This window comes from Sciurus carolinensis, chromosome 1 (assembly GCF_902686445.1).
Source record: "Sciurus carolinensis chromosome 1, mSciCar1.2, whole genome shotgun sequence".
In the NCBI taxonomy this organism is placed as follows: Eukaryota; Metazoa; Chordata; class Mammalia; order Rodentia; family Sciuridae; genus Sciurus; species Sciurus carolinensis.
In genome coordinates, this window is record NC_062213.1 from 90,874,909 (window position 1) to 90,946,340 (window position 71,432).

Below are 71,432 nucleotides of genomic sequence, written 5' to 3' on the forward strand. Positions count from 1 at the left end.
TTTCTTTCATTTGGCTTCTTATCTCTCCTCAGCTGCCTAATCTTCTCCCATTGCTCTTGACCCTCCTCCCAGTAACATTTCTAATGCATTACCTTGTATGCAATGTCTATTTAATTCATTTTCCATGTTAGAGACAGTTGTAAATGAAAAGATAAATGTAGGAGAAGGCAATGTTTACCAATGAGAGAGAGAGGGAGAGAGGTATCAAATGGCAGTCATCTCAGGCATCCCTGCTGTGTGTGGAGTGGGGATTCAGCTGTGATGGTTCTGTACCACCAAATGCACACCAGTCCTGGCCACTGGAAATGGCACAGCGTGGCCTCTACCTTGAAGGATGTGGTGCCCAGAGGCAGGGTTCAGAAGCTGTGGCTGTCCATGTGGCTGTGCATACCCTATGTAAGTATACTTGGTTGCTCCTGTGTCTGTGGGTACAGGGTATGGGACTCTGTGTGTGGTGACCCCGTGTGGCCTCCTGAAACTTATGGAAGCACTACTTTTCCACCCTGTGGCCAGTTCTGCAGTGTTCACCCTGACCCTGCTCTTCCTTCACCCCCAGTGCATGGACCCTCTTGTGCAGTCACCTTTCCTGGAAGTCCCTCGCACCCAGAGCAGGAGAAAGAAAGAAAAGTAGGAAGGTTGTATTCCCCATTGCCACAAAGCCCTTAGACCCATGTCATTTAGTGCGCGAAGGTTTGAGGAAGGTCTACATTTCTGGAACAGAGGGAGCCTAGGCAAGAATGGAGGATGTGACTTTTTGTCACTGTTTCTAAAACGTGGGAACTGTTTGAGCGGGACCTGCCCCCACTGCATGGCAACTCTTGAATTTTGAGGTGGAGTCTAGACAGCTTGGAGACTAGGGAAAGGACCTATCTACTGAAGCTGGGCAGCAGGTGAGAGATGGAAGACCCTGGATGAAGACAAAGGCCATGTTGAATATTCAGCAAAATGTGGAATTCTCCTTAAACTTCAATGTGTGGACTAATCACCTAGGATCTTGGTCAAGTGCAGATTCTGATTCAGAAGGAGGTCTGGGGTGGGGCACAGAGTTTACATTTCCTACAAACTCCCATGTGATAGCAATATTGTGATCCATAGTCCACACTTTTGAGTGGCATTAGAATCTATGGCATTTGCATAATTTCCTTGAGTTGGGGGAAGCTGAGCAGACAGATTCTCACAGTGACTTCACCCTCCCATAACAAGGAGCTTCCAAATGATATCATATTCCAAGGAATGGAAAACGTACGAGAGGATTGTGAGAAGAGTTGGGATGTGGTTTTTTCAGGGTCCTCAAAATAAGGTTAGGTATGATCAAGGATACTGCAGAGGGACCAATACAGTCATGAGCACTTAATGATCTTCTGTAAATAATACCATAGTGCAGCATAAGCCAGCCCAAATGCCAGCAAAATGCCTACCAATAGCCCCCATTACTACCACTACCATCTTTCCCTCTCACCTCCACATTGGCCTCTTGTTTAAAGAACTGCTTCCTGAGAGCTTCCTAATAAACACTGCTCAGGCAGATTCTGTTAGCCCTTTGGATGCTAGGCTGAATGGAGACCCAGGGACAGAGGTGGAAGGGTAATTCCCACAGTCCAGTTCCCCCATGCTCCTGCCTTTGGAAAAACTTATCTTTAGGTGGAATGGCCCCAAAAGGCAAGGGACATTTTCCCAATTGGCTGCAGGGCAAACTGTTCATTAATACTAATAGCAATGTATTTCCTCCCAGCTGTAATTCATTTTACAGCTTCCACATCTGTCAGCTCATTTAATCTGTACTTCAGACCTGTGAGTTAAATAGAGCAAGTGTTATTATGTGCTTTTTCATAGATAAGAACACTAAAACTCAGAAAGCTGGTTAAGCAATGTAGCACAGAATGCAAAACCCAGGTCTTCCAACTCAACCCAGCGCTCTAGCCAACCACCCAAGACTGATACATTACATATTTTCTCAAGGAAAAAAAATGACTCTGGGAATCAGTAATCAATGACCTGGTATCTTGGGGAAACCCTATCTGCTTAGTAAAAGTTGTGTATACCTCAACCTTCTTCTTTAAATTTAGATCATCCAAGACAAGGCAAAAAAAAAAAAAAAAAAAAAAAAGGGGGGGACAGGGTGAATTTGGAAAGAAATTCTTGAGGTCTGCCACTTCTATTTTTTAACATGGATTCTAGGGAAGAACTTTCTAGAATATGTGTTAAACTCCTTTGCTTTCTTTTCATAGGATCTCTTCATTCCTCTTAGAGCCAGCCCCCTTAAGCAAATTCTCTGGCCAAACCTGGGTCTGGAAGCAAAGTGGGGTCTGAAGTGACAACTTCTGACCACTAGAGGGACCCCAGGCACCGGCTACATTTTCTGCAGTAATTGGTGCGGAGCAATGGTACCCACCTCTTGGAAAAATTCAGGTCAGGTGCATATCTGGCTAAGAATTCCTTCATTGTTCTATAAACCAGGTCCTGACGAGACCAAAGTATTCAAGCTTTAAATCAGAGGCATTTAATTCCAGAATTCAAACAAAGAGATTAAAATCATCATAAGAGAGACCCAGACACCAGAATCAATGAATATGCATTTTTATCCAGCTCTTTCATTTAATATATTATCATAGGGCTTCAGAGTGTCTGGGACCCAATGTTCTGATTCAGAGTATCTTGGGTTTGGTAAAAGACTATTGAAAAACTCTCTCCAGGTGATTCTGATGCACTGCCATTTGGAAGAAAGCCACTGGACTGGTCCCAGCTCTGTCCCAATGCAGTGTGTCCTCTACTACATTCTAATGATCTGCTACTATGGTCTCAGGTTGAATCTGTTCTGAAACTGTGAACTCATAGCTCAAATTATTTCCACACTTGAATTCTCTTCTTGTTCATAGTCACACCATTTCTCTTCTAACAACATTTCTAATGTGTGTGTGTGTGTGTGTGTGTGTGTGTGTGTGTGTGTATGTATGTTTTGGTGTTTAATCTACATTTTATGTTGGTCTCTAAATTCCACAAGGGCAAGACTCACACATCTTATGTTCACCACTGTAAAACAAGAACACAGATCAGTGTAGAACACATGCTGTTCTTATATGCATTATCTAGCTACCTATCTGTTCTTCCTTCCTCCCTTGCTCCTTCCCTCCTTCCCTTCTTTCCTCCCTCCTTTTCTTCCATTAACAAGAATGTGATAGTCCATCCTTGTGGCACAGATTCAATTGTGAAAAGCTTTTTCTAACATTCAGCCAAAACAAATGTCCTTGTTATTTCTTTTCATCCAGTGATCCTAGTTCTGAAATACACATGTCTAATGCTTCTTCCAAATCACAACCATTCAGCTATTTAAGGAAAGCTAAATACTTCTTACACTCTTCCAGTGTAAGTCTCCACACCCCACTCACACACTCTCGCTCCTTCATCCCCTCCTTAGAGCAATAGCAGGGCTCTAGTTCATTATCATTTTGGCCTCTGCCTATTAAGAGTTCTAATTTGTTAGTGGCCCTTTGAATACATGGGTCCCAGAGCTGAGCTCTCCATTCTAAACATGACCAGTCCAGGGCAGGGTTGGTATTGCCCTCCCTTGTCCTGTATGCTGTGTCTTAATGCAGGTTGAATTTGCATCGACTTTTTGGCTGCCATACACACTACTGAATCATCGTTAGCCTGTAGCCAAGTGAAACCTCTAAGTCTCTCTCTCCTACAACAACTTCTGTTGAGCCAGGCCTTTTCCATCCCACTTAGTGCAATTGATTTTTTAAAACGTAGGTTTTGCATTAATCTCTATTAAGTTTTATTTAATTTCTTCAGTTTTTGCTATCTCAGTGACCTTCCCCCACTTGCTCCTTTCATATTCCCCAAAACTTTGCATAGCTCACCCCTGCCAATCAACCAAGTCTATGAAAGAGCAGCCTTGTTCTAGAGCTTGAAGAGGACAATGGGGTGGAGAAGAAGCATGGTTGTGTTGTTGGAAGCTTCCAGGCTGATAACAGAGATAGTCTACTTCTTTCTCAGCTCTTTCTCAAATCACAGACAGGAGTAAACCAACCAATTATCTATCATCCATCTATCTATCTATCTACCTATCTTATCTATCCATCCTTTCATCCATTCTTCCTTCCTTCCCTTCTTTCCTTCCTTCCTTCCACTATTAAGAATGTGACAGCCCATCCTTGGGGCACAGATTCAATTCTGAAAAGCTTTTCCTAACATTCAACCAAAACCAGTCTCCCTGTTATTTCTTTCCATTGGGTGCCCCTAAATTCTGAACACTGGTTGAAGAGAACTTTCTACTCTGACGTTCCACATCTATTCTCTCTCCTCCCAGTAATTTTTTTTCAGCATATCTGTATCCAGAATATCTAGCGCAAACACCTTGGAAATTCCCCTTACACTTGCATCATCTCTGCATCTGCACATAAAGAACATTCCTAGAAAAATAAATTCTCTAACTGGGCACAGTGGGGAAGCCTGAAATCCTAGTTACTCCTGTGACTGAGGCAGGGAGATAGCAAATTCAAAGCAAGGGTGGGTGAGACCCTGCCATGATATAAATTTGGAACCACTGGGGATATAGCTCAGTGCTAGAGCTCTCCTAGGTTCAATCTCCATTACCACAGAGGTCAGGAAAGAATATTCCTGAACATGGCAGCAAAATAGGGACTGACTAGGGGCTTGGGATTACCCATGAGATAGAGGACTCATCTGAGAGCTTTGGGGTTCTCTTTTGTGTCCCGGGTTCCACATATGTTCAGGGTTGTTCAGGAGAAAAAATTGGGAAATCCTGAGAACCAAGGAAAGAAGGGAGGGGTTGGAGGGCACCAGATAGGTTCAGGGAGGTGCTGATGTCTAGAGTTGTGTCTGACTTATCTCTACCTCTTTCAGTACCTCTCACAAAATGTGCAATAAATGTGCACTTAATGTGCACTAAACTTAATGTGCAATAAATTCTGTAAATGAAATGAAGTATATCCCCCCTAAAGTGCCTTAAAGGGTTAATCAAGTACCCAGAACCGCAGAAAGATAAGTTGCCACAGGGGGGCGACAGAGGCCAGAAGGTGAACCTCCGGGACTGGGTTCGGAGGTAGGGAAGGGGTTAGGCTAACAAAACGGAAGAAATCAACATGAAGACTGAAATGACCTTTAGTTTCAAGGGAGTGTGCTTCTCTTTTTCAGTGTGATGAAATCCGAGGAGGCGGTTGGACTCTGAATTTGATTCTGAGCCAATGAAAGTCTCCTGGAATTTGGGCAAGTGTCCTGTGACTCATTTTTCTTTAAGTACAGATGAAACATTGACAGCCCTTCCCAGGTTTCCCCTGCTGTCCTGAGCCAGTATCCCAAAGGAGAGAAAGAACTGTTCCTGCAACACATGCTCAGGAACTGTGGTGAAGACCCCCTGGATCTGCCAGCCATAAATTGACACCGAAAGCAGGTTCACAGACCAGAAACTTTGTCCTGACAGTCCTTCAGGCTCTTCTGCCCTAAACGACTGAATGACATGAGAGAGATGCCCCAGAGGACTTAGGGCAGGAAAGTCATTTTCCAACATTTTTCTGCACCAGTTATTTGCTTGCTTGTTCCTGTTTCCCACTGGAATGTGACCCTTCTAGCATGTGAAGCCATGCTTTATTCATAGGAAATTAGTTAATTAATGTATTTATTCCACATTTACTGAACTCTGTGTACAAGAGAAGATGGTCTTGTTCTCATGCAGCTTATGTTCTAGTGGTGAAAGAAAGAGGTGAACCTGCTGAAAATCAGTAATCCCATAAGCGAATGAACAAGGCCAATTCTAGCATGAGTACATGCTACAATGGAAACAGCCCGAGTGAAGTGGCAGAGAATAAGTAGGTGCACAAGGTGGCTGGGGCTACGCTCCATGAGATGCCAAGGAAGGTCAGTCTTATGGAGCTGATATTTGCACTGAGACACCAAAGATAAGAAGATGCTAGTCACAAAAGAGCACAGGAAAGAGAGTTCTGGACTGAAGAGTCAAGGGCAAAGGCTCTTAGAATAGAAAACAAATTTGTCCATTTGTAGGACCAAATGTACACCACCAGGTGTACGGCTTAGTGAGCAAAGGTCATGGACTGTTCATGGAAGTCCCACAAAAGAGAGCAAAGCACTTGTGATTACCCCTAAGTATAGGGAGGAACTAAATGCCAAATTTGGAGTATATTTTCTTAAAGAGAAACTTTTACAAGATTTTCTTTCTTTTTCTTTCTTTTTCTTTTTTTTTCTTTTCCTTCTCTCTCTCTCTCTCTCTGTTATTAGAGTTTGAATCCAGGGATGCTCTACCACTGGGCTATAGCCCCAGCCCATTTTAAATTTTTTTTAAATTTTATTTTAACACAGGGCCTCACTAAGTTCCTGAGGCTGGCCTTGAACTTGCACTCCTCCTGCCTCGGCCTCCAGAGTCACCGTATTCCAGGCATGCACCACCACATTTGACAACTATTACCAGATTTTCTAAGAGGTGTATAATCCTCTCTTCTTCCTGTAATATTAGTAATACTTGATTAATAGAGAGAAGACAAGATCCATGCTATTAGAAAAACTAGAAAGACCAAAGATGCAGTTTGGAGCTACATGGGATGTATTCTTCCAGAACACTGAGGAAAAGTACTATTATCCTTGGGGTGGGAGGAACTTGAGACATTATCATAGAAATCTTAAGGAACAGATGACTTTAAGTGCCCCCAGATATGGGAGGGGAGAAATGGCAAGATGGGAAAGTACAGATGCTAATGCTAGAAAACACATTTGCAAATGAACAGACAGTGAATTATAGGCATTCGAGAATGATAAGGATTTAGTATTCTCATTTATAAAAGTGTGTCTAAAAGATGTCCTAAATCTAAGTGTGATACAAGGATGCCTGAAATACCCCTTAAAGCATTGGCACCAAATTCTTCTAAATCAATTATCCAGAGGCCACCCCTTGGAGAGTACCTCTTTCCTTCCTCAGATTCTTAGAGGAAAGATGACAGCTAGCAACCACTTTTGCTGAACTGATTTCTAAATACTCCTTACCCCACTATGTGCCCCTCACCCCTCCTGCCCAAATCACCTAGATGTCTGGAGATGATTTGGAAGGACTTGGACTTGTTAATTAACCTAAACAGTCACATTCATCTGCAAGGTGCATTATTGTTAATTAAAACTGCGATTCTCCTTGTGCCCAGACGGCGGGCTGCGGTTGTCAGAATAATTAGATAGCATACTATGGTTTTCATGCAAATCCCTGGCAATTAGAGTTGGCGATGAATTGGGTTTGAAATCCCAGTGAAGTTCTCAGTCAGAATTCCTCTGGGAGTGGCTACAGGAAGACAGCGAAGATGGGAATGGAGGGTAGGGAAATGGAGATGGATAAAAAGGTGTGAGGACAAGGCATTTGTTTCCTGGATCCTCTGGGAGTGGCCTCAGCCCAAAATGCATGAATTATGAGCCTCAACATGATTTTCAAACTTCCCTCAAGACATACGTCTCTCTCCTTAATGCAAATTGTCCCTCCCCAGGGTTTTGTGTGCTCCCCAGAGCTAGCCTCCATGGCTCTCATCTTTCTGAGAGGATTTTTTGCTTAGCCAGGAGGCCCAATAACTCATACACAGCTAAAGTCCCTGCCAACCCTCAGATTAAATTCTTAAGGGTTCTAAGGAAACAGGATTTGTATTCCTGAAGAGTCTCAGAAAAGATGCCAGGTTCAGAACAATTTTAGAGTGGTTGGTGGCATGCAGTGAGTTAAATGGGCAGGTCCCCATGGAAAGCTTTAAAGAAATGGCTGAGGTCAGAGTTAGATGTAGGAAAGAACTGTCCAGAAGAATAGATAATGGCAGGGAAAGGGCAGCCCCTGAAGGACCAGGGCAAGGCCAGCAGGGGTGGGAATGAGGGGAAGATAACCGTGGGGATGCTAGTCTCCAGCCTACTCTGACCTCTTATCAGCTGCCAGCTTCTGCCTCTGCCTTTCTTTTGTGAGGAATACGAGAGCTGACAAGCCATTACCCAAGAGTCTGGGTTGTCTCTACCTGGACCAGTGAGGAGGGACTTCTGTCTGTAGGCACTGGTGCGGGGTAGATAAGACAACCCTAGTGGTCTTAAACTGAGCCTTCCTCACATCAGGTTAATGCTGGAAGCTTCTGAGAATCAAAAACAGCCTCTCCTTCCCCTCAACTAGGTCAGCCTCTAAATCTAGTCCCTTGTCAGGAAGGAGGGCAACATCTGGCAGGACTGAGAGAGTGGTCAGGGGTTAGAGGGGGATTTTGAAAGGAGCCTGGAAAGGGAATAGGAGAAAACAAAAACACTAGGACATATTTACCAACTGTGGTGAGAGACCTGAGTATAATTTCGATTTGTAAATTATTTCCTTTTTCTTCATTTTTCCTCTCTTTTTGTTTCAGAATGTCTCCCGCATCTCAATGGTCCCCAAATCCCGCCTTTCAATTTGTGTTGCACCAATCGGAAACTAAACCTGGTGGTTGCTAAGAGACAGAAGGTGGGAGATTTAGAGGCCTTGTCACAGCACCCACCCAGGAAAATTCTCTGAGCCTTTTGGACCCTCCTGCCTAAGATGTCTTCAGTCATCTCTGCCTCCCTCCCATACTTCCTATTTATCCCCAAGCCCAGAGTCTAGCAGAAACATTTTGAAGGAACAAGTTGGGTAGGGCATGTCCTGGAAAAAAATGGAAAGACTTTAACGAGACTCAGATAGATGTGAGGTGCCTGCTCAAGTGTTCCCAGCCTTTAGTTGGGTCATGGGAGGAGATTTTTGAGGACTTCCTTGGTCGAGGGTGAGTTTGTTGGCATAGAGGTTGTGCCCAATATGAAAAGGAACTTGCTACCCTCCAACCATCACCTAAACGTGGCTGGATATGGCATGAGATAAAGCTTCCAAGGTCATGATTACACAGCAGGAGAATCAGGGGCATATCTGGGAAAGAGAGGGCTTAGTATATTGGGGTATGTGCAGAAAGCAGAAGGAGAGGTTTGTGTGAGACAGAAGGGTTGATTTAAGAACTGGAGCTTAAAAGGGAGATTTAGGGGATTCCAAACAGAAGATGAATCATATTAGGGCCTCCCCATTTAAGTTTGTCCATCCTTCATGACTTCTTGATTTTACTTCTCTCTACATAGAAAAAAACTGGGCAACTCATTTGATTAAGGAGGAAATCCTTAAACCTGCTTCTGTTCCCTGAGAATTGGAGAGAGGGACCCTGCAAGAAGTCTGTGCACACACACCGGCACGGGTGGTCCAGGGACTGACCCAGCTGCAAGCATATGCAAAGAACTGTGTTATTGCATACATGCATCATCTCACATGCATTTAGGTTCTAATAGAGAAACAGAGGCGTGCACACACACACACACACACACACACACACACACAGTGGAATCAGGGTCATGTTAAGGAATAAGCCTCAGAGAGGACTCCTAGAAAGTGACTTTAACCTGATCTTTGTATACACTCTGGACTGAAAAATGTCTGAGGATGCTGCTTCCTCCTTCCCCACCACCACCCTGGTAGTTAAACAAAGCCAGAGAGGAGATAAAAGACAGAGGGGGAGTCTAGACACGGTAAACAGGGAAGGGGAAATACACCTGTGACATTATTGCTCTTCTCTCTTTTCTCTTTCTCCAGTTTCTATTCTTTTTCTTTTTTTTGAACTCAGGGACTCTTTACCACTACTGGGCTACAGCCCAGTCCTTTTCAGTTTTTAGGTTTTTTTTTATTTTTAGACAAGATCTCACTAAGTTGAGGAGGCTGGCCGGCCTCAAACTGCAGTCCTCCTGCCTCAGCCTCCCTAGTAGATAGGATTTCAGGCATAGGCCACTGTTCCTGGATTTTCCAGTTTTTCTTCCTATCTCATTTGCTCTATGCAAGAGCTTCTCTTATTTATTTACCTATTAAGCATGTCTTCTAGTTTTCAAGGCTCATCTGCTCCCATCATGCTCCAGTTTCTCCTCTCTTCCCCTTGGAGAAGGCAGTAACCGCATACCTCAAGAAAACATGTGTGTGTCCTGAGGATGTTTACACATCATTCACTTTCTCCCCAGGCCAGCTAGAGAAACAGATGCTGGCAGGAAAATCTGGCAGGAAAAGTCTTCCTCTCTCTCCATTCTCCTTCTTCTCCTCTTCATCCCCAGACAAAACAAGAAACTACTCACTTCATAAAAGCAGTGTAAACTTTAATTCAGGTTGACAAGTGGGAAGAAAGTGAAGATTTGCCTTCAAAAGTGTCCGGATGAGAAGATCGTCTTGCAGGAAGAGGCAGGGAGGGCAAGGAGGCACGGGTGGCCTGGTGGCAGAACAGGGCCACGAGCAGGGGGGACACCACACAGTGCAACATGGCCAGGGCTTCTGCCAGGTGCAGCATCACGTCCAGAATCTGCTGGGCCATACACGTTGGCAACAGCAAAACCTTGGCCCTCACTAGAGAGTCAAACCCCAGAACCATCCCATGAGGCCACCAGAAAATGAACCAGACCCACAGGACATTAATGCTGGGACCTGGTCCCCTGTCCAATGCCTTCTTTAGCCCCTTGGCTCCCAACAAACCCAGGGGCAGCAAGATAAAGATGCAAAAGCAGACTGCAGCATGTGTGGAATGCAAAGCCCCAAGGCCCCTGCTATATTCCAGGGTGCAGAGACCATAAGAAGTGTCAGTGGCCAGGGTGATTGGCAACCCTAACAGAAGAGCCGCTCCCCAAACCCCCACAGTGAGTCCCAGAGTGAGGCCCCGGATCTGGCCTGTACCCAGTTTGGGGCCCAGGCAGGCATGACACCCTATCAGTAGAGCCTGGGCAAAGGCTGAGCTGTACCAGACCCCATATCCCAGGCTACACAGGATGGTGCTATGGGTGCTGTTTAGCCCTGGGGCCAGAATGGGCACCACGATGCTGAAGAGGGTGCTTCCCACAGCCAGCTGTGCCAGGATAGGCCAACTGGGGCAGAGCTGCCAGTGGAAGAGAGATCTGAAAAGTGCATAGAGGACAGCACCACTAGCCAGAATACCCAGGACACTGGCCAGGATGAAGAAGGGTAGCGAGGAGTCATCCAGAAGGTTACAGGAATGGCAGGGGGCAGCGGAGTCCAGAATGTGGTAGTCTTCAAGGAGTTTGTAGGAATCGTCATCGTCATCGTAGGAATAATTCCAAGTATAGTTTTCAAGAGACAAGTGACTGCTGTTCTTGTCCAGTGAGGAGGACTCCACCTGGAAGGCATACCCAGAGGAGGAAGTCAGCGTCCAGTCACCCCAACCAAGAGCCTCCTGGAACCTTGGGGACTTGGGAAGGGAGGACAAAGGGAAGATCGACTTGGGAGGAAGAGGGAGCTGTGGGAATTGGAGGCAGCAGGGATGATGGAAGAAGACAGTGGAGGGACCGAGAGATGGAAAAGAAATAGGGAGATGGAAAAGCCAGGGAAGGGGTAGGACTGGAGGAACAGAGTCAGAGCAGGACAATAAAGGACCTGCAAGGAACTGGCTAACAGGTGAAGGGAAAGGAGAAGGATGGGGTGGGAGGCTGGGACAAGGAGGAAGGGAAAACAGATTTTTAAGAGAGAACAAAATGAGGGGAGGGATAAAAGATGAGCAGAAAAGGAGAGACCTGAGGAGCACACCGAAGGGCACTGGGGGCAAAGGGGCCGGGAGTGGGAGAGTGGGGCCCTACACTCACCGGGCGCAGGCAGTTCCCCATAGCACTGTGGGCTCAGCGCTGGCAGAGAGAAGGACCGGGACACTCTATCAGCAGCTGTGGTTCCCAGATAAGTGCTGAGGTCTAATGAAGGCCCTCAGGTTCTGGGCAGGGCCATGGGGGCAGCACTCAGGAAGCTTTGCCCCACGCCTACTGCCTGCCTGAGCCCGAGGTCCACATGGGGCACTGACTGGGGCTTCCTGTTTTGAGTTTGGGTTTGACAGTCTCAGGAAAAGAACAAGGCGAGGACCAGGAAGGGGGCATTTTCCCGAAGATGGAAAGGAAGAAACCAAGGGGCTTTCCAACAAGTGGAGATTCTTCAAGCACAAGGAAGGAAGAGGGGCCAGAGGTGACTTGTGAGGCAGAGATAAGAGAGGAGCTGGGAAGTTGTAGTGCAATGGCAGCGGATGACTCTCACTGCTGCCCATCCCCTTGGGTGGGATCCAAGGACAGTGTTCTACAGCCATGTGTTTGTGGTTGGATCTGTTCAGTCTTGTGGGGGGATACATTTTGGTGGGGACTCTGTGTGTACCAGGGTGGGTAGAATTTGCCTGTTTACCTGTGTGTGTGTGTGTGTGTGTGTGTGTGTGTGTGTGTTATGTATCAGTGTGTGCACATCTGAGTGTTGGGTGTTGGCAGCGTCCAGGAGTGTGTATGGCTATCTGAGGTGTGGTGTTTCAGTGTGAGAGGGAGGGAGGACTGAAGGAGCTGTCAAGGCTGCATCATGACCCTACTCAGGAAGTGACTGGGCATTTGCTTCACCACCTACCTACGGGCCCTGTAAGTGTATCTCCCACATCCAAGCAGAACACGTGGTCTGGCATATTAAAGCAAGGCTCTTGGGGACAATGGGATACCATATTTTTACCCCATGTTGCCCATGGGGTAATCTCTACTCATATTTCTGTTGGGAACATAGAGGTTCTGGAATTACTTCATTGGACTGACATCTCAGCAATAAGTCAAGTTTCTTCTGGGGACTTGGGGGGTGGTGGTGGAGTGGAACTGCTAGTTCTCTGGCTGGCAGAAACAAAAGGCATCTTCCCTATAGGCAGATTCTCTGGAGTCAACGCCTCTTCTCCTTGGTAGCCTCTCCTTCAGCTGCTTTCCCAGGTTCTCTGCCATTTCGTCACTGGTCTCTGCATTTTATTTCTTCAGTGTGGGAGTTGTAGCCTGGATTTTGGGAGTGGTGGGTCATAGAGTGTCCAAGTCAGAACAGTGAGAGAGAGCAGGATAGGGGACACTTGGATTCATTTTTCAAGAAAGCATGGGACGTTCTAACCCCAGTTCTGTCTAGGACTTTTTCTCAGTCACGTAGAGGGGTACCTGGGGGCAGAGCACTCAGACCTTGTAGAAATGACTCCCTTGTCTCCCAGGATACCAGTTTCCTGTTGAACATTAGGAGGGCTGGAAAGTAAGTTTGGCAACGATCTGGTCGGTCTCCTTCCTGGACAGTGTTGAGGGTGTCTCCAAGTGGTTCCCAAGTGCCAGACAGAGGGCTGGAGAAGCAGTCGGATGCCCCACCCCAAACCCTCTCTGGAAAGCAAGGACCCGGCAAAAAGGGGTGAAGACACTTGTCTCCTTTGTTTCCATACACAGATGCTCTTGAGAGAACATGGCAAGGACACGGCACCCCCTTGAGATGGCAGGTGCCAGGTGCAGGCGATACCAGAACAGCCCTTAGCTACACGCAGCCCTGCAGTAGTGAGAGCCGCAGAAAGGAGGCAGCTGGACGACACGGGTAATCCAGATATATTGAGGGTGACCCCTCTGAGATTAGCACAGGAGAGTTAGAAAGATTATAAAGATACACGATCCCCTCCCTGCTCCCTTCCCCCACCCGCCCACCCGTGGACAGACACACACAGCACAAAGGCCCTGCTCCCCCCGCCCCCCGTACAAATATGGCTTCTGTGTAATATGGACAGAGTGGTTCAGCTCAAAGAGAAAAAATCATTTTTCCCAAAAGCGGGTGCCGGGAGACAGGAAGCCCAAGAGACCTGGGGTCCAAGGCTCCCTTGTTGCTGTAAGAGGAGGGGGCCCTGGCTTGGGTGAGGGGGCTGCCTGCTGTGCCCAGGACCCGAACCAGGGGCTGGAAGATTCACAAAGGTATTACCTGAACTGAAGGAGTGGGCAAACCTGCTGGATTGCAGGTGTCCCCATTTTGCACGCCCGTTATCAGAGCAGGGAGGACATGCTGGAGAGGGGAGGGCAATGCCAAGAGCATCCGGGGTCTGAGGTGGGGCAGGCCCACCAGCACAGGGAGGGTGAGCAGCCTCATCTCCACAGCAACCAGCTGGGCCACAAGGAGGAAAACAAAACCAAAAGCAGGGGCGAGGACCCAGACCTATGGGTTACACACAGTTGGAAATCCAGGGTCAATGCCAGGGAGAGGCCTGTGGGGTGCATAGCAAAGGCTGTGGCACTGACTCCAAGGCTTGGAGATGGGATGCTGAGGGAGGAGCTGGATGCTGTGTGTTTCAGGGAGAGATGAGATGCACAGCTGGGCAAAGACACATCCTGGGACTCCTTTCTCTAAAACACGAGGGCATTGGGGGTGGCATGGAAAAGACCAGGATGGAGCAGCATCCCAGGTGAGGTACAAACCCTGACTAGGAATCCCCCACTCCCAAAGCCATCCTTTATGAGCTCTACACCCGTCTACCTGCCCAGGACCCCTGTCCTCCGCCCTCCTCCTCAATCCCTCTCTTCTTCTCATGCACACAGACACACAGGCACATACAGCACATACACACCCACACACGTTTACACACAATTACACACACGCATGCGCACAGAGTTCACATTATTCCCTTAGTTTGGGCAGGAAACAGCTCAGTGCAGTGAAGCTCCTTTTAGTATTTTTGTTGTTATGTCTGCCTGGCTGCTGAGGGAGGAAGGAACGAAGGCTGGTATAGGGGATAGGAAGGGGCACAAGGTGGCACAAGATGTTGGAGGAGTTGCTGAGCAATGCCATGAGAGGAGCGGTTGCCGTGCAACAGTCCAGGGTGGTAGGTAAGAGTGAGGGACACCTTGGCGGGGAAGCAGATGCGGTTCAGGCCCCAGAGCAGCGCCTCTCCCACAGCTGCTGGGACTAGGAAGGGCAGCTGAGCTCTGCTGTCCCCCAAGGCCTGGTTTCATTCATCGTGAGGAGGGGTGGACAGGGCTTTCTCCACCATCAGTCCTTTCTCTCCAAATCTACCCTCTTTACAGGGACCCGTGTCCTCCCAGTGTTAAAGCCCTGGGTCCCCACATGGCTCCAGGTCACATCTCCCAGACAACTTTTCCACTCTGCTTCAGGGTGGCACCTGTCTCCCTATCCATGACTCACAGTGCATGGCTCGCAGAGGAAAAGCTACCACCAGCCCCTGCTCACAACCTTCCTGTTCCTGGGTCTCTGAAGTCTGGGAACCTCCTCTGCTGGGAGAATAGAGGGAAGAGGTCTGGGGAGAGCCCCTACCTCCGAAACAGCCCTGTTCCTTACCCATTTCCTACCCCTCCACCTTCATTCTCCTCGAGCATTCCAGGTTTTCTTTTCTTTTCTTTTTTTTCTTTTTTTTTGATTTTGTTTTTTCATTTTTTGTTTTTGTTTTTTTTTGTTTTTGTTTTTCTTTTTTTCTTTCATTTTTTTTTTTTTTTTCTTTCCTCACCCCAGGAGCCCTGCCTCTCCAGCCTGGAGACGGATTTGATTTGGGATTGTTACAAAAATAATAATAACCCAAACGCAGAGAAGCCACGGAAAGGGCTGAGGGTAACCCTCCCCTCCCCCCCGCCCTCCTCCCTCCCCATTCCAAACCGAGTACAAAACCGCACCCAAAGCAGACATTCTGTACAGGGGGGTGGGTGGGCTGGGGAGCAAGCGGGAGGGGCGGCCCTGGGGTCGCTCTGTACAAGTCCAGGTTGGTGACGGCCCCAGCAGTCCCCACGGGGCCCCTGGGGGGCACAGGAGGTGAGCAGGTGCCCCTAGATGAAATATTCCTTCTTGTCATCCCCTCCTGACTGCCCGCCTTCTGCGTTGATGATGGCTGTGTCCGCATCTGGGGCATCATCAGAGCCCTTGGCCTCGTGCGTCAGGTAGGTTCCTGTGTGGAGAGAGAGGCTCCTCTTTTCAGAAGTAGCTTCTATGCTGCCACCGTCCACCCTGCCCACTTCCACTTTCCCGCCCACCCACTTGCACAATGCTTATGTAACTTTTCTCTCTTGCCGAGAGCTTTCTTCCACCCTACCTTACCTCCTTTGCATTTTGCTGGCAGCATCTCTCACCTGACCACATCCATCTGAATACTGAATCCTGCCCTTATTATTAGAATCTCCTCTATGATATAATACAGACAAGAAATGCAAAGAGAAAGAGGTGTGTATGTGTGTGCATGCGCGAGTGCATATATATATGTGTGTGTATTTATATATATATGTATGTATACACATATATATGTGCAGGTACACACTAGGATGAGGAATTGCTATGTCAACATTATGAGTAGCTTTTGCTTTTATTTATTTATTTATTTTCATACTGAAGATTGAACTCATGGGTGCTTTACCACTAAGCTACATTCCCAGCCCTTTTAGTTGTCATTTTGAGACAGGGTCTCATGAAGTTGATTAGGGCCTGGCAACATTACAAGGCTGATTGCAAACTTGTAATCTTCCTGCCTCAGCCTCCGGAGTTACAGGGATTCCAGGTGGACCACTACACCTTGGCTGTGAGCAGTTTCATGAGCAATGTCGTTGAGAGCTGGCTCACATATGACCAGCTCATGCAGCTAGGCTGCTGGCTGCAACAATATCAAGGCAGGAGGTCTGAGAAGTAATGAAAAGGTGTCATGGATATAGGAGGGAAAACAAAAACTCTAACAACAGCAAAAGTGGGGAGCAAAGAGATAGGGTGAGGACGAGGAGTGAGGAGATCAAGAAGGAAGAAGCTAAACCAACAGAAAGGATGACAGTACAGGAAAAAATGGGATAGAGATTCATTTCAGGAGCTCTCAGTCTTACACAGCAGAGACCCTGGAGGCAGAGCAGCCTGGAGCAGCTGTCTGAGTGGGAAGGTTTGATTTTACTTGGATGATTACCAAGCAATCAGGTTTTACTGTGGAGCTGGTGGGCTCAGTGATCACAGGGTTGACACTAAAGGGGTTGGCTGCATATTTTTCCCCCTCAAACTCTCCAAGGGGACGACTGAGTATCTGCAGGCCCTTCTTGCAGCCTTCTTCTTCCTGCCTGCCCCTGACTGATCTCCCCAGCCCATCCAAATTCTCATAATGCTTCTGACCTTTGTGCCGGATCAAGTAGTGGCCGAGGAAGATGAGCAGGATGAGCAGCAGGAAGACGATGAAAGCCACAATCCCGCCGATGATGGCATGGTAGGTGCTGGTGGACGAGGGCACTGGACTGGGGTCTGGAGAGAAGTGGGAGGCACACAGTCAGATCTGGGGGAACCATTATCTCAGCATTCGAACTTGGCCCTGGGTAGTCTAACTCAGCAGAGAAAAGGCCCTAACATAAGGAGAATGGAGCAGTGGTATTCAGCAAAGGGGATCTGACACAGTGTGTTCTCAAGATTGCTTCACCAAGCCTGGAACATAGCATTGTTAAAAAAAAAAAAATTGACATATTCGAGAATAAGTAAAATCTGCTCACATTCCACCATCCAAGTTGATTTCTTGGCACCAAAACTTGACCTTGATCAAAGATCACTGCTTTAATGCCTGTTACCAACCTCTCTCTCTTTTACTTGTGGGTGATCAGAGTTGTTCCTTCCTTATGTCCCATGCCCTCTTAACCTCCTGTCCGACTGGTATTTGAAACTAGTTCCTCTAGGGGGTTTCTCAGTCTATTTTCCTGCTGTCCTGATATCAGATAGGGAAAGAGCAGTGAAAAGCTAATGCAGCCAAGAATAAAGCACTTCAACCAGGTCCGGTGGCCCGCACCTGTAGTACCATGATTTGGGAGACTGAAGTAGGAAGATCACAAGTTTGAGGTCAGCCTTGGCAACTTAGCAAGACCCTGTCTCAAAATAAAAACTAAAAAGGACTGGGGATATAGCTCACTGAGATAGCACTTGACTTGCATATGGAAGCCCCAGGTTCAATCCCCCAGCACCACATGCACACAAATTAACAATAGCGACAATGAAATATCTGGATAGCATAAAGAACTGTGTTTTTTCTTGGCAGGAAATCTTAACACTCCAGTAAAACTTCAGCTTTCTGGTCTGTCTGAACAAGGAGGCCTGGGATTCCATTTCACTGACCACCATCCCAAGGCTCAAGGGACAAGGACTGACTTGCTTTCTCCCATGACAGTGGTATCTCTGCCATTAGATCCCCATGGCAACAGGGGATGGGTGTGGTGAGAACAGCCCCAGCCATAATCAGGAACTCAAATATCCACAGACAAGTACACAGGCCCAGGGTATGGTTCTGAGGTATCCAAAATTACATTAGCCATAGCTGTAATTCTCCGACCCATGGGAGAGCTACTGTCTTACTGTCTTGCTTTTAGACTCCGCTTGAGTCTGGGATGCCTCAGGCTTGACCAGGCCTGCTTTTTACTTCCTCGCCTGTTTTTACCTTATTTGAAAAGGAAACGTTTGTGCTTTTTTTTTTTTCCTTCAGATCTTTCATTTTTGGTACTGGGGATTGAATCCAGGGCTGTTGAACCACATCCCCAGTACTTTATTCATTTATTTATTTATTTTGAGATAGGGTCTCTCTAAGTTGCTTAGGGCCTTGCTAAGTTGCTGAGACTGGCCTTGAACTTGTGATCCTCCTGCCCAAGCCTCCCAAGTCACAGGAATTACAAAGGTGTGTCACCATTCCTGACTTGTTCACTAGTCTTTCATACCCTGCTTGAGAGGAAGGGACAAGATGGGCCCCTGTGCTCCATGAGAGGATGGGGTGGATGTGATGGTGTAGAAGGGGTTTAACACACTATCTTCCTCCCAGGAGTATATAAGACAAAGTACGCATTGAAAATTAATCCTGGATAATTATTCCAGAAACTATGGATGTGGAAATGCCTTAGAAAAAGCACAAGCTTCCACTGCCAAATGACCTCTGTAGAGCCCCTGTCTCTACATTTAATTTCATTCCTGGCAGGTTTTCACTTAGGATGTTCCTGGAAGCAGATGCAGTGACTCTCTTGGCCACCAGGCGTCAGCACTGGCAGCACATGAATCAAACAGGACTCCCTCTGCCTTTTAAGCACAGGGCAATGGAGATCAGCAAGATATCAACTACAGGGCATAGGAACTTTCTCTCACTGCCAATCATGTTCAGACTTGGTCTGGAGCGATCTGGGGGCAGAGACCAGTCCTCAGTGCTTTGTCTTTGCTCCTGGAATCTTACAATAGCCCTGTTTGTTGTGCTGAGGCAGCTCCCACATGCTGTGGTTGGCTCCTGGAGTTGGAATCACCAATCTAGACATTATGGTCTCAAGAACTCAGACCTCTTATCTCCTGGAGCTTGGCTGTTATCCCCCCAGACCCCGAATACACACATACACACACACACACACCCACACACACACACTGTATTAATGGGCATTTCAAGTTAGGGAGCCTCTGAAATTTCTGTGACAATGTGTTTTCCCTATTCTGCAGAAAGGGTTGCAAGACTTCCTAGCAGGACCCTGCTGCCATTGGGAACTTTAAAAAAATTTCTTTGCAAACTGTCCCTGAAAGGGACTCTTTAGTGCATTTGGTGATCACAGTTTTGAGAAGAACTTTAGAGAAGAAGCATCCACTGGTCCCTTTAAAAGACACAGTATCTGAGAAAAGATTCTAACTATCTCTCCACACAGTATAAGTTTACCTTTTTTTTTTTTTTTTTTTTTCTGCCTGGGCCTACTAGAGTATGCCTAACATCTTCCTAAAAGGAAAGGATAGTAGCAACCTGCATCCATAGTTACTCCTAGAAGGAGGAACTCTGCTTCTTGGCATGGGAAATGTACATATGCTTGAATCTGATAGGCTCCAGGGACTCTAGATGGAGAATTATTATCCTTATTGCCAGGTGAGTGCAGAGTTCAAAAGATGGTACTAGGAGGGCCAGAGTTTCTAGACAAAGGCAGTTGAGATCCCACCCTTTCATTGATTTTCCCTTAATATACATTCCAGAATAGACCTAGAACCTAAGTCCTCAGTCTTCCAATGAGGGAGCTATTTTTCCTTAACTCCATTTCTAGTCAAGGTGAGTGGGAAAGCTATCAGGAAGTGGGAAGAAGAAGAGTGTGAGATGTACAGAGAAGGGAGATGCTGGGAAAGGGGATTTGGAAAGCTCACCGTTAACATTGAGAGTGAAGTAGGCCGTGTAGCTGCCCATGTTGCTGATGGCAGTGCAGCCGTAGATACCACTGTCACTCTTGTTGAGGAAGGGGAAGATGAGCGCGCTCTCCTGGGTCGTCTTCAGAGGTGGATCGCTACCCTCCTTCATCCAAAGGTACTTCTGGGGGCTGTTGAGGTAGAAAAATCAGAAATGTTAAGGAAAACATAAGCCAGGAAGCTGAAAGAAGAAAAATAAATGTGGAGTGGAAAAGTAAAAAACTGATAAGGCTCAAAAAGCTATAGGACTCAGATTTCCAGAGACAGGGGGAAGGTGGCCTCTTGGGTTAATTCTAGAGAAGAGGAGATTTCCTAACTTTATCTTACTGTAACTTTGTTCCTTAGGACAGGCTAGGGTGCTAAGTTAGAGAGGTGATCCCACCTACTCCTGATGCTTTTCAGAAGAAACAATCAAAGGATGGATGCTGGACAGCATCAGAGGGTAGGAGGCTCAGCTCAGACAGTACAGGGGAGATAGGAAGAAGACATTCAGTGAAGATGACAGTCTTAGAGTGCAGAGGTACAAGAGGCCAGCAAGTAGATCTTACACAGGATTGCCACGACCCTCACAGTGTAGCGACAGCTTCTGGCCTTCACGGGGATGTGGAGGGTCCGGCCTAATCATTGCAGTCGGTGTGTCTGTGAAGAAGGAAATGTTGTCAACACAAAATTGCCCATATCTACTTAGGAGATCTCCCAAATCTTGAAACCACCCCATTATGTACTATGGCTTCTACCCCTAAATGTCTCAAAATCCCAAGAGGCTATGAACAAAGGCCTTCCTCCCCCCAGCATTTGTGATTAAAGACTAAGCACCTAGAGATAGGGTTTCAGGAGGTCTGTTCTTACTGGGGTGGACTTCACGGAGGTCTTCACAGAGCTAAGAAGGGGAATAAGTGATTTATCCATGCTTAGCCAACTTCCTGGCACACAGACAGGACTTAATGCATATTTTTAACAGAACAAAGGCACCTGAACTTGACACTGATGGAGTTCACAACCTCTTAGTTCTGTGTACTCTGCAAGGGAGCTTAGAACCAGCAGCAACGTTTGAACACAAAACAGCACTTCGAGTGGTCAGTCCAAACACAAAATGAGAGCTTTTAAACGGCAAGAGATGGGGGTCATATTTTGGCTGCCAAAAAGGACTGACACAATATAGATGAGCTCTGGGAAGGAATAATGGCATCTGCCATTGACGCCAAAGGGCTGCTTAAGAGGCTAGGTCCAGATGGTGGCTTAGAACAATGCAACCAGATGCTGGTTTAGAACGGCAGATAAAGAGACTGTGCTTCCCCTAAGGATAGAGCCAACCTTAACAACCAGTTAATGAACGTGTTCCAGTCAAATGAAACAGGCCAAAGAGAGTCAGGCCAGGTGAGAGAATGGGTGTTCTGGGGCCCCACAGCCACAGAAACCTCTAGCACAGTGCCTGGAGTACAACATTTGTTGACTGACTGCTGATCATACTTGGGCCAAAAGATCCCTGGACAGTTATTGCCAGATGGTCCAGTATCTAACAGAGGAGTTCAGAGAGGAAAGGGCCTTCTTTATCTGGCCAGAGACTAGGCTCAGAGCAAATGCCCAAGACCAGGAGACTCACACTCAGAGCTGGTGATTACAGGGCACTTTGAAGTTTATAGAGTTCTTTCATATGAATGGTTTTATTTATCCTCAGGATAACTCAGTGAAGCAAGCAGGAGACACAGAGAGATTAAGCTTTGGCCAAAGTAACACAGCTAGCAATCTTAATCTCTTTGTGGGAAACTCAGGTAGATCATGCTTCTTAACTTCAATGTCACTGATAGTAATGGTGGCCATCTCAGCTCAGCAGACCAAGAAAATTCATGGATCTAGGGCAAACAGAAGACTGCTCAGTTGGAAAAAGATCTGGGAATAGGGGGTGGTGCCAGGAAGACTGTATTTTCATTGCATTCATACTTTTCTGAAGTCATGGAATGTTGACCCCAAAAGAAACCTTAGTGATCCCTTGTTCATCTGTCTTGTTTCACAAAGGGTCAAGCTCAGTGGGGTAAGTAACCTTAACATCACAAAGCTAGTAGGTGGAGGACAGACTAGAGACTATATCCTGGGACTTCTGATTTGCTTCACTTACCACTGTAATTTGCAATCTAATTATATACAATGCACTGGCTTAACTCAGGGGTTGGTAAACTGACCCTTGGACCAAATCCTGCCAGTTGCACATTTTTGTAAATAAAGTTTTAATGGAACACAGCCCAGCTCATTTGTTTGCATACTGTCTGTGTCTGTTCCTCTGCAGCAGAGGCAGAGTTAAGTAGTGGAAAGAGAGACTGACTTGCCAAGGCTACAATATTTATTACTGGGCACTTTAAGACCTCACCAGCCTTTAGCCAGGCACTGCTACCTCTTGGCTCATTTTTATGTATTCACTTCTCTGTGGGCTTCACGTACATCAGGCACATTTTCCTTTACCAATCCTCATCTCATACCTGGTCCTTCTTCACCCCCAAGCCCATGACATACATAAAACTTCAATGTGTTGAGAGGTGGATCTGTCAGCTCCCTTTAGAGATTCATGGTTCACTGAGCACACGATGTCTGCTCCATCATCCTCCCGGGTAACCTGTAATGTCACTGAGCTGCTCACTGTGAAGGTTTTTCCATTGGAATCTTCCTGTATTCGGGTTGGTTCTCCTAAAAGCAGAAACAGGCGCACACACATGCACACACACATACACACACGTGAGTGCTAACATACAGATATCACATGGGCCCCACTGTAGACACAGATGGTTAGTCTCAACTTAGACAAACTTAAGATAGGTGTGACTTGTAATCTCAGTTACTCAGGAGAATGCGGCAGAAGGATCGCAAGTTTAAGGCCAGCCTCAGCAACTTGGCCAGGCCCTTCTCAAAATAAAAAATAAAAAGGTCTGGGAATGTAGCTCAGTGACAAAGCACCCTTGGATTCAACCCCCAGTGCCAGCTGACAAATGGATATGTATACACAAGGAAATACATACCTGGGTTTACACAAAATATTAATCATTCCCTTTCTATTCCATGCTTTATGTACCAATACGTAGACATATACCCACCTTCCCAGCACCACCTCTTCCAATAGCCCCAACGTGGAAGGTACTCACCATGGAGTTCTTGGTCACCCTTCCTCCAGGTAAGCTGGGCTGCAGGTTTGCTCCCAGAAGAGTGACAGTTTAGCGTCATTGTGTCCTTTTCTCGCAATGATGATTTGTAACCCGTGATGATGGGCTTCTGTGGGATTCCTGCCATGGATAGGGGATGGCCAGGATAGGAAGGAGAGGCACCATGAGGTCACACTGCAGCTCTCCCTGTGGAGATAGCCTCTCTAGGGGTCAGTACATCTGGGTTCTACTCTGATTTAGAAAGATGAGTTGAAGACTAGAGATCATCTTTCTCTTTGATCTCCTTCCTGAGAACCAGAAAGGAAGACATAGGAGAAGAGGTGGGGTAGCAGATAGATTACCATGCCTGAGAAAACACTATCTGACTGGACACCCCAGAGCATAACCAAGTGGCCACAGAAATACTCTGAGGCTCAGGGAAGAGAAGAAGCAAATCGAAACACAGTATGAAGATGATAGTCTATAAACGACTGAGAGATTTGTCTTAGAAATGATAATTAACAATGCATGTACATCTCATGTTTTCCCTCACACAATTTTGGGAGATAGGTGGTATAAACACGATTATTCCAGGTTAAAAGTTGGGAAATGCCTGCTTAAAGGAAACAAGAAGCCTGTCCCAGATCAAACAGTTAACCACAATAGTAAGGATTAGAACTTAGGTTTCCATTGCAAGGGAAGCACCCATTAAATTTTCAAAATTCCCGGAGGTCAGCCTGGCTCTGGACTGCTGCAGGGGCCCATTTATGGAGCGTTGTTTGCAAAGAAGCATGCTAGGGGCCTCACCGAGCACAGTGACGAGGGACTTGGCTGTCCGCACAGGCATAGTGAAGATGGAACAGGTGTACTCGCCCTCATCTGCCAGGGCCACATTGCTGATGCTGATGCTGAGCTCATGGGGTGTAGAGCTAACCAGCTGAATCCGATTATCTCGAAGGGCTGGAAAGATGGGGAAAATTGGAAGCCAGTTTTTTATTGGCATCTTTCATGTTATTTATCTTGCAATCCCAGGTCTGCTATCTTTGGTGGGGTAGGGATAGCAGACAAAAATCTCCTCCTGAGTTTGAGCCATCTTTGGCTCATTCAGTGACTCTTTTGGGCCACTGGGTACAGTAGCCTAAGGGATACTCAGAAAAGTGGGTTGGATCTTGTGTGCTTATTTTTGAAATACCTGGTACAACACTGCCATCAGCTGCCTGGTAGGGCTCCTCTGGGCTGATGCTCCTCTAGGACCCTATAAGACCATGCATGGTCAAGGTCAGAGCTACAGAACTGAAGTTTCTCTGGAAACAGTTGAGGATCCCATAGTTCGCTGCGTTTCCAAATAGCACATCCTGCATTACTTAGTCTCTGGACTACAGGGACAATACCCTTCTGGCTTAGCAGTCCCCTTCCCCAGTCTATGGTTCCCAAGGAGAGAGATAATTCATGGCGTACTACCTCTCTTCTCCCCAAAGTAGAGCGTCTGCTGGGCAGGATTAGACCACTGCAAGGAGGAGTCCTCATGATCTTTCACTTGGCACTTGAGTACCACTGTGCCGCCAGCCACCACTGTTTCATCAGATGTCCAGGGCTGACTATCTGCAAGAGTAGAGTTGGATTAGTATCCTGAGGAACCTTTAGAACTTCTACCCATTTCTGGGTCAAAGTCCATTTCATCTAGTTCAGACTATCCAAGGCTTTGGTGCACAAGAGCTCTGTGTACTCTTTTAAGACTTCATAAGGGAAGGAAGAGAGGTGACGGTGGTGGTGGAGGGGAGATAAATCCTATTTTCTCTTCATTTGAATACATCAAAAAACAGTCACTTGCTGAGTGTTTTCTGAATGAACTGACAGGGCCATAAACATTGAGAGGAATAAAGGTACCCCGAATCTGCACATTCTATATGGCACACGTGTCTCTTCTGACAGGTTCTACCATTCATCTTTGAGACCATACATACATGTCTGTCATCCTACGTTTTGCCTCCCTGCCACCACCTACATGTAAGAGCAAAAACAGGAGAAGCAGCTGTGACTCATAATCCCAAAACTAAAACAGGGAAGAGGCCAAACTAGTCCTCGGGTTGTACATTCATTTATGTAACAGCTAATAAAATTGCAAAACAAACAAACAAAATATAAAAAATAAAGACTGACACATTTTGACATATTTTTCAAATTTCTAACAAAAATTTTCTTCCAATAAGTCCCTTAACACATTTCCTTTAATAGAAGTACTTCCCACCTCCCAACATACAAACCCAAACCACCATCCTGGTATCATTTCAAAGAGTTGAAGGACTAAGTAATTACAAGGCATGGTGGTACATGCCTGTGATCCCAGAGACCCAGGAGGCTGAGGCATGAGGATCGCAAGTTCCAGGTCAGCCTGGGCAACTTAGTGAGACCCTGTCTCAAAATAAAAAATAAAAATAACAGCTCAGTGGTAAAGTGCTGCTGAGTTTGACCCCCTGTAAAAAAACAAAAACAAAAACAAAAACAAACAAACAAAAACAAACTTGAAGTTTTCTTTTCAATATGATGAAAGTACATTTTCTAATCTCTCTGTCCTGAGCGAAGTTTAAAAAATGAAACAAAAAAGAACTAATGAGTAATCTTATGGATGAGCCATTTAACCCCAAATGTGCCTCGGAGTCGGGCTTAGCTGGGAGCCCCTGAGATTACAACACCTGCTTCCTCTACCCAATATTTTTCCATATCCCCCACAGTATGGATTCTGATTCCTAATATTGATTCCCTCATCTCCAGAATGACTTTCTATGACCCAACCACACTGACCTTCATAGAACTAATCTAAAATAAACACCTTCCAGCTCTGATTCTGAAATGCTACAAAATCTGCTCTATGGCATTAAATTACTCAACCAGCATTGTTCCTGTCTGGATTGGAAACCAAGAAACTTACTTCCTCTGTTAAGCACTTTAAAAACAATTGCACTCTCCCTTTGCCACCGACCTTCCCCTTCCCCTGTCCTTCCTTTCTTAGTTACCAGGACTCCTCTTCCAAGAAACATAAACTAAGTGCCCCTATCAGAGAGGAGGTCCTGAGCAGTGAAGGTGTGTGTGCTGGAGTTGATACCAAGCATCCACCATTCAGGGTGGCTGTTTCCAAATCACAATACAAAGCCTGGTGGTTAGTTTTACTGTTTAGAATGGTTAAAACAAAAGAACAACAACGAGGAAGACTTTAAGAATCATGGAATCTATGGGATCTAATTACTTCACTTTATAGGCAGTGAGGCAATGGAGGTGAAATGACTTTCTAAGGTCATTCTAATTCTAGATAGGACTAGAACTCTGTCTCTCAGTGTGGTGCTCTTTTAGTTGGAATGCTTCTCAAAGTAATTATCTAACTTGAGAATTAAAACTATGATTTTGAGATTAGCTTGCCAGTGACTGAGCCGGCTGAGAAAATTTGGAAGTGATATATTCTTAAAATCTCTCAGTGAAAGGTTTGGGAAAACTTTGATTTACCATAGCCATAGAACAATTTTTAGCTAGTAATCCCTTTGTCTCTGGCTCCTTTTGATCATCCTTGATTGGATCTTTCCAGCACCTCTATTCTGAGTAACCTATTTCTCTGGAATCATTTTATTTTTGGAAAGAGGTGTAGGGGTACAGAGGTCTTTGTACTGGAGTGAGGGAAGAAGGAGTAGATATAAGTGAAATTGGTGGTGCAGAACTAACAACTAAATGTCAAATGGGAAGGAGAAAAAGTTGTGTGGTAATGAGGGGGGTGAGGACATGGGTGTGCAGGCAAGATGAGTGGCAGATGATGTGAGGATGAGTGAGGGATCCGAGGGACATTGAGATGAGGGGCCTGGATTCTCACCTTGACTGGCCAGCATGTCAGGGCTGCTCCAGACTGTGGAGCTGATGGGCTCGTCGAGTGGAGCCAGAGTTCCCAGCTCCAAATCCTGCTCCTGCCAGTAGCCTGGGGAGAGAATCTCCATCAAGGATGAGCCCTGTATATACTGCTACAGTTTGGGTCTACACTTTCATTGTGGGGGTGCGGGAGAAGCTAGGCCCCTATGGAAAGTAGGTTCATCAGGATACCTAAGAGAAAGGAGAGACATTAACTAGAGTCCTGAAAAAAGGAAGTGATTTCTCCTTTGATGGGGTAAATTAAAAGAGAATGCTATGTTTAGTACATGTTAGAGACAAAGAGAACTTAGGGATCATTGGGTCCATCCATTTCTCCCATTTCACAGATAAGGACAGTAAAGCCCATAGGACTCTAAGTGGATTGGTGGAGGGCACTACAGAAACATGATAACCAGAGATTTTTCATTCCTTATCCAGAATTCTTTCTGCTACACCATATTATCTACCAAAATAACTACAGGTTTAATAATTAGAAAATATTTTCACAATTAATCCTTTTACTAAATCTGTAAAACAAGTGCGCTGGCATTATTCCTGTTTTGGAAGCAGAATAAATGACTTGCCTAAGGTCATACAAATAGAACAAAGAGTAGAGATTAAACATCTGATTCCAAATACAAAGCTCTATTTGTTTCAAAGTGAGACTCATTATCGAAGAGTGCAAGGTCAGGGTTGAAAACCCCCGACAGCCTTCCCAGATTGTTACCTTCCGTGGAGTGCTCAGATTAAGGTTTCCGTTTGGCCCTTCAGTCCCTCTCTCTCACTGACTATACTCCTTGCTCAGGTACGATAAAACTCCTTTCTTCTTCATCCCGGGCCTGAGTCACCCTCTTCTTCCTAATAGTTAGTTCCTAAACCTTTCTGTCAAGTACAGTAGTGTCAAGGGCCTGATTCTCCAACTCAAGCTAAAAAGGCAGAGGGACAAAGAAACTGGCCCCGCGAAATCTTTTCAGGATCTCCCGCCCAAGAGCCACGAAGTAGCCAATCACGTGCCTAAAACTCAGTGAGGTCATTGGCTGCTGAGCACTGCCTGGGGCTGCTACTCGTCCCGGGCCCAGCAGTCCCCGGGAGAACTTCACCAGTGGTCCCTGCGCGCTGCTGAGCCTGCGGGGGACAGGCGGCTGGGGGCGGGGAAGTGGGGGTCGGGCAGAAAGGACGAGAAAGGGGCGCTGGGACCCAAGCAGGGCAGGTGGATGGGTCGAGACTAATGTAAGAAGTGAGGCAAAGGCTTTGGGTTCACGGGAAAGAAAGAGGACCGGGACCAGGGAGAGAATTGTTGAATCAGAAGAAAAGGGAAAGAGGAGAGAGGGAGGACAAGGGGTAGTGGAGAACGCGAGGGGAAGGAGAGGAAAGGAGAGAGGAAGAAAAAGAGGGAGAAGGGATAAGGGAAGCGGGGTTGGAGTCGGGAAGGAAGGGTGAGTACCAGAGATTCTTGCATCAGAAAGGGCTCTGAGAGAGCTTTAGAGGTTCACTGGCCTCCGTGGAGGCAGCTCCCCTTTCCTCTGTTTCTCCCGGACATCTCCCAGGAAATTTGAGAAATTGCTCTGTTCTTCCCAACTGGGGAGAGAGAGTAAAGCAGAGAAGCCAGAAACTCTGTTAGCAGGTAACAAGTAGCCAGAAGTAGACAGGGGAGGGGGATGAGAGCTGCCGTCCAGAGAGGCCAGAAAGGTGAGGATGAAAGAAGGAAAAGGGGACAGAGAAAGGTCCAGGGCTGTCAAATCCCACAGACAGTCCCTGGGTGCCCAGCCCTTGCCATGCTGCTTTCTCTGGACATCAAGAATGGAGGGAACTTCTAATTGGTGAGTGTTTCCTGTTATTTTCCAGGTTGTGTGTCTGGGTGTGCTGTACCAACGCACAGTAGAAAATCAAACGGGTTGTACAAAGGTATGGAATGGTGGAGGGACGTGGGGAGGCCTGGGGAGGGGGTTGTCTATGCTCAGTCCCACAGTATTGGTACCTAGTGCACAAAGTCAGCACCAAATAGTGCGCTTGCTCAAATGAAGAGAGGAAATTGCCATCTTACAGAACTTTCAGTTTGCAGAGTGGATTTTCAACCATGGATTCAGTTAATCTTAAAACAATTCTAGAGATAGGCGGCCATTTTTAAGATGAAGTCCAGAGAGGATTAATGACTTACCTAAAGCCACCCAAGTAGCATACCTCTTATGAATCCTTTCTCTGGTGGTCCTCCCCCAAAATGCTTTTTGAACAACTCCTGTTTCAGCACATTGCATTGCGATTTACTTATTTAGTTACCTAAAGTTTGAGCTGGTTAAGAGCAGGAGCCTCACCTTTTTCACCTTTGTATCTTTAGCACTTAGCCCACAGTGGGCTGCCAGTACATTTAATTGGTTCTGGTAATTCATTCAGCTACACTTGGTCTTGTGCTAGGTATTCTGTTAATCAGGCAGAGCATGTACTCTGTCCTACATCATGTCTGCAGTCTTCACTCTTCTGCTGCTTCTTTCATCTGTGCTTTTTTCAGCATTCTCCTTAGTTGCATTTCTCCTTGCTTATATTTCTTTCATCCCTCCCCTCCTCCTACATTTTGCTGTCATTGGTTTCTTCTGCATAGGAAGAATAAATGAAATGGTGATGTATGTCAAACCAAACTGAATTGTCCAGATGAGGGAACTGGTAGGAAATACCTCCAATAAATGGTGTATTTGAGATATTCATGATATATTGCCTCTGTAGGTTTGTAGAGAACTCACCTGTTTTAAGGAATTGTTCAAGAGATGGCTGGGATTTTTTTTTTTTTGACCCCCTAGGGGTGACATTTCTCTCTCTAGTACTGAAAGGTACTTATGATCTCATGCCTCCTCTTGAGAGTTGTCTGTTTTTGTGTCCGAAAGTTTCCTTGCTGTTTTTATAATATTGTAGACCTGTAGTGATAAATTCTGAATGGCCACTCCCCTGGGAGTGTTGAGTGATTATAATACCATCAACAGAAGCATGGATAAGTAGCAGAAATTAAAAGCTGGTTTATGAAAGGCTTGTATCTTCTTTGGTTTCAGATTTTACAAATAATTTATGACATCATCATAATTTCCCTCAAAGAATGGTCTGGAAAGGGAAGGGAAACCAGGAGAGTTCTGAAAGGGAGCTATGGACTTTAAAGTGGAATTAGTAAGAATTCTACTCAAGGACCTTGGAAGGAGCTTCTGCCACATAGGTCAGACATTCGAGACCACCAGTCATTACTCAAGAAAGGCTCTTGCTATTTGAGTAATGGATGAATGAAAAGACTGGTTAAAAGCAGGAGCCTTACCTTTAGTCATATTGGTCACATTATATATGCTTAGAAACCTCCACTGACTCTCCCTCATCTACAGATAATATCAGATTTGTTAAGCTGGCCTTCAAGATTCTTTACAGTCTGAGGCCAACTGCCTTTCAATTTTGTCTTTTCTCCACTAAACTCATCCCATATTCCAGATATATGAGCTGTTTAGAATTTCATTTGCTCACCTGTATTCATTCCCCTTTCGGTAATAACTTGGTTGATAATGCTCTGCACTCATCTTCACATGTCTAAACTCTGTCTCTCCTTAAAGCCTACTATTTGTAAGCACCTCTTTCAAGAAGTTGTCCCTGTTTGTTGCATATGAGAATAATGTCACATTTCTCTGGGTTACACCACTTTATCTGCTTGTCTTAAATGATGAATCATTTTTCACTTTGTGCTGCGCATTTAGCTTCCATCCTAAATTATAGAGATCCATAAGCAGGGTTGATATCTGATTCATCTTTGTACCCCATACTGGCCCCATACATATAGCATATTGCACATAGCAGGTGCTCAATAAATATTTAATTATTAAATGAATCAGATGCTGAACATCTTCTATTATGAGACCTAGGCTCAAAATCTGCCCAAACCCAATAGGATTGGAAGTAACAGGCCAAGGACAGGGTAGACCTCCTAGAAACAGAAGCTCTAGAAATCCACAAGACAGAGGGACTTGATATTTATCAGTACTTTCTGTATGTCAAGATTCCAATAAGGTACTTCATATGCATTATTCCAGACATTATTTTTTTGATGTGTGTGTGGTACTAGGAATGGAATCCAGGGGTGCTTTACAACTGTGCTACATACATCCCCAGTCCTCTTTAGTTTTTATTTTGAGACATGGTCTCACTAAGTTGCCCAGACTGGCCTCGAACTTGCAATCCTTCTGCCTCTGCTTCCCAAGTAGCTGGGATCATAGGCGTGTACCAGCATACATGCTTTTAAGAAGTATTATTATGTGCACATGTTTGAGCTCAGTTAAGGAACTTGTCCATATAATCCATCTAATAAGTGTTAGGATGGAACAGACTTGGAACTTAGGCCTCTTTAACCACAAAGCCCAGGCTTTCTGCATCTTTTCACTAAAATCCCTTCTTGTACTGCCTTCCAAGAATGACTTCCCTAAACAGTATTCATGATGCTCACCTCAGTATGATAAGAACAGTATAGCAAGTTAGAAAGGACTACTTCTGCTGGTGGTGATGCTATGATTGATGCCCACTGAATTACATTTTCGACTGCATTTCTGATTGTTCATCTATACCTTTGGTCCTATTTCTTATACTTCTGAGCTCCTGAGTGCCTCACAATGTGGGGCTTTTACTTAATCAACCACCAGACATGTTTAATTAAAACTAAAAAAATCTTCTCATGTTGTCGTAGCAATCTAGCACTTAGGCTAAAAACTAAAAGATTATCTTTTTGTTTGCCTTTGAAGGCTTTGGGGCTTCCTTGATTCTTTTCTTGTTTACCCATAGGTTCTAATATGTTTAGGATTCTCAACATTTTAAAGGACAAAGTAGCCCTTTTGCCCACTGATTTTTTTCTGATTGATTGTTCATATTAAGAGTAGCAGAGGTGGGAACTGGAGACTTACTAATGTGCCTCTCTAAAGCATACAGTGACACCTATGATTCAGCTTTCCACTGTAAGCATAGGACCTCTCACATAGTAAGTGCTCAATAAATATTTATTGAATAAATAAATGAATGACTCAAATGAATAAAAATGTATTATGTCTGCAATTTAAGTGACTCTAGGAGGGAAGTCTATGATAGTCTGCCAGTATAATATCCTTGATTGCTTGGTTTATATATCTTTCCTGCTCTGTCTGTTTTGGGAGCTACAGTGCATTGGCCATAGGGCTGTAAACAGGTGCACAATTTGGGATGGCAGGACAAGGGGGCAAGAGCCATCCTGCATAACTGCTGATGGTCTTACCAGTGCTTGGGTCCAGAACCCCACTTCCCTGAGGGCAGAGAAAACCTGAGTGGGAGTGGATGGTGATGATGATGATGATGGTGATGACTCAGCATTTCTCTAGCTCCAGAGTTAAAAATACTACTCCTCCCAGCCTACTTGTTATTCCTCACGACTACCATGACAGGTGGGTGGAGGAGTGTTATCTCCAAGGCAAAAACATATTGGGGGCTGTGGCCCAGAATACTGAAGGAACCCACTTTTAGAAGGGTGTATCCACCATTAGGAAGCTCACTGCTAGGCTTCTTGACCAGAAGATACCACTCCTAATTTCTCCCCCACTCTAGCATCTTAGTGAATTCTTATGTATATTTGGGTTGCACACAGAAGGGAATGGCCATGGCAAAATCAGACTTACAACTTGACCGCTGGGGCTTTTCTTTATGCCACAGCTTTCTTTCTTGGACAGAGAATGGCTGATTGTGCATTTGGAGGAAATCGGACCAGTTTCCATCTGAAAGCCTGATTTGATGATAACTCCAGGATTTGGGGGAGTCATTTGGACTTTTAAGCAACCCCCACAAAACAAAAAACAAACCAGCCAACAAACACACACACAAAAACAACCCTTATCACAAAGGACTGTCTTTATACTTCATTTCTTATAGTTACTCTGTGTAGCCATGATTACATCACATTTACTGAAGTCTGCTAAAGTCACTATCTAATCACCAGTCTTGGACTTGGCTGACCTGTGTTCCAAAATATTCTCTTTCTTCCTTCCCTCCATTCCTTTCTAACTTTGCCTGCCCTCCCCTAAATTCGCTTTTCACTAATATCTGTGATATTCCAGCATCATCAGGTGGAAGGTAGGCCATAAGAGGTGGCCCAGGATGTCTTCAGGGACCTCTCTCCTTTCAGGTGTATGTTCCTTCTTTCTCTGTTGCTCCTCAGGGATGAGCCTTTGTCGCCCCACAGGCAGCAGGATGTCCTCAAGGATCTCCTTCCCTTAGCTTTGATGCACTCCAGCTAACATACACTTCAGAACTTCAGAGCTCAGTCACGCTTCAGGTGCCTGCCTCCCTGATCTAGGCCTCCGTGGTGGTCCTTGCTCCCTGCCACTCTTTCTGAGTAGGCTACCACGCTGCTCCTAGTTCCTTCCTCTGTCACTTCTGTTGCTGTCTGGTTTCTCCACCTGGAGCCTTGTTTATCAAGGAGCCTCTTGGGCCCCATGTCACTCTGCCTCCCAGCTTTGCTGTGCTCTCCTAGGAGGTGTGCCAGATAGAAGTGGAAATAGGTGGCAAATGGGGGAGGGGACAGAATCTTCACTCTAGGAAGTTTCTAACATGCCGATTAACCCCCCAGCTCGGTAAAGCTCAGACTAGACGTCTAGGATTTATAGACCCAGAGGTCTCACACCATTAGGTTATCCAGGAGATTTAGGGTTTGGAAGGACTCAATCTGGGCTCAAACAGGTTTTACAGTGCATCTTACAGAAATCTTTTGGTTCCAGCCCCTGCAGGTTGAAAATGAAAGGTTTTTATTTCCTGGATTTGGAATGGTGTGAGATTGAGTGGGGATTGGGGTAGTTTGGTTAGCTTGTCTGTGGTGGGTGTGAGGGGTGGGGTTAAAATGAAAAACAACTTTCTGTTAACTCTTCATTCTTACACACACACACACACACACACACGCAATATATATATATATATACATATATATATATATGTATATATATATATATGTAACACACAGACACATACATACACACACATACATACATGGCTGGGGATACAGCTCTGGTTTCCCTAGTACTGGAAAAAAACCAAAAACAAATATAAAAACAAAAAAACAAAAACAAAAACAAAAACAAAAAGACCAAAAAACCTACCAAACCCACCAGTTATTAAAAAATTTTCCATAGCCAAATGTTAAGAAAAAAGTATCAAACTTTAAGATGTCATTAAAAAAATATATAGTGCCCTACAGTCATTTTGTATATCTGGTCATTTTCTACTGACTCCTAATGGCCAGAGATGGTTATTCTTATGATCTTTGAATGTATTAAAGAGGATGAAACTAATGCCCTTTCTGACTGTATATTGCCCAAATTCAATAATTCTTTCCTCTTTCTGTTACACCCCATTCTGCCTAAAATAGTTTCCCCTCTATGATTTTTTAGAAGTATAGACTTTTAGAGTTGATAAGATCCTAAGTGGTATTCACTCCTAACCTCTCCAGTGTGTGTGTGCATGTGTGCATGTGTGTGTGTTTGGGTTTTTGCAGTGCTGGGGATTGAAACCAGGGCTTTGCACATACTACCACTGAACCACATCCCCAGTCCAACCTTCTCATTTTAAAAGTGAGGAACCAAGAGGCTCAGAGAAGTTTAGGAGCTTTAAAAGTGAGGAACCAAGAGGCTCAGAGAAGTTTAGGAGCTCAAGCATGGTCACACCAGCAGTTGGTGGGAGCTATGGTTATACCCCAGTCTCCTGTACTTGTTGTCATTTTATAGCAGTCCTTGTGAACTAGCTTATTTAAAGCTTATGTTACTGATGAGTGTGATTTCACACTTAGGGACATCCACCCTCCCTACTTCCCCGTCTCCCCTTATATGGTAGTGAGGAACCCTAGGACCCCAGACCTCAAGGAAACTAAGTCTACTAAAGTATGAGGTAGGCTGGAGGAGCTTGGAGAAGATGAGAAAGAAGTTCCTGAAGATGCAGCAGATGGAATCTTCACAAACTACAGGCCTTACTGACATGTTCTAGTTCCAGAAAAAGAGGAGGCTGAAGGGCAGAAGCTACTGACATGTCCTTAGGAGCTAAAAAGAGTGACTCTGAGGATAGGTTGTGTGTGTGTGTGTGTGTGTGTGTGTATGGTGTATTTACCTGTGCACATATCTACTGGCATGTACACTGTAGAGCACGGTGGACATGCAAAATTAAAGTGGGAGACGGGCTAAAAGAGATGAGAGAAAAAAGCAGAGGAACATGTCCTATTCTTGAGCTAAAGAGAAAAAAAAAATCTGGAGGCAGAAGTGGGCTTGTGGTAGGCTGAGGGGGGCCCTCAGAGACTTAGTTAAGATTCCGAGGAGCAGAGGCTGGCAAGTGGGTGGCAGGGAAGGAGGTGGGGACAGCTGTTGCTTTGATTTGCTATTGAGTCAGTGTTCTCGGTGCATTAGCACTGAGAGGGAGCCCTGGGCTGGCCCCCAACCAAAACAAGCCCCTCTGCAGCCAACTGGGGGTCCTGACAAGGAGAACTGCAGTCAGGAGGCAAAGGAGGGGGATCTAATCCCCCGAAAGCCCCTTCCTTGGCTCAGCTCCTTCCCTCTAGGACTGGGCTGTGTTGTAGAGAAGCATCTAGCATTCTGCACTGAGAGGCTGCGAAGGCGGGAGGGGGCAAAACACAAGGGAGGGCTGAGCGAACACTTCTGGAGAGCTGGTTCTGTGCAGGTACTGACTCTTGTTGGGAAGATGACAGCTTTGAACCATTTTAGTAGTGTCTGTTTACCCCATCTCCTCATTTCCTTCCCACCATGATCACATACTTCAGAAATCAGGATGGGTCTGACTTGGGCTCTGCATTCAAATACAACAGTGTCAAGAGGCTGGACTTGGTCTGAGTTCTTAGATATCCTGTTAAACTGAATGGAGGAGGGATTTTATACCCTTTGTCTGAATTTACCATGCTGCTTTCACACATATGTAATAGAACTGGGGGGTGGAATTCCCCCGTTTTAAGAAAGTACTTGGGAAAAGAAACATAACAGGGTGAGTTGAAGGGTCTGGGAAGATAGATAGGGAGTGAGAATGGGCAGGAAATCTCAGATAATTAGGGGGAAGTGAAAAACAGAATCTCTAAGGATGGGAGATCTCAGCCCAGCTTCCGATCCTTGCTCTTAACTCTCCATCTCCCAGTGCCTCAGTACCTGTTTGAATACATGAATGGATTCCTGTTCTGAACAGGCTCCATCTCACTCTCCTTTGCTCTTTATGCTCTGCTGTAGATATTTCAGGATGATGGCTTGGTGTGGTGGGATAACAATGCTTTAAAAAAGTTTAATTTGTTAGAAGGCAGGCAAGAAAGCATTTATCTCTGCTGGTTCTGATTTTCCTGACTTGTTTTTACTGTTTGCCTTCATTGGATGATCAGAGTCAGGGTGCGGATGACAGGTTCAGGGCAATGGTTAGGAGCATTACATGAAGAAAAATGTGTTCCGCTTTGCACACCCACACGACTCAGGTTCCCCTGATTCCCCCAAGCCTAACTGAGATTTAGTCTCTCCCCTTCATTCTTTCCACTTAAAAAAAAAATCTTTATTTTTAAAAGAGTGGCACATCATTCACATGAGACTTACTTTGAGCCTTCCTGGGAATTTAACTCTTCCCTGAAACAGACACATTCCTCCAAGTCTACAGATCTCACAATCCCCAAAATGGCAAATAATACTGTTTTGACAGAAATATATCTTCTGCTCTTCTTAAACCTTCATTGAGTGTCTCATCTTTGATGTGGATATACACTCATTTTTGTTCTCTAAGACGCCTATGTTCTCCAACCTAGTTACTCTTTTCCTTTCCTTGTGTGTCCTCCAACACACACACTGTGATTCTCATTATTCATATCCCTGTTTTTAATTCTTTTTCTGACATAAACACACAGCTTTTATTATGACCCAGATACAGAGCCCTTTTCACATGCCCATATTAATCAGAACCCCTTACTTCCAGAAAACCATATGGCTTAAACTCAGAGATTCTCCCCAAAGCAGAATTTAGGCTCTTTCTTCTGTTCAAACTCCCCAGGAGAGGGCCAAATCCTCTCCTCCCCAGGGCTGAGGCTCAGTCCATCTGTCACTGACATTGGACTCCAGGGCTTGGAAACCAAAAAAGAGTTGGCATTAAACAGCAGTTGAGGATAAATGAAAATATGAGAGGCCCAGGGGCTTAGTGATGGCGTTTTTCTTATATTTGTGTGAGCTTATAGGATAGAGATTGAAGGGGAAACGTATAATGTATGTTTGGAAAGATTTCATTCTTAAGAAATAAAAGAACTAGTGAGTGCCACTGTCCCACTGTAATTTTTGCATTTGCTGGGTGACAAATGGTTAGGAGCAGATGGTAAAACTGGCCCCTCATTTTATAATAACGGAAGAACTTGGCCTCAGGCTCTTTCAAGACTGAGCATGATGATAGATCCCAAGCTACCTGTCATTGATGTACTTATTAGAGTCTTGCTGGGTTTCCAAGAAGTATCAGGTACTTAAGTCTGAGACTCAATAAACTAGTTCACCTTCAGGAGCTTTTCACCCTGTCTGAGGCTTTGGCTGGAATTCTAGAATCAGAATTGGAAGCAAAGATCCAGGGCATAGAAGATGAAAAATAAACATGTGAAACAAGAAACTGCATATTCCCAGTGAAATCCAATATTGGAAGCACTGTTCTCCATCCTACCTTGCCAATATTTGGGAGTATATGAAGAAAAGGGGAGAGACAAGTAATGGCCTAGAGATGAATGGCATCAGCCTTCATTTCTTTTTCTTTTTTCTTTTCCCTAGGGCAAGGTGATGCACCTGATCTTCTTGACCCTGAACTGGAAGTAAATGAGCTAAAGGTGCTTATAATTAGCAATCAATACACAATTAGTATAAGTCTAGCTGGGGCAAGGGAAAATAAATCCTTAGAGCATATGACATTTTAATTCTTTTAAATATTATTTAGCTTCTTCTTATTCTCTTGTAGACCCCCAAGAGAGAGAAAGAGAGAAAGAGAGATGAGAGGGTTAAAGAATCCCAGAGATAAGAGTTCACACAGTGGGATGATGTACACATTGAAAAATATGTTGAATTCCCTACATTCGAATCTTTCCTGAAACATGTCTGTTCTTTGTGAGAACTGGGTCTTAGAGAGATGAGTAGATGCCAGATACTCCAGCTGTTACTGTAACCCCAATTCTGTCTTCCTGAAGGCTTACTCATAGAGATAAATCACTCCCATTACCTGTCCTTGAGGACTGGAACTTCTCCTTGTTTCAAATGAGGAAAGAAAGCAGGGGCCTAGAAATTTATTCTGGAAGCCTGCTCCCTTACCTAGACTTTGCTGTAGGTCATTCTTCAGTATAACTACTATATTAACTACCATGCAGAAATTGACATGGGTCAGTTAGCATTTAGGGAAGGAGTAGCTTGTAGAATTCTGATGTGATGTGGGGAAAAGGCTGGCTGGTCTAAGACTGACAGGGGCTGAGCATTCTCGGCTCCTTGCCATACGTTACGTCATTGGCTTACTGGCAGATGCTCTCAGAGAGTAACAAAGTCCAGTTTAAAGATGTGTCTACTGAAAGCTGGGTGTGGTGGTACATGCCTGTAATCCTGTGGCTAGGGAGACTGAGGCAGGAGGATCACATGTTCAAAGCCAGACTCAGTAACTTAGAGAGGCCCTAAGCAACTTAGCAAGACCCTGTCTCAAAGACAGACAAACAAACAAACAAACAAAACAAGGTCGGGGATGTGGCTCAGTGGTTAAGTGCCCCTGGGTCCAATCCCCAGTACCAAAAAGAAAAAAAAGAAAGAAAATGTGTCTACTGAGATACCACCAAGGACCTAGACTTTGGGATGGAATACTTAAGGCTATTTAGTTCTATGCTGGATGGTTGTAAAAGTGGGGGAAGTGAGTCAGGGTTTTGATATTTGTTTTCTGTGCCTCTCATATATTGGATTCCTCTATTATCTATTCTGAAAACCCATTATTACATATTGTCTTTGCATTTGCTAAGGTTGAGGGAAAAGGGAAAATAAGCACCATGTCAGAACACAGTGTGATTGTCAGGCTCAGAGTGCTGGTGAGAGGTGCATGCTTATGAACCCAGTAGGACTCATTTTACATTCCACATCTGTGGTGCATATATGCTTATCATGTATGAGAAATACTGTTTCAATATAAAACATGGCTGTAGTTCTGTTTTTAATCTGTGAGTCCAGATATAGTAAAATATCTAGTTGTTTGGAGGCCATCTGAGGTCATTATTGACCTGTTTCCTGAACATCTCAAATCAAAATACACTTTTTTAAACATGAGAATTACATGCTCTTTTATAGCCTCCTACAGTTGATTAAATGGTCATAAGGACTCACTAGATCTTTATCTCAGGGTCTGGTTCCCCTTGGAGCAGCTCAGCAACCTCAACTAAGATCAGGTGTGATTGAATGGTCACAAGAACTCACCAGATCTGTAACTCAGGGTTTTTTCCCCTTGGAGCAGCTTAGGGACCACAGTCAAGATCATGAGTGTGTCTGTGGTCGGGGTGAGAGGGAGATTCTAGCCCTGTTCTAAGGGCTGCACTGTGGAGAGTAAAGAGATTATGAAGCTTGGAGGTAGAGCAGGACCATGGAGAGCAACAAGAAGAGCCTGAAGTGTCACTGTCAGTGGCTAGCACCGTGGAGAGCTCAAAGCACAGGTAGTTTGTTCCACAGAGAACAGAGGAACTGGGATCATAGGTTAGGGCAGCTAGCTGTCATGCACGCAGACCTTGAACAGACATCAGGGATTCTGTGGGGATCATGCTACACCACTGCTTGTTCTCAAAGGCCTCCCGAAATACTTTATTTGAACCTGCCAGATATATATCCAAGAGATTGTATATTAACTATATATTAACTACAAGAGAGTTTTACTCTTGTTGTACTATATTTAGTACAAGAAACTGTACTAAAATGTGAGAAATACCACCAGACTTAGTTTATGAACACATGATCAACTCTACAATTATGTCAAATACCTAGGTATTAGTAATGATGGTGGGGGTTTTAATTTACAAGAACTTATAATGAATAAAGTTTGGCTTATCTTCTAATGAAGGAGCACAGTCCAGAGAGCCTGTGCCCTCATCAGAGAACTAGGATATGAGGAAGCCAAAAATGTGTATTCTCATTGGGTAGGTTATGAGATATTATAAGAATGCCCTGGCACCCCAAACTGCTATAAATAGCCCAGACTTCATATGCATGGAGAAGAGGTATGGGATCATGCCTCTTAAGAAGGGTATTGTCTCAGGACTTACAGACCTCCATGTTATTTGGGAAATTTGGTCACTTTCAGCACTAAGGGAAATTTTGTTAAAGGAATAGTGTTTCTTTCTTCAATAGTTGCTGCTTCAGTGAGGAATATGCAGCTTTACTGAGCTTCTATTTTGTGAAACTCAGTAGCTTCATATGGACACGACTCTTGAGAGTTTGGCTTCTCATTACTAGAAGGGATGGGCTTCTTTGTTATGTATAATAAAATTGGATTGGATTTTTACCTGCATAGTTATGAGCCCTGAGTATCAGCTGGTCTGACCTTGTAAGGAATCACCACTACTGATGATCTTAGAGGCAGAGACAAGTCTCTGGGCCTGGAGAGTTATTCTTCTTTGCTTTACAATGACATGGAATATTTATTCTTAATCTGACTGAACTTTTAAAGACCTGAATCTTTTCCTAATGGCTTGCTTCTCCAGGCTTTCTTTTTGATGGGTTTGCTTCTCTCTCTTAGCATTCCCTTGGGGATTGCTATTCTCAGAGCTTATGGGTGGACCTCTAGGATATGACCCCATACAGGAAACAAAATGTTCCAGTATCTTGGCCTATAACCAATGGTCAAACCGGAAATATTAAATTCCAACATGAAAAATAAAAGAAGATATAATTACCCAATCTTTCTAATGCCCTGGATTTTTCATTCAGTCGTCAGTAAGGAGCTGGTTCAGTCCACAGCTTGCTTTCAAAGAGAATCTGGAACCTAGATTACCATCCTTAGATAAGGTTCCACTTACTGAGAATTAAGTAACAAAAAAGGGATTGTTGAGCTAGTAGACAGTGCCACTGGAATAAGACATAATGAAGAATGTGACAAGGCACAGCCCCCAGGGTTTTATTTCTCTGGTGATAACTGTGAAGATAGTTTTCCTAGCAGGTGATTTAAGGAAAAGCAGCTTTTGATCCCATTCTACAGAAAGTATAGTGACAGCAAGGAGTACCAAAATAAAAATCTATAAAGATTTATGGAGCAATGGCACGACTACAGTCTTCTGTTTCAAAGTGACCAGAACACCAAAAAGATGCCATCTGTGGAATTTTATGGCTGCAGAACTATGAGTCACCCTCTCTAAGTGAATACTGAATATCCCAAACAAGACACTCTTGAAATTAGATCTGGACCTCCTTTCTTCCACAGTTGGGAGAGGAAAGGGAGCAAGCCGAAGGGTCTGAACTGGCTCCTTCTACTCTCAGCCTCAGGCAGAGGATTTTAAATTGAATAGCAGAACCCAGGTTGTGCCTTGAGGATTTTAGGAGGGCAGGAAGCCAAGAAGAAGAGAGCAAGGGCTACAGGTCTTACTTCTCTATTTCAACAAGAATAGTTCTCCTTTGATCTGTTTTGCTTGTTCGAAAAGGGGTTTCACTGAAATAACCACTGCCCTAGAGGAAACTACTAAAACCAACCATGCGGTCAGACCCAAGGAGAGTTGAGGACACAACATTTGGCATAACTGATGGGGAGGCTGTTGACATTCCATAGATTGGGTGCCACATCAGACAGACTGGTTCTTCAAGCAAGTAACTAAACTGTACTCTACCAATTTCTCTGTGATGGTCTCAACTTTCCTGTGCCAGAAGATGTGTGTCTTAAGGGAGTGCATATCCTTCCTAATAGCTGCCACTGGGAAGAGAACAGGAGCAGAAACAGAAGAATTATCACTGCAACTAAACCAGAAACTGGAAGGAGTAGGTCTGCCAAGCAGATCCGTGGGCAGCAGTGGAGTGAATGCCTGCTGGACTTCTCTAGCACATTGGGCATGATCTTCACACTGGGCAGCTGGCCAGGGGGCTAGAGAATAGATGGCAGTGGACAGAAGGTCATTGGGAAGGAAAAGATATTCATGTATGGGACAGTGAAACACAAGGTTAAATTGCTGTATCCTGGTCTGAAACAAAACAAGGCCTTCCATCCATCTGTCTCTACACTAGGTCAACTCAGAGTGCTGAAAATACTGGGGAAGGAAGAATTCAAAGGAGTTGAATGTCAAGCTGAGCACCAGGGATGACCACAGGGTACAATTAGTTTATAGGCCTTACATTCCTCAAACCTGGAGTTACCAACTTCTGCCAATACTAGTGGAGAAATATAAGAAGAAAGGACAGGTAGCAAAATCCTGAGTGTTTAGCCAGAGCACTAAATGGCCAGGTTCAGATATCAGTTCCTTGCCTTTTTCCAGACCTTTAATACCTCTTTCACCTTATGAAGCTTAAGAAATTTATGTTGTATTCTGGGGAGTTACATATCCCAGCAGTACAGGAATTTTGTTTTCCTTATTCTAAATGGAAATAGTCACCCTCCCACAACACCCTTGACCATTCAAGCATTAGCATATTAGGACATTTTATCCTTAAGCCTTGATAACCATATCTCTCCTAGTTTGGGTCAAACATTGTCAATCAAGATATGTACTACCTTATTCCATGCCCAGGGGCTCCAGGACAACTTAGAGGTATGAGATACACCTCCTACATGATACTGGTCAGAATGACCTTCAGGACTGCTATCTGTGAGCAATAAATCCATGCACCTACCTCCCACCATCAGAGCTGGCCTTCTTAGATCCAGTACCTCAGGGGCAGAATTACTTTAAGATAGAAGATCTTGTGGTTATGTCTCATACATCAGTATATCCTGAAATACTGCACCCTAGACAGATGCCTACTTTCTGTAGACATGATGCTATACAAGCAAAACCTTGCACAATGTGACTTTTCTTTGGAAAGGGACCTTATCTCTCATCTCCCTACCTCCCACCTCTTCTCTTGAAATTCCCCATTCAGAATTTTCTGCCTTCCTCTCTTTTTCTCAAGCCACTGCTCTGAGAATTATTTCTAAATATGAGAATCGAGCATTTCTTTCTCTCAACTTTAAGCCTGAGTAGGGGCTGGGCTTCCAATTTGAGGACCAGGAAAGAATAGTGCAGTTGGTGAAGGAAGTCTTGGCTAGTACACAGAGTTACTCTAGTCTCTAACTCCATATACCCTGGAGTAGAAGAGTTTGAGGCTTTTGGGAGGACATCTTTTCAGGACCCACCCTGGCATCATCAGTTCCCACTGCCAAACAGAGTTTGGGTGAACTTGCCCCCTTTAGTTCAGAAAGCAGGAAGGGAAAGCCAGGAGCTGCAGCTGAAAGTCAAGGCCCAGTAGGACGGTCATTACTGAGGCACACACAGTCAAGCAGCCTCTCTTTGCCTTGCACTTATCCTGCTCTCCTCCACGACCCTGCTCACCTCCTCTGTGAATAGGGTCATCTGAACAGTTCTCTGGAGAAGGGGATTCCATGTAGGGGAGAGGTGGGGCTCCTGTCTCTGTGGTGACTGGGCGGGAACTCCACTTGCGGAGTCTGATGAGTAGAGGGTGGAAGAAGTCAGCCAGTCTACTGTAGGCAGGGGATCCCCAGGGTCCCTACACCAGGGGAAGCACTTTCACCACGATGGAGACAGGACTGGGGGAGGAGGTCAGGCAAGGTGGAGCTATAATTCTTCCAGCACCCTGGCTCTTCGCCTGTTTTCCTCCGATGAAATTCTCTACATCATCCTTCCCAGTTTCAATCCCTCCCCTCTCCACCCCGCCCCGCCCTGTGCCCATCCCTGCTGGCCACTGGGTCCATCGCCCAGGAGCCGCCTCCCCTTTTCTCCTCCCCTGCGGTTCTTCTGTTTTTCGTTGGCATCTGGCCGGGCATAGCCGCCACCCTCCCCCTAGCTCGTCTCACTTCCCTTTGCTCCGCAGAGGTCCTGTTCCCTCTTCCCCCTCCCCCACCAGCCCACCTCTGACTGAGGCTGAGGGAGAGTGGAGGAGGATACATTCCTGTAGTCCCTTCACAGCCCGCCCTCCCTCCTCTGGGGACTTGAAGCTCTGAGCTGAGGCTCCCTTCCTGCTCTCCCTACAAAGTGCCCCCATGCCACCCCATTAACCATCAGCAGCCTTTAAGAAGGCTGAGGTGCCCCCACAGCGCTGACCTACATAGCCTGGCCCTGGGCGGGAGGGGCTCTTCCCCAAGTCCCCTCACCCCTGGCCCCGCCTCTTTTCTCCCCCGACTCCCTTCCTTAATCCCTCTACCATTACAAACCAAAGAAGGTTTGAGTTGTAGACTTGGGTAAAGGGTCTAGGTACGCTACCCCACCCCAAATTTGGGAAAATCAATGTTCAGTCCAGGAAAGCTTTAGATTTTCCATGTGTCTTCCTCCCCAAACATCTTGATCCTTCCTTCTCCCCAACCACCCCTCCACCTTCTTCCTCCTCTCCTGTCTGGGTTTCTTTTCCCAGATTCTGCCACCGCTAGGGATACAGCCAAGCTGGGACCCCCTCCTCCCAGTGTTGTTGTTTTGCTCCAAGGAGAAGCCCCCCTTATTTGCCCACGCCCCCCTCACCAGCCTCACCCAGGCCCCCTTCCCTGCCCACTCGGAGCTCGCCCGCGGGTTGGGGGACAGGCGGGGGAGAAGAAATGTTTGCATACAGCAGTTTGGGGGATGGCTCTGGTCACCCAACCCCTACAGACATACATACACAAACACCCGACACACGCCCTGACTGAAACAGCGACAAATCTCACTCCGCCCCCAACACACACTGACACAGACATACACACAGATACTGACACAGAAACGCAAAACCAGACACCAACACAGACGCGCACATCCAGACACACACGGACATCAACACATCCAGACCCCGGGCTGCTCATAATAGACATCAACCCCGAGGTTCAAACCCCGGGCGCACACGCAGACACCCACTCGACGGTGTACACAGGAGGGTGCACACGCCGGCACACCCCACGGTCCTCAGAGACAGGGATGCTCAGAGACAGACACAAGGGTATTAGAGCGGCTGGCGACTTTAACCCCCCGGTTCCAAACAAAGCCAACAGGCTCCCCCGGCCTGACTCCCAATCCGAACCCTCTCCTCGGGTCAGTCCCCACCTCCCCTGGCGCCGCCCCCTCCCTCACTCACCGTCCTGGGAGAGGTTGGCCCCGCCGGGCGCCCAGCAGCAGGCGAAAAGCAGGAGCAGGGGCAGGGCGGAAGGGGCCCCCATCGCGCTTCCCGGCCGGCTCCCTGGCTGGGCGCTGGCGATCCTGGGTCTCCAGGGACTGGGGCTGGGGAGGGGGCAGACAACGTCTCTGGCCGAAAGGGCGCCCCCGAGCCGCTTCCAAGCCCGGGGCCGAGGCGGGGACCGGGAGGGAGCCGGCGCTGCTGCAGTCGCGGGGATTAAATAGGGCGCTCGGAGCAAACCATTCTGTTGGAGGTGGAGGGGGGGTGACGGGGGGCTGGGCTGGTCGCGGGGGGGGCCAGGCTGCCGCATTCCCCATTCCCCCCGCCTCCCACACCCCCTCAGCGCATTGATGGTGCCTTCCATCTTTTCCCCCGGGAGCTCCGCCAGCCCTGCTCGGGTGTGGAGCAGAGGGAGGGGAGCTGGCTCAGCAGTGGGACCCCACGCGCGCACCCCTCTTAGTCTTGGGGTGGAGGGAGAGGAGCCAGGGCAGGGCGGTGGGCCAGCTGGCGGGAGCGGCCACTGCAGGCCTGGGCAAGGGCGTGCCCACTAGCCTGAGGTCCTTCAGCCCCGCCTTCTCCTTTCGCAAATGGGGATCCCCCCAAATCGCGGGCTCCCCCTATCCATAATTTGCCCAGGGTTAACTCTCCTCAGTGGGTAACTAGTTACCATCACCATTCTCCTAATCACAAACATCTCTAGTTCTTCTTACCCAAAACCTCCTACTTATCTGTCCAGCAACAATTTGTGGCCCCAGCTCAGAAAAGAATCTTCCAGGCCATGGGAACCAATGTCTCCTCCAATCCCTAGTCAAAGAAATTGCCTTCCAAAAAAACACGATTTCACCTCAGACTGTCATCTAACCAAGCAGCATACAAAACCAACTCAGTATTTTCTCCCTTAATTCTGTTATACCCCTTCACTCCCAGTCCTTGCCCTCAATTTTTTTTTTTCTTGTTTCTTAATCTTTCAGAAGATCTTGTCGTTCCTTCTCAAGTTTTAGTTAGTGAGATGCCTGGGTGAATGGCTGGTCTACAGACCCTCTTAAGGACCAGTGCATCTGTGACTAATGCAACTCTTGTTCCCTAGGCCAGAGACAAGATGAATGAGAGAGACAGGGTGTTTGCTCTTGCTCATGCTCAAGAGTCCCAAGTCCCTGGTGTTTGCTGTTCTTTGTGATTGAGGATCTCTAGAAGAGTTTTCAGAAAAAGAATCTGTCTGAGTTAGTTTTGTTGAAACTTAACCTTTTGGGAGTAAGTTTCTTAAGTTTTAGAATTCTGGAATCAAATAATTTCAGGTATATTAAGAGTTCTTGGAAAATATCTAATCTAACTCCTTAATTATACTGGTACAACAGAGACCCAAAGGAGGTAACTGACCTATGCAAAGTTACACTGAGAGTTAATAAAAGATGCAGGTGCTGGCTAGGATATGGAACAATATGATATCACAGTGTCTTCCAATCCTGTGAGGCCAGTATTTTGGCCCTAGGTGAGGGATTTGAGTGCCTGGTTTCCAACTCCTGATTCAGTTCTTTCAGTGATGATCACTATGCCTCCTTGTGCTAATCTTTAATGTTTGAATCATATTTTCTTTTTAAAGATAAGGTATTTTGACTTTCTCTGATGTAGTTAATTCCTCTGTCATCCCAGAATTCAAGGACAAGGATGTGGAAAGCACTTCGTAACCAGTAAAGTCCAATCTATATAAATGACTGTCAATGATGGAGAATCACAGAGAGAATATTCTCTGGGTGGTCAGGATGCAGCTCCACTGTCTTTCTCTTGCTGTTTCTAGAGTTTATGGTTTCTGGGGAAGATTTCTGCCTGCCTCTTCAACATTTCTTGAGTGATTAGGTAGTTATTATTATTTCTTGCAGGATAAACTTGCCTGACTGGACTTACTCAGTGACTTCAAGCTATTCTGCCTCACTGGGTTTCTGGGTCACTTTGGAGTCTCTGAGAAATGAAGATGGAGGTGGTATAGTAGAGGGATGTAGAGACCTGGGTTCAAGAGAAAGAGGCTAGGAGTGGGGCTTGGGGAGAGATAAGGGGAAGATCAGATTTTCTGACAGGTGGGAACAGGTTGGCATGAGGTTAGTCATTCAGACAGAGGAAGGAGTGTGTGTGGGGTGGTGGGAGGGGCGGTGGGTACCAAAGGAATCAGCTTCAGTAGGAAAGGATCAGGCTTTTCTAGTTAAAGCGTCTCTAGGATAGAGAATATTGTCTTTGGAGCTAGAAGAAAACTTAAGAGATCATCTAAGTGGGCTTAAGAGAGGACAGGGTAATGGGGAGGGGGATGAGAGTGGAGATGGGTGAGATGGAGAGGGGAGGATGTGGAATTAAGTCCTGGAGTCCTCTGATTAGTTGTCTTTTCCATCTTCTGCTCCTCTGTGATCTACTTCTGCCTGTCCCTCCTTAATTCTCTGGTTATTGCTGGTCGGGCCCCACCCTTTACTGTAAAGGCATGGGATGAGTACCAAAGGTGGAAGATAAAGAAGGAAGCTCTTTTGGAGAGACAGTATTAAGGTTAGCAAATGAGACTCTGGAATGCTCTTTTCCTACTGGCTCCTCTTCCCTTTTCTGCATCATCAACATCAGTTTGGCAGCAGTTAAGGTCTTGGGAATAGGAAGAAGTCATTGGCTTTTAGAATTATAGAGTAAAAGAGTATTAGAGTTGTAAAGGACCTTAAAGATTATCAAATTAATGACAGTTCTTGTTGAATGGATGAGGAAAATGAAACTCAGAAGCTAAATGATTTTCTGTGTTCATACAGCTAAATAGTTAAGGAGTTACCAGTATTGGCTAGGGGGCAGGTAGTACCCTTGAGGGACAAGGAGGATAAGGAGAATCATTCCCAATATTTCAGAGCAAGGTCCAATTTGAGGAATTCCTCACTCCTGCACATCTCAGAATGGAAAGGTAGTTTCTCCATGAGTTACTCCTCATTTGGAGTAACTCCTTGCCTGTAATCATTTTAATGCCCTTGTACAGGTGCCCCCAATATACTGCAGGCACTTTCTTCACTTAAAAATAGGTTCTTCCTTCCTCCTTGTGAATAAAGATTGACCTACAAGGATTATTCCCATCATGAAAATAGGTAAAATAAAAGTATCCATGTTGAATTGTGATCTCTATGGTTACTCTCTGCTCTAAAATGCTATGACATGCAATATGCGTTTCCCAGAGACTTGCACAAAGTCTGGAGTAGGTTGTCTGTGGGATTTTAGAACTGGCAGCTATAGTGAAAATTGTGGGGAGCAGAAAAGGGGAGTGGAAAGAAGGCGGGTTTGGCCTCCTCGGTGCCCCTGTCCACTCAGCAACAGCCTGGGTAGCTGGGGGAGTGGAATGTGGTGCTGGCACCAGTGCTGGGCTGGACACAGCTGTGTGGGCCCTGGGCATTCCTTTCCCCACGCTGCTTCTGCTCAGGAGAGGAAAGGGAAGGAACTCAGCCTGCGTGGGGGGGAAATTTACATATTCGCCTGGGAGAGGGGATGATAGCACCTGTAGGGGGAAATCTCAGAGGACTTGGCTCAATATCCATTCAGATTCTGCATTACACCGGCTCTGATTTTCCATTATCAGTAAATTCTACATAGGTTTCCACATTGCTTTCTTCTTCAGCTTTCCACCCAACTAATCCAGTACTCCTCATGCTGCTTCTCACTTCTATTATCCAGTTTTAATTAACACCATCCTTAATAATAACCTCCGTATGCATTTTAATTCTAACCTTAATTGAATTCTAATTTCAATCCTAACCCTAATCTATTACAGACTTTAACTACTCATCTGAATATCAACCCCAATTTAATTGCCAGTTTTAACCAGCATCTTAATTCTAACCAGTCTTAAGCCAGCAACCAGGACAGCAAGTTGTACCTAATAAAAATTATCACAGGTTCCATTTCTTGAGAACCTATTATGTGCAGGTCTTTTGTGCTGGGTACTTTACATGCACAGTATCTCATTTAAGTACCACAAAGTACGCTGATGTGGTTGTGAGTCTTACTTCCCTTCCCAATACAAGGAAACAAAGGAATAACAAGATTATATAATTTGTAAATAGTGAATCTAGATCCAGTCCTGCTTGACTGGAGCATTTGTACTCACTCCTCTTTCTGCTATAAAATACTTTTCTTTTTGATTTGGCTATTTTTTTCATTTTTATTGGTACATTATGACTATAAATAATCATGGAAATCACTGTGTCATATATGTACATGAGCACCACATAATTTGTTTAATTTCATTCCCCTGTACCTCTTGCCCTTCCCTGTTGAATACTTTTTGACCGACCTTCCCCTAAAATCCTTGGTAATACTGACTGGAATGACTTCTAAAATTCTGAGTTTCTTAAAAGCTTATGATTAACTTAGTTCTTTTTTTTTTAAAAAAAAAGATAAATAGTAGCACAAAATAGAAACCCGAAAAACAAACTGGTCCCAAATCTCCCTGCCCAGAGACCCTATCGATACTTTAAAACATTAAGGTAATTTATTGATAAAGTTAAAATATTCAAACTATAGAAAGAAGCAAACTGCAGAGAAAAGCCTCCTCTCCTTCCCGGAGTAGCCATATTGCACAACCCCAGGGGGCGTCGTTCTAATTGGAGTTGTGGCACAGCAGCAGTGCCTCCCACAGCTTTCCAGAAAAGCAGATAAAGTCAAGGTAAATATCTACCAAATTAAATCACCCTGTGTGTGTATATGATTTAGGCATGAAAATCACTAGACTCTTTGAATTTATAATTAGCAAAAACTATTAAGGGCCAGACTCGCTACAAAGCTCTTTACATTTATTACAATATGCACAAGCCCTCTCTGTGGTATTCATTATCCCTGTTAGGAGGAGGACAGTGAGGCTTGAAGAAGTGAAGTGACTGGCACAGGAGCACAAAGATGAGGAATGAGAGACCTGGGTTTCAAATGCAGATTTCTTTGAAATATCCTTAACCTCTAAATCCTTAACCTTTACACCTACTGAGGAAGGCTATTATTGGGAGGAGGCCATTTGGGCTTGGTTCTGAAATCAAGAGGGGGAGTTCCTTGATATTAGACAAGAGAATGACCTGTAAGACTGTAGCTGGACTCAGATCATATAGGAGTCAACACAGGGAGGGAGGGATCTGGATAACTACATTTTGTAGGGAAATGAGGAAAAGGTGAGATAGTAAGAGTGGAACAGAATAAATATGAGCGGAGACCAGGGAAATTTTTTGTGATAACTTCAAGCAAAAATAAAATCATGTAATAAATGTGTGTGTCACTATTGCTCCAGCTACAGGCTGATTGATGTATTATGGAAAGACAGTAGACACATATAATCATCTACAAACAAAAATGCGCATTTTCAGTTACATGGGAATCCGTAACCTCTCCAATAAAACGTTTCCATGTTTCTCAACTTGCATTGTGCTCCAGCAATAGCAAATGGCTTGTAATTTCCCAAACACACTGTGTTGTTTCATGCCTCAGTGTCTTTGCACATACTATTTCCTATACCTGGATTGCCCATCTCATTAGACTGGATGAAAATTGTGCTTGTGTTTATCCATCCAAATTTTGATTAGCTGTTGCTGTCTTTGTGAAGCCTTCTACCTAGAGGCAATCACTTCTTGCTAAGTGCTACCATTGTATTGAATATACATCTCCACTCTTACACACTTTTTTTGTGTGTTGCATTGGCCTGTCCACGTTTTTCTTCTCTAACTGTGCGCTCTTTGAGGTCAGGAATGATATTTCATGAATCTCATTATTCCCAGTGCTTAGTGTAGACAGTAAAAAAAAAAAAAAAAAAGAAAGAAAAAAAAAAAAGAAAAAGAAATAGCAGATTCTCAGTTAATTCTGAATTAAGATGAAATGTTTATAAAGGTTTAATCAACTTTTTTTTCATAAACACATACATACATGTGTGTAACCACGCTTCATTGGTATATTCCCTGCAGGTATGTATGCATTTGATCACTGGGATACACAACATCTAAGATAAAGTGATTGATTCTAATACACTTATGCAGTATTTTCATCCACTTAACTACAGATACATTTTCTAATTCTTGGAATTGACCTGAGTGTGTCACAGCCTTTTATATCACTTCACTTTGTGGACAACATTTATCCTTTGAAAATAGCTTTTAATTTTGAAAATAGCCAAATATCTTTCAAATCCGAGCTTGATGGATAAGTTGGTAGTTCATACTGGGTAATACAAAAATAAGATTTTTCTGTAAAGTGATAGTAAGTGGCTTATACTTGGACTTAGATATTGGTTCTTAAGGCAGTTCCTGAAGAGGTGTTCTGGAAAATTTCTGGGTAGAAACATTCTGGTCTATTTGTAAATATAAATGAAGTTAAATAAGAATTTCCTCATTTTATGATCACACCTGGTGAACAAACTTGGTGTGTATAAGAACAGAGCTCCCTAATCATTCATTCGTTTATGGTTTACTGAGTTTCTATGCATCATGCACAATGCTAGTTGAAATTGATTGGTGGTTTGACCTGATTGTTTTGTTGCAGCATATAAAAGATATCTTATTAACTTTCAGATTTTCATTTTTTAAAATTGCAAAATAAAACACTCAATGGATTCTCTTATCCCATCACTAAATCCCATACCATTTTGGGGCCTCGTTTTATCTGTGAGGGTTATCGATAGGATAATATTCAAGGATGTAAATACTTGATAATTAAAACCAATCTGATAGCAATGCTTTGCCTTTCAGAAAAATAAAGTGGGAGTGGATGTTAAAAATGCTATGAGAAATTTTCCATGTCTGGTGCTAGTCACTTGAGAGTACAAAGATGAGTAAGTAATGAAACCTACTTGCAAGGAACTCATAGTCCAGTGGGGAAGATAGGCTTGCGAGCACAGAATTACTATACCATGTGAAAAATGCTACTGTAAAATTATACATAGGGCACAGTGGGAGCAGAGAAAAGATAGAGATTAAATTTATGGGAAACCTTAAGATTAGGAATTGTCCAGGTGTAAAAGGAATGAAAGAGCTTGTGAAAGAGGGACCAGCATATGCAGAAACAGCAGAGAAGGAAACAACATAGTTGTGGTTGGACTGAAGGGAATTCATGCTGGAGATTGCTCTTTATTCTGCAGACAAGGAGGCATTGAAGGGTTTAAGCAGAGAAATGTCAGTGCCAGATTTGCATTTTAGAGCGATAACTCTGGCAGTGGTGGATGGATGGATAGGAGGATACACATCATTTGATGCAGAAGCCTGACCCTTCTGGGGACCACAAATTCAGCACCATGATATTGAATAGGACCCACTGAGTGTGGTCCTGTCTTGGATTCTATGGGTAAGGTAGCGATAACACACAGGATAATGTTATAGGACCCAGATATCAATACATAATGTAGACAGTGCTGTAGGGTACACAGACACTGGCACACAGCAACCTAAGTTTTGTAAGTAAGGGGTTTGGTATGGTGGCCATCTGTCCCAGTTTTCCAAGGACTGAGGTGTTTTCCAGGATTTCTAGTGTTGTAATTGACAAAGCCCCTGACTAACTGGGATGTTTAGTCATCTAAGGAAGTTCCTGACAAAAAGTCTTCCCTCAGTAGTACCTGTTACCCCGGGCCATCTCCCAGCTAGGGTCATCTCCAGGGTGAGCTGGAGTGGGAGGAGAGCTGGCAAGTTATTTTCTGTTTTAAGGAAGAACAGAGGTGACAAGGGGCAGAGGGTAGTGAATCAGAATGGTTAGTCAGTTGAATGAGAGTAGAGAGAAGAAAGCCTAAATAAGAGACAGACGATGGATGGAGGTTCACTTCTGGTCCAGGATTCCACCTCCACTCTTTTGAGTTCTTGGGCTCTCTGGTGATAAAGAGCATTGCAGGCTCAAACAGCAGGTAATGCAAACAGCGAAATATGTGTGTGTATAAAATGTTTCATTCACATATAAGTTTCATCTATTTGTGCATGTATTTATTCATCCAGCATTTACAGGGTGCCTACTATGTGTCTGGCACTTTGTATATGCTGTATTACTTAGCATTTATGAAGGGCCCTGAAGCTTGCAGGTAGTATCACAGATGAGAAAAATGAAACTGGGGAAGTTTGGTAGCTTCCTTTAAGTCAGTATGAACTGGTGAAGCTGAGATCTTAATTTAAGTGTGTCTCTAAACTCTCTGGTCCTTCCCATCTGTGCTTGATAAAAAGAGTAACCTAGGGGTACCTGTTAAAAAGAACACAGATATCTAGAATATTTCTGTTTCATATGCTAATAATGACGATTCCTGATCTGAATGCCAGCAAGTGCTCCCAAGTGATTCCTACACACTGAGGATCTCAAAAAACAACTCAACTTCACCCTGCATTTTCTGACCAAGGGCTCATGGAGGGAACCATATATGTAAATACTCATTGGAACACAGGTGTGTTAAGTTTCCAAATTAAAAAAATACCACTGATTCATTCAAAAATTTTTCTTGACTATTCCTCTCCGATCATTGTTAACCTTGTAAAATCCTGCTCAGTTTGGCCCTTGTCTCTCTCTGATTTCATGTAACCTCATGGCCATGTTTTCTTTTTTTTTTTATTTTAAATATCTCTAGCATGCCATGTTCTTGTCCACCCCAACTTGTGCACTGTCTGATCTGAGTTGGAACCCTCCTCCTTTGCCCTGTGCTGAGCTAGCTGTTCTTGCTTTTGCATATTAGCTTAAACATCCCTTCCTCAGAGAACCCTGCCCATTCCCTTGCAACTTATTTTCTTAATATATTCCTTCTTCTAGTAAATGTAAGCTCCACAGGAAAAGAAACTCTGTCAATTTTGATCAAAGGTGTATTGCCAGAAACTTAAAGGATAGTGCACATAAAAAATGCCTGCCACATAACAGGTGCTTATTAAATACTGGTTGAATGGATGCATGAAAGAATCTGTTCACTCATCAACATCTTTGGAGAAGAGTCTTCAAATTCTTTGATTTTTACAGTTTGATTTTACAATTGAGAAGTCTTGTCTAAGGCCCAAAGTAAACCTCCGACTGCCATTTAAGGCTTTTCCCTCTGGTTCATGAAAGAAGACATCCCATTCTCTTTACTAGCCACTATATAAAGTCCCTCTAGAGGCTTTCAGACTGTTATTAAATTGTCCCTCAACCTCTTGTACATTAGGTGAAATGTCCCAATTCTTAACCTTCTGCCAGTTCCTTTATCATTTCAGTACCTCTTGTCTGATTCTTTTCTTTTAGATAGTTGGGTTCAGAACAGGTCCCAGTAGATAAGTAAGGCCAAGGCTGTTGGTTATAAGTTGAATACAAGATACTATTCCAGTCCCTCTTGTTTGTTCCTTGCTATTCTTTATTTTTAAATTGTCCTCTTTGGCTAACTTATGGTCATGTAATAGTTCATTTTATTCCTAAGATCTCTTTGGGACCCCAAATTCCAGCACTTGCTACTTGTAGAATAGTTAATTCCCTCATCAGGTGATGCCTATTGAAGTTTTTCACTAGAGCTTCCAGTCCCAGGACTTCCTTGTGCACTGGTGTCTCTGTGCACCTGTCAGGATGATAATTATTCCTGTTATTCCTACAATTAAACCAGAAATGGAAGGGAATATATTTAAGGTGTTCTTGCTGCATTTATGTGAAACTAGTAGCTATCTGTGGACCATGAGGCCTAAAAATGACTGTATGTCCAGCTCTAAAAAAGTTCTGGGTCCATTTAATAGACACTTCTGACTCATTATAGAAGCATGGATTTTGATGTTGAACTCACCTGAGACTTAACACCAGCCGTGCCATTTTGAGATCAGTCATTTCATTAGTGAAGCATTAGATTTTAATTATTGCCTGTCTTTGAGACTTGTTATGAAGATGATTAAATGGGGAGACTTATGTAAAACCCCTAGCATCTAGAACTCACTACATGCTAGTTACCTTTCTTGGTACCTACTTCTTGGAGATGTGCCATCAACTCTTGTCCTGTGCTCATTGTCTGCAGGTAAAGTACTACTTCGGATCCAGATTTTCAGTTTCATTAACTTCTTCACGTTAACCCAGGTCTCTTCTTTTTAGCCTGCTCTCTGCTACCCTCGTGTGGCCACCCTGACCCCTTGTCATTCCTGATCCTCTGCCCCCTCATTGCGGTGACTTTGCTGTAATGCAGCACCTTCCCCAGCCTCTTGGTAGACCCAGTCCCAGCTCCTCCGAGTTTGGAAGGCATACCTGAAACACTGTTCAGTTTAATTTGTCTCCTCTCAGGTAGTGTTACCTCAGTTCTTTTGACCTTCCCTCATTCATTTCTACTGTGTACCTTGTCTGTCAGAGATGCTGCATGAAACACATCCTGCATCCTGCTAGTTTGGACCCAGTTAATTCTCTTCAGGTTTCCCAGTATCTGTTGCCTTGTATGATACCAGTTTGTCTCACCCATGAAGACTGAAAAGATCAGTCCATTTCTATAGTTATGTAGTTAGTTGTATAAAGCCTTTCTTTTCCTTCTTCAAATCAGATCTCTTTAAGTTAATGAGGAAAACACACCTATTCTTGCCTGGTGTCTAATGGTGTCGAAGGGTGGACCCAGAATGTCAGTGCTTCAGAATGAGTATGGATGAAGGATAGATCTGCTCTCTCCCTCTCACATAGGGAATGAAGGATTATTTAGTCTAGAGTAGGTTTGATTGAAGAAAACTTTGTGAATAACAAAGGGAAATAAAATTGGTGAGGGGGCTTTAAGTCAGACATAGGAGGGTGAGATTTGACAACCTGGCCTTGAAAATATTTTTTTTCTTCTTTTTTTTTTTAATGATGTGCTGGGGATTGAACACAGTGCCTCCCACGTGCTATGCAAATGTTTTACCACTGAGCTATATCCCCAGCCCTTGCAAAGCTTTATCTTTACTCCAACATCAGAAGAAAAAAAATGAATATTATGTGAGTTGATTACTATTCAAATATGAATCCTCATATTCAGTATGGTTAAGCTGTAATAATTTTTAATTTGTAAATTCAATGCAACACTATGTTAAATTTTAGAAAGATGTTTTGTGAAACTTGACCAGACAATTCTAACATTCCCCTGGAAGAAAAAACCAAGAATAGACAAGATTTTATTAAACACGTGGGGATAAGGGGAAAAAGGGTTTCCCACCTAGCCAAAGTTACTTTATAATTTTATCAGTTATTGAGAAGAGAGAGCATAGTTACAAACCAACTGATGGATTTAGAGTATGAAGAAGAGTGCTCTTTCCATCATGTAATACACTTCTAATCAGTGAGCAAGCAATGGACTGGTTGATGTCTTTGGAATCATTGGTCATATGTTTGTCAGTTGGGGTGGTGTAGCTCTAGCTTTTCTTAATTCCATATGCAACAACATATTTCAGAAGGACATGTGCTAACAATACTAACGTTTTTTAAACTACATAAAAATAGTTAATCTTGGAGTGGGGCAGGTCTTCTTAAGCAAGGCACAAAAACCAGAATCCATAAAGGAAAGAACTGCCAAGATTTACTTCATGAGTTTTTCACTGACATCATTGTAAACACCATAGACAAAATTTTAAAATGTTACAGATTGGGAAAATTTTATTTATAACACATATACCAAAATATTAAAGTTTATAATAAAACAAAGTATCCAGTACTTTGACATGAAAGGGCAACAAGCAGTAGAAAATTGGGCAGAGGATAGGAGTAAGAATTATCAGAAAAAATATATAATTGTCCAATAAACATCTAAAAAGATTATCAACTGCATTTGGACTTTAAGAAATACAAGTTAAAGCACCGAAGAGTCCCTAGGTTGTTAAAAAGTAACAAAGAGACCCATCAGATTGTTAAAAATTAAAATAGCATACAGTGTTGGCAATTGCTTGGGGAATATGCACCTTCATACATTATGAGAGAGAATGTATATCGGCAAAGCTTTTTGGAGATATTTTGGCAGAATGTATCAAAATTAAAAATGGAAATACCAGAGGTGCTATTTCTACAAATTGTGCTATAGATCTATTCACACATGAATGCCATGATTTATGTACAGAGGTGTGCATCACATCATTTTTTCCAGTAGTGAGAAATTGAAAACAACCCAGATATCCATCAATAGTGAATTGGTGAAATAAATAATGCTATATCATACTTTGTAATAACAGGTTACAGTTAAAAAGAATGAGGTAAATTTATGTGTACCAAGGTGGAAAAATACCCAAGATGTATTATTGTTAAGTGAAAATACAAAGACATACACTTAGTATTACTCCTTTGGTGTAAAATAGGAAAAAGCCTAAAACAATATAGGTATATATGTTATATTTCATGTACATGCAAACATGTATTAAAGTAAATGAATGACTGCCTATTGACTGTGTGACCTCAGGCAAGATACTTAGACCCCTTAATATTTTATTTTCCTTATATGGGTGACAGAGACAGGAATTTTACATATGCCCTTACGGGTGTATGATATGTGAGGTTTATAGAATCTATTTAATATTATTTGAATAGTGCCTGACACACAGTAGGCCCTTGATCAGTGTTCCTATTATTAGCTGCATCTTAAATTCTGATAATTATTATTTATAGAGTGGGAGTTTTAAGTCATCAAGGGAATGTAATTTTTTAATATTATGTGCTTAATACTTTTGCAATGATCATGTGCTTAGATATCAAAAATCAAAAAGCTTGTTCTCAAAAGATCAGCTAAAAGGTGATTACAGAAATCCCAAGTCAAGGTAAAACAGTCTTCAGGTGGAGCAGCAGTGCTGGGAATGTTTGGGGTTGGTTATGGGAAGTAAGCAAGAGGGAGAAATCAGACAGCTCCCAGCTTTGGCATATGAGTGACTTGAAAATGCTGAGCCATGGAAAGATACAGTGGAGTCAGGAGAAGATTTTTGTGGGGTGTAGTATTTTGGGATGAAGGAAAATTTGTGCCTTCGTTCAGACTGCTGTAACAAAATACAGCAGTAGACTGGGTAGCGTAAACATAAGACATTCATTTCTCACAGTTTCGGAGGCTAGAAGTCCAAGATAAAAGGGTTGGCTCATTCAGTGCCTGGTGTGCTCTGTCTTCCTGTTTGCAGACGACCACCTTCTCAGTGTGTCCTGGAAGAATGAAGAAAAAAATCATTTCTCTTGTGTTTTTGAGGGTTCCACTCTCATGACCCAATTATATCTCAGAGAGCCACCTCCAAACACCATTGCACTGGGGATTACGGTTTCAACCTATGAACTAGGGAGAGATATGAGCACTCAATTTATAGCAGTTAGCTTTGTTTGAGTCATGCTGATAGGCATGTTTGTTTGAGTTTAAGCTGATAGGACCCCATCTAATAGGAAATATTCAATAGACTGGATATAAAAACTGAAGCTCTGGAAAAAATGGAATGTTGTGCTATGTTTCAGTGGAACAGTAGAAAGTTCATGAAGTTCTCAGGTCTCATTTCACGACTTTTAATTATTATTTCCATTATAAAAATTAAGAACTGTAGTATTATGGAATGATCTCTGGGAGAGGACAGAGACCTGTTTCAGTGATTTTGGTTGTCAATCAGTTTATTTTTTCAGTAAACATATATTGAACAACCACCATGTGCCAAGCACTTCTCAGACTGTTAAGAGCAGAAAGAACTCAAGTTGCTTACTGTCTGTTATGAGGCAGACATGCACAAATTAATTACATAATGCACTGTGTTCAGGACTTCCATAGCCATATGCACTGGTTGGAGTAATGGTGTGCAGATGGGTGGGATCCAATCTGCTTGGGGTTTTAGTGGATGTCAGGGAGGATGTGATTAGCTGAGTCCTCAAGGAGGAAGAGCAGTCTTTCAAGCAGATGTGAGGGTGGGGAGAAAAGAAGGGCATTCCAGAAAGAGGAAACCTTTCAGCATACCAAAGGCATATTAATAAGGAACTAGAACCCTTATTTTTTTTTTTTCATTTAGGGAACTGCAAGTGCTTTGACTTTGTACAACCAAAGCACTTGGTTGAGATAATATATTGAGATAATATAAACAAAGTTGAAAAGATGGACAAGAATCTGATGATAGATGACAATTAGGCTTATCTCTAGGTGATAGATAAATGAGAAATATTAAGTTTTGCCTTCCAGAAAAATCACAGTCACTCTGCTGGTGATGTGGCAGATGGGTGGAAGATGAGCAAGGATTGTTGCACATAGACAGCGAGGAGTTGTTAAAATTTTAAAAGAGTCCTTGTCACAGAGGATGAACTGTGTGAACCAAGTCAGAGGCAGTAGAAAGGCAAAGTGAGGGACAGATTGGAGAGCCATGCAAGAGGCAAAATGGATAGACCTTTGCAGTTGATTAAATTTGGAGGATAAGGATGGGTAGAAGAGTCTTCTCAGACTCCAGGACTTTGGCTTAAATGACTAGATGGCTAGTTTTGTCTCCCCAGTTCTGCTTTGATCAAATCAATCTTCTTTCTATTTACTGTTGTGTAGCCAGTTCTATTACTGTGGTTGCAATCTCTATTATAACTTACCTTGGCTACTGCAAAAGCCTCCTCCGTGCCCTTCTGAAATTGTCCACCCCACAGCTGCCAGACTACTCTATCTAAAATGCAAATCAAATCCTAGTTCTCCCTTACTTAAAACCCTTCACTGCCTTTGCATCTCCTGTGGGATTAAAATTGAAAGCCTTTAACATGACGTAGGAGGAGCTCCATGACCTGATCTCTGTAGCCATCCACTCTGTCACTTCATGCCCTTGAACTTCAGCAACATCTCATTTCTTGTAGTTTGTCACCCAGATGTTTTCTGGCTTAATTTTATTCGTGCTATCCTTCTTTATTCCTCAGTTTCCCTAACACACACACACACACACACACACACACACACACACACACACAATCTCCCAACTCCACTGTCTTTTTTTCTTTGTAAACTGGTTAACAGCTGTTCTTAATTTAAACCTCGGTTTAGGTCTGTAGCTTTAGAAAACAGACTCCTCAGACTGGATTGGTTTACCCATTTTTATTTTTGCAGCATGCCGGATATATCTCTACAGTTGGACAAATTTGTCTTATGATTCTGTTTATTTTTATGTTTGTGACTTTATTAAGGTCAGATATGACATTGTCTTTATCTTTATCTTCAACGTATAACACATTTTTTGGCATATAATAGGTGTTTATAGGTTTGTGGAATAAACAAACTAATAAATTATTAGGTGGACAGTGCTACCATGAACTAAGTTAGTGGATTATGACAGGCATACTTATGGGGACATATGAGTACAATGTGTGCTTTCTGCAGTTGAGATGGCTGGGAGTCATAGAGAGATGATAATCTATGGGCAGTTGAGTTTGCCAATCTGGATTTCATGTGAGATGTCTGGTTTTAAGATATGGATATGGAGGTTTTCAGTTAGCTGATAGTATGTGCTATATAATATGTGCCATTGAAACTCCTCCGGGGAGAAAATATAAAAGAAGAGAACCAAGGAATATTTTAGTGCAGTATTTTTGACCACAGACCACAAAAAACTTTATATAGATTTTGTTATTCTCCAGAACACACATGCTTCTTGGATGTTGAATGTTCCTCAGAGGTACGTGTGCTAAATACTTGGTCCCTAGATTTTGGGAGACAGGGCCTGGGGGATTCTTTAGGTCATTCAGGGTGTGTCCTTGAGGGGATTATGAGACCTTGTCCTCTGCCCATTTTCCCTTTGCCCCCTGGCTCATGCTACAAGCAGTTTTGATGTGCCTTCATCTCCCTACCGGTGCCATCCTGTACATCCACCAGAGGCCGAAAGCAATAGGCCCACCTGATCTTGGACTAGAACCTCCAGAGCTGTGAACCAAATGAAACTTTTCTCTTTATAAGCTAATTATCTCAGGAATTTTGTTGCAGTGATAGAAAGCTGACTAACATGTGTGCTCATATATATTCATGTGTGTGTAACTAAAGTATAAATAAGATTATGAAACAAAACATGGTCTTATTAGAGGACGATGTCCTCTGGTATTTTCTTTTTCATTCTGTCCTGTCCTGTCCTAGCCTATCCTATCTAATCTATCATTTCTTTCCTCTTTTATTTACTACTATAAAAATGCAACCAACATTCTATCTTGTAGTCTGATAAACACTGCTCTTTGGAAAGCTAATACTTAAGAAGAAAGAGGAGGGTCTGGTGAAGGAATTTGGAAAGAAGGAATTGAGAAATTAAAAAACCCAGTAAGAAGAGCATAGCATGTTCCACGGAAACCAGAAGACTGAGTATTTTTTAAGAATGAAGCTGTGGTCACAAGTGTGAAATGCTACAGGAAGGTGAAGTGAGACTATTGAATTTGACAATTAGGAAGCTATTAGTAACTTTAGCGAGGACACTTTAGCAGTAGCTGGATTGAAATCAATTGAGGAGTGAGTGAGGGGAAGGAAAAAGAATCTGAGCATACGCTATTTTAAAAACAGACTGTCGGGCACAAGTCTGCTAAGGATTTTCTTACCTTTATCTCATTTGTTTCTTATTATGACCTTACAAAGCAGACATTGCTATTTGTGTGGATTTTTAAAGATAAAGGTGTAATCTGAGTCTCAGGGAAGTTCATTCAGGTGCTCAAATTGTCCATCATCACACAGTAAGTCTCAGAATTGTGAATCAAACCCTGCTTACCCCAACTTTAAAGTCTGTAATTTTCCAATTGGACCATAATGCTTAGTGTATTTTTGTAGTATTGGATAAGTAATTTAATTTCTATGGGCCTGAGTTTACTAATCTATGTAATTATAGATGGAGAGGGTGGACAAAAATTACAGACTACAGAAATATAAAAAGTAAAGAGCAAACATTCACACACTTAGCATTTTCAATTTAATCTTCAGACTGTTTTTTTTAAATTTATAAAGTAATAAGAGCATATGCCAACATTTCAACTGATGCATAAGGTCAAACAAAGCTTAATTATTTTAAAATCCTCCTCTATTTTTGAGTATTCTGTGATTCCAGGTAGAGATTATTCTAGCTTTTTAATTTCCTAGTTTATCATTTAAGACTGAATATAGAGCATTTTGCTCTTCTTCCTCTCTCCTTCTCCACATTCTGTGTGCAGAGACTACCTTGGAGATCAGTGGCACTATAGTGAAATAAAAAGAGCACTGAATTAGTAGTCAGAAAACCTGGAACTGAGACCAGCTATGTACATGAACAGCTGATTGATTTGGAGCAAATCAAATATTCATTCAACTGGACATCAGTTTCTTATGTTTTGATTTTAGGTAATTGGGAAAGAAATGGGCTGCCAAACAACAGACCACACAGAGTTCATTTACCTGATGCTGCTTGTTCTGTCTTTCAAGCATAGCAACAATTTACCCCACCTTCTGGCCATTCCCAGACCTGCCTGGCCCTCCCGTCCTATCTTAGGGCACCAATCTTTGATAGCAAAGACCGGAAAGAAATCTAGGGAGAAAGGTCTCAGAAGTCTGCTTCCTGGGACTAATTTTAATGGGAATCATCCATGCTTCTCTGCAGACACCTTTCCTGGAGGCTTGCTGGAGTGGACAGAGGTCGGGGTGCTGCACTGTTGCAGAGTAACTTTGAGAAAACTTCCTAATGACTTTGATCAAGGTGATTTCTTTGTAGAAGAAGACAATGATAATATTCTTCCCCAGTCTAGGATAGTTCTGATGATAAAATGAGATAAAGAATTCAGAACACTTTTGTCATCATTATTTGCTTGTACTTTCTTTTCTTTTCCCAGTACTGGGAATCAAACCATGGACCTCATTTCACACAAGGCAAGTGCTGTACCACTGAGTTGTATCCCCCAGCCCCAGCTACTATCATCATTATTAGTACTGTCTCATGATTATAGGCAGATGATGTGAAAAAGGACCTTAGAAATTCAACTCCCATCTTTTAAAAAAAATTTTTTTTCAGTACTGGGAATTGAATCCAAGATCACTGTACCACTGAGCCACATCCCCAGCTCTTTTTATTTTATTTTTTATATTTATACAGGGTCTCACTAAGTTGCCCAGGTTGGCCTTGAACTTGTAGTCCTACTGCCTCAGTCTCCTAAATCAATGAGATTATAGGTATGTGCCACCATGCCTGGTTTAACTCCCACCTTCTAAAAGAACCTGAACCTGAAGGAGATGAGCTGATATACCCTGGATAGAACACTTCCTCTTGTCCCTGTCATAAGTATAGAAGTGGAATGTTCTTTAGGGACAGATTTTAGAGGGCTGCTCCTCACTAGGTAATGATCAACTATTATATAAGGAAGAAACATGTTTGACCCTATTGTGATTTGTCAGACCTAATATTCCTGTGGAAAGACAAGTTTAGTCTCTGAGACTGTTTAGACTCTGAAACTTCCATGGTAATATTTTTTCCCAATTTGGTGGTAGGGGAATTGAACCTAGACATGCTCTATCATTGAGCCACTGCCCTCCATCCTTTATTTTGAGAAAGGGTCTTGCTAAGTTGCTAAGGCTAGTCTCACACTTGCAATCCTCCTGCCTCAGTCTCCTGAGTCACTGGGATTACAGGCATGCACTACCATGCCCAGCTATCATGTATAATTTAACTGACACAATGTGAAAGAGGAACATCTTTCTTCTTTTGCCATTGTGGAGTCTACGTTACTATGTTCACCTCAAGGTTCCTTCCAGGATGAATATGAAATGTCATCCATAGCAAGCAAATGACAGAGAAAGCCCAGTTCACTTTGTAATATTAGGCAAAACCAATGCTTTTGAAAATCTGAAAAGTTATTAACTCTTGAAGCATCTGTCTTCTAGTTCTTTGGTCTCTGACCTAGAGTACCTGATCTTTAAGGACTAGGGTTCCACAGTAACTGTGAAGACCAAGGAGACTGGTTTCTAGTACATCCCCATGGAAACTCAGTGCCCTGGGTATTAGCAGAGCCCTATTCAGGGCATTTCAGTTTTAAAGCCTGTGATGCATAGAGTCCTAGGCAAAGAAATAAAGAGGCACAGGTGTGTTGTAGAACCCCAGGTATCTGAAGAATGGAAGGGAAAAACTGGGAAGGACCAAAAAGTCATTCTGAACCAGCCTCAGGAAGCTGGCACCATGTGGACTGGGTAGAAAGAGATTCAGAACAGGCAGTGTAGATTGGAGACTTAAGGAGAGGTCTCTCTTTGGTCAAGAAGGACAAGGAACCTAGCAGGAGAGGAGACCAGTACTAAATGGATGATGGGTAAGTAAAGAAGTCTGAGGAATGAAATCTGGAGAAAGGAGAAAAAGGGCCTGAGGCTGAAGGGCTGATGGTAACTCAGATCTGGTAGCAACAGAGCATAATGAGAGAAGAGTGTGGAGGCTAGGGAAACTCAGGGAGCCTTAAGGATGATGACTAAGGCGGACAGAGATAGAAAAGGGCAGCAGTCTGAGGCTGGGAGAGACCAGGAACCGTGAGTTTAGACAAAAGCTTTTGGAGTAGATGAGAACGGAGTGGGGCTTGGCCAAGAAATTGAACTTTACAAAGAGTGACAGGATGGTAAGAGGATTAGGGAAGGCCAGCTGCAGAATGTGGGAAGAAGTGCAATGGACATGAATCATGAGAGGTGTGGATGGAGGGAAAGGGACATTTTAAAGTGAAGTTACTAAGGGTTATGTATAGTGAGGAAGAAGGAGAAATTGATGGGATGGCGAAGGGAAACTGTAAGATGACAGGACTGGGGACACAAGAAAGTGATAGATTGGGGGTTAGAAACAGGATAGAGAGCCCATATTCTAAAGATGAAAAAAGGGGTTGATGTGGAGAGTTAGCACCAGAAATTAATTCATTTGTGGGAGGGTCTGGGTGAACTAGAAAGTTTTCTTTGAAATTCCCATAAAGATAATGGTGGAACCTGACAGCCATTTGTCCTTTCACTCATCAAAACTGTTGACTCCCTCATCCTTTCTGTGTGGAAGTCACTGTGACCTGGTCTAGCTCCTGAGATGCAGCACATTGTCAAGCTAGATTGGTCTGGGTCTACTTTCTGGAATGCTTGGGAAGACTGAGCTAACCTGGAATGATTTCTGAAAGTTGGAGAAGATGAGTAAGGAAAATTTGTTCTGCATTTGTCTTTCTTTAGTTTGATTCTCAGGTTTAATAATTACCTGGATTATCTCCTTTCTTCTCAGAAAAGAGCAAAGGGGATACAGAGGAAGCAAACAATTTGCAGGAGGCTTTGGGAACCTAGATGCTTCATCACAATGGTTAGGAACACACAGGATAGGAATAGGCAAATCAACATGGAACAAGATTCCAAAGGATGAAAGAATTGAAGGACTTTGTGTTGTAGATATGTCCATTTTATCCTTTTTTAAGGCATAGGGAGTTAAGATCTGAACATCTGCGGATTCTGCAGAGTAAGCCTAGCACCAGAGGCTCAACATTGCCAACCACCTTTTTTAGCCGTCCTGGGAGATGCTCACAGGAGCAATGAGGTGGGTCAATTCCCAAGGGTGAGCTAGTAAGAGGGAGCTGATCAAAGGTGGAAGATGGTATATGGAAACCATTTCTAGAGGGAGTGCCCAGACTAGATTGAACAAATAGGGTTTGTGATGTTGTAGGGACTGGGGGATGAAAATAAAGTGTCTGAGGGGGTGCTATCCAAATAACTGTCTCTTTATCTTACTCTGATAATATCCCTTGGCTTTTAAAGTATGGTCTTTTCCTAAAGAAAGTCCTAAGACCATGTAAAATATGGGAATTGATTGTGATTTTTTTTTTCTGGACCAAAGAGCAAAATAAATTTTTTTATTTGTCATATGTATCCCAGCCACACTTAATGAATGAAATAATGCATGAGCATCACAGTTTGTCTGTAGGGTCACTAAGTGGTATTCAATTAGAGGCATGAGTAATGTTTGAGTCACATATCTTTGGAGAATTAAATCAGTTCTCCTGTTTTATTTTTTTTTTTGTGGGAAATATACTTATCTTCTTAAGGGTTTACATAATCACAAATGGCATGTACCTGGTTTAAAAGAACAAAAAATGTACTGTCCTTAACCATTTCGAGTGGCTTAGCTTCATCTTTCCTGCCCCTTTAAAAATCCAGCTTTATTTGATTGTTCCCCTCCTTATTTTTAAATTGAAAACCTAGTTAGGAGACATTATTCACACTGTTGAGAAGCTTGTCTGACTTATGAATGATAAAACAAAAGATGTCAGAGAGACGAAGTCCAGTATTTTTGTTGATAATAGATTCTAAGTACAAAGAGTCCCTGAAAAAAGTTTTTTTTTTTTTTTCTCTAATAGAGAGATTTCTGTGGGATAGTGAGAGGATGTTGAAGGAGGGATAATTCAAGGGAAGGAATAGATCCAGACAACAGGGTTTCTGTGTGGACTTGGAAACTTGACTCCTTATTTGGTGTACAACAGAATGATTCCCTTCTTTTCTGCCATACATCTTTAGAGTCTTAGGCACATTGGAATTGACCTACAGGATCTTTGAGGGTGGGACCATACCATAACTTACTTTCACTGTCCCATCCCCAGCAACCAGTGAGAACATTGCAAATGAATGAAGTTCCTGGAGGGAGTTGAAGAGGTGACCTCTACTTAGAGGTTGTGGAGAATACATGATCTAAGAGGCAGGGAAGCTTTGGGCTTAACTAGGGACTGACAAAATCTTGGGTATAGGACAGTATCTTTACGGAGAGCAAAGGTTGTGGTGTGTGTGTGTGTGTGTGTGTGTGTGTGTGTGTGTAAAAGAACATGGAGCCTTGGCAGGAAGTGTTCTCAGAAGCTGACCTTGCGTTCCCTTTACATGTGAGCAGGGCCTTTGTGACTGAGCTTCCCTTTACAGACACATGAACCTCTGAACTGATCCCTGGCCAGCACCTTGTTCATGGCCACTTGGAATACTACAGTCTCTGGCTGGTGTTCAGTTTTGTGTGACATGTTCTTGAACTAGTCTAGGGTAAATGTATTAAGAAGGACCTATTCTTTGCCTCCTTGTTTTATGTTTATAATATGCATCTACTTCACATTTCTGTCTGGAAATCATATGTGGAAGGTCATCTTGGTTGAAGTTAGCTATTTTTCCCTGGTGGTAGAGTCTTTTGCTTTCATCTATGCCCTGAATCACCTTGGTGGTGTTTCCTACCAGGTCTCATCCTTGGGGTGATAAGGATGGGTAGGGAAGTGTGCGTTCAAGTGCTGTCTTGGAATTTGGACAATCCTTAAAGTTCTTCCTATTTGAGCAGTTATGTTGGTCCTTTACTTGCTCAATACCTAGTGTGACAGGTTAGGACTATATTGGGTTATAATTGGAGTCTATGGACAGGGTCCAGAGCTGTAGATTGTGGAAACACACCATGAGAGAGGAGGAGAGGAGTCTGAGTCTGCTCTCTGCTTTTACTGTAACCTTTTGAGTGGGAGTGGGGTGGTAAACACTTGAATCAAATCTTTAAATCAATGCATTATCATTGGAAGCATAGAGGTCAATTATCTCAATGTGTCTGGGAACCATATAGGAGAAAATAAGTTGAAGGTGAGATAAGAAGGACTTGGATTAGACATTCAAAAGAACTGGCACAGAGGAAATTATAAACAACAGTGATTATGGAATTGTCTTCTCTGGGAGGTTTTTAAAAATAGGAAATGATTTCTTGGATCTGGACTGGGTTTGGGAAGTTTTTATATATGGTTATGGAGAGTTGGTCAGTTTAATCATACTTGGATGCCTCTAGCAAACTCAGACAGCTGAGAAATCCTCCCTTCTTAAATTAGGAAAATATATTCCCTGGGAGGAAAGATCCGCAGGGACTTAGGGATAGAGTGGGTGGGGGGAAGGGACACAGGTTTTTAAAGACTATGTCCCTTGACTGAGAGACCCACCTGTATTTCATTAGAGAAATGCCATTCTTACCCTCTCTCCCCACGTGTACACACGCAAACTCTTAATTTCTGTCTCTGTCACACACACACACACACACACACACACTACACTGCTCCGTTTCTACTCTAGTCCCTAATTCTAGTGAAGATGCTGAGGAACATCAGATCAGTCTCCTGGTACCTCTTCTCTGGGCTCGACAGATAAATTCTGACAGCTGAGGAACGGGCCAGATTCCTGGAGCCCAGCTTTCCTGCCATTCTCTGCCGCCATTCAGTGTTTCTTCGCAGAAGCAGCTCCTTTGTTTCTGGGATCCAGGGTTTTCCCTGAATCCCCCAGCTTTGCCCAGCCCCAGCCTGAAAATAGCTGGACCGGGATGAAACCACAGTGAAGGAATGGGGGTGGAGGTAGAGATGGCTTCTGCCTTCTCTGCCAGGCTGGGTGCACTTGACTTCATTAGCATGAGAATAGAGAGACTTCCCCGTATCCTCTCTTAGGGATGGAGAGGAAAGGAGAGCAAAGTCTCTAGCTCTGTCCTACCCTATCAGGGATTCTGAGACTGGGAAAATGACCACTGTCACATTCCTCCAATCCTCTGAGGATCCTAGGACCCACGATATTGAAAAAAGCTTTGATGGAGCCGGCTGGTGGATCTCCACTCCAGATTTTCCAGCTGTCCCTGTCCCCCCACCGCTCAGAGAGCAGGATGCTGAGATGGCTCGGTGATGCAGAAGGTATGTGCTTTTTCAGTTCTGGTGCTGATGCTGTGTGTGTGGTGAGGTCTCTGTGGCGCAATGGACGAGCGCGCTGGACTTCTAATCCAGAGGTTCCGGGTTCGAGTCCCGGCAGAGATGGTCACCTGGCAGGTGCCTCTTTTGTTTCGAATGCTGTAATGCTAGGTTGATAATTATATTTATTCCTCCCTGGAGGCTTTGGGGAGAGAAAGGAAAGCCTTTTCCTTGAGAATCCCAGACCTCCTTTCCTTTTGCATTTTCTCCCTTTTTATTTTTTCTCTGTTTCTCCCTTCCTGATTTTCATTGTCTAATGAAGGCTCAGATGTCTGCTGCATCTCTGCTCAATTTGACCCACACAGCCTTTGAATCCTTGCTTCATAATGGGATAATTGATACATTGCGACCAAGAAGCCAGCTCACAGGTTCTGGAACCACTACGGTTCTCATCCTTTTTACCTCTGAGAACACAGAAAGGCAGATTGACTCATATGCAAAGGAGGAAATGTCCAGCTGTCCTCTAAGGTAATACCCACCTTGACCGAGGTATTCTTTTTTGGGCCAGCAGATGGTAGGGGTCATGTAGAGAATAATTTCTTGCACTTTGTCAGCTATACTTTTGTATTCCTAGGGATTTGGGGGCTAAAGCTGATAACTCACTTCCTCTTACATTTCAAAGGTGAAATGTAATCATTACTCTTTGTCTCAGTGGAATAAACCACACAGCAACACACTAATTACCAGGGGTAAGTTGGATGAGCTTGTTCCCAGAAAGTTAAGTTCTTATGCTCAAATGCTTTCACTGTGTAGTTTGCTGTACCCTTTCTGTTTGCAGGACAAGGTTTGAGGGTTGTTGAGATTTTTTTTTTTTTTCTCCAACAAGCTGATTCTCACCTCTTCTCTCATCCTGCATTCACTTCTGTTCCCTGTCTCATCTAATGGGCCACATTCAGGCAGACTGGGAACCTGGTCACATCAGGATGTAGCTCCGAGTTTCTATTTTGAGCTGACCTGACTTTCTCACTTGCACATCGCTGCTCGGGCCAAGGGATGGCCCAGGCCAAGGACTGACCTCCACCTCAAGTGAACCCAAGAAACCTAAGAGGACAGCTTCCTCTGCCTGGTGGAGAGTCAGCATCCCTTCCACATGGTACACTGAATGGAGTACCAGAGAATACAACCATGGCCTTAGACTCTGAGGAAGATGGGATGGGAGAAGCGGAGTGTCCAAATAACCAGTTTAACCAAACCATGCCAAGGGTCGGGGGAAAGATGGGGCAGACGAGGACTCTGGATGGGGGTTGGTGCCTTTTCCTTTGACATGTGTGTATCTGCCACAAGTTAAAACTCCTGAAATTCTTTTGAAGTAGTAGCCTTTTAAGGAAACTTAAAATTCTTGTCCTAGGAGTTAATATAACTTTACCTTTCTGCATTACCCTGGAGGAATGCCAACCTCAGCTGTTAAGTTATTACCCAACAGCCCTGTGGATATGCACTTTGGAGGATACTGGTATGAACCAGAAATTCCTTAAAACTTCCTCCTGGATTCTTTTGTTTATTGTTAACTTATTTTATTTTTGATATTTTTGGTTTATGCCCTGACCTGAGAGGAAAAATTAGTGTGCTGGAGGGGGTAGGGAGGGAAAGTGGGGAGGGAGTTTAGAAAAGGGATGTTATATTTTCAACAATAATCCAAACATTATGTTTTTCCTCTCCCCGCCCCACCCCAGTACTGGGAATTGAACCCAGGGGTGCTCTAACACTGAACTATATTCCCTTCCCTTTTAAATTTTATGTTGAAAAAGGTCTCTCTGAGTTGTACAGACAGGTCTTAAACTTGCAATCTTCCTGCCTCAGCCTCCAGAGTAGCTGGCATGTACCACTGTGCCTGGCTTCATGCAGTCTTTTGAGATCCCCCTGTCTCATGCTATTGTAATGGGGCTGCTCAGCAGTAAGACATCTGAGAGAAAGGAGATTGTTGTCATATGCACTGTTTAAAGTCAGGGCGAGGGTGCAGGTTCATTATGGCCCACTCTAGGATTTGTTCAAGCCTGGAAGCTTTCTGGGAATAATAATCAGACTTCATGGAATTATGGGGTCAGTGGACAGGGGTGGGAACAGGGAGAGGGTATGTACCCAGCTAGTCACTGAGTTGGGATTTGTTCACTTTTGATCAGCGTGTGAGATAGCCAGCTCCTTATGTGAGATCTATGCCAGTGACAATTAAAACCCATAGAGTCACCCAAGCCTGATTTTAGCCTGTCATTTCTGTTTCAGAGGGCTTTGGTATAAGTCATAGCTTTGCCAATTTGCTCAATCTCTGAACTTTAATTCACTTATTTGTAGAAATGAGGTCATACTATCTTTCATACACATGTGAAAATGGATGAGAAAGCCCATTGTACAGCTCTGTACATATATGTGGACTACATTAATTTTCTGGTTGCTTTCATCTGTCTCTTCAGCATGTGAGAAAGGTGACTGGCCACAAAGTGGGAGGTGAGAGGGTCTGAATGATTAACTCCGACCTGGAGTATCCTGGGTGACTTTGTACCATTAACTAGGGCTGGTGCTGGCACAGGACAGGACAAGAAAGAGGATGGA

At 43.9% G+C, this 71,432-nt stretch overlaps 2 protein-coding genes and 1 non-coding gene across 5 annotated transcripts; 1 reads left to right on the plus strand and 2 right to left on the minus strand.

Annotated features, from left to right (window-relative positions):
• Positions 1 to 10,143: 10,143 nt before the first annotated feature.
• On the minus strand, positions 10,144 to 13,478 carry Ackr1 (atypical chemokine receptor 1 (Duffy blood group)). The gene is made up of 2 exons (XM_047561082.1): positions 11,653 to 13,478; positions 10,144 to 11,189 (listed from the first exon to the last, which is right to left on the minus strand). The coding sequence occupies exons 1-2, from the start codon at positions 11,671 to 11,673 to the stop codon at positions 10,170 to 10,172; spliced, it is 1,041 nt and encodes a 346-aa protein (XP_047417038.1). The 5' UTR covers positions 11,674 to 13,478; the 3' UTR covers positions 10,144 to 10,169.
• Positions 13,479 to 14,509: 1,031 nt separating this feature from the next.
• Cadm3 (cell adhesion molecule 3) lies at positions 14,510 to 45,536 on the minus strand. 3 transcript variants are annotated; one of them, XM_047564464.1, is made up of 10 exons: positions 45,276 to 45,536; positions 26,981 to 27,082; positions 24,586 to 24,726; positions 23,932 to 24,084; positions 23,128 to 23,265; positions 22,505 to 22,675; positions 20,545 to 20,635; positions 19,958 to 20,127; positions 16,946 to 17,071; positions 14,510 to 15,752 (listed from the first exon to the last, which is right to left on the minus strand). In XM_047564464.1, the coding sequence occupies exons 1-10, from the start codon at positions 45,355 to 45,357 to the stop codon at positions 15,634 to 15,636; spliced, it is 1,293 nt and encodes a 430-aa protein (XP_047420420.1). In that variant the 5' UTR covers positions 45,358 to 45,536; the 3' UTR covers positions 14,510 to 15,633. The 3 variants fall into 3 exon arrangements, with proteins under 3 accessions (XP_047420420.1, XP_047420438.1, XP_047420430.1); XM_047564482.1 differs by having other exon boundaries at positions 26,981 to 27,204; positions 45,276 to 45,366; XM_047564474.1 differs by lacking the exon at positions 26,981 to 27,082 and having other exon boundaries at positions 45,276 to 45,531.
• A 23,341-nt stretch (positions 45,537 to 68,877) lies between these two features.
• On the plus strand, positions 68,878 to 68,951 carry Trnar-ucu (transfer RNA arginine (anticodon UCU)). The gene has a single exon. It is a non-coding gene; the product is annotated as a tRNA-Arg (tRNA).
• Positions 68,952 to 71,432: the final 2,481 nt, after the last annotated feature.

Bases quoted from the DNA above. Each gene is read 5' to 3' on its own strand.
- Ackr1 (XM_047561082.1), bottom strand. From the start codon at position 11,673: ATGGGGAACTGCCTGCGCCCG. The intron at 11,190-11,652 runs GTGAGTGTAGGG...TATGCCTTCCAG, and splicing joins TGGGGAACTGCCTGCGCCCG to GTGGAGTCCTCCTCACTGGA.
- Cadm3 (XM_047564464.1), bottom strand. From the start codon at position 45,357: ATGGGGGCCCCTTCCGCCCTGCCCCTGCTCCTGCTTTTCGCCTGCTGC. The intron at 27,083-45,275 runs GTGAGTGAGGGA...TTCTCTCCCCAG, and splicing joins GGCCAACCTCTCCCAGGACG to GCTACTGGCAGGAGCAGGAT. The intron at 24,727-26,980 runs GTGAGAATCCAG...CTACTCTTGCAG, and splicing joins TGACATGCTGGCCAGTCAAG to ATAGTCAGCCCTGGACATCT.